The sequence below is a fragment of the Carassius gibelio genome, chromosome B2, assembly GCF_023724105.1.
Source record: "Carassius gibelio isolate Cgi1373 ecotype wild population from Czech Republic chromosome B2, carGib1.2-hapl.c, whole genome shotgun sequence".
NCBI lineage: Eukaryota > Metazoa > Chordata > Actinopteri > Cypriniformes > Cyprinidae > Carassius > Carassius gibelio.
The window spans coordinates 6,341,973-6,414,061 of record NC_068397.1 but is presented as its reverse complement, the minus strand read 5'-3'; the positions used below and the strand labels follow the sequence as shown (position 1 = coordinate 6,414,061).

Genomic DNA, 72,089 nt, shown 5'->3' with positions numbered 1-72,089 from the left:
CTTTCCCTGATTTTGTTTTCAAAAACCCTCAGAATTCAGTTTTCTTTATCAGTATTTTTGTCCTTTTTCAAGTAAAAATACCTACTTCCGCTCAATTTCATTTTGCTTCTGTACTCTGTCTACGAAGCAAAGTGAAGTAGCAGAGTCTGGTATTACCAGGCTACACCCCCCCCCCCCCCCCCCCCCAAAAAAAATAAAAATTAATTAATTAATTTAAAAAAAAAATTGTTGGTTACCATGATCAAAATAACTAAAAAAATATAATTACATACAATAATATACAATAATATACAATAATAATAATTACATTGATTTATTGTGCCTATAAGGGGTTAGATAACATATACAAGTATAAATATCTCGTGCAATGGTGCTTCTCATGTAAATTTAACTTGTTTTAAAGATATTTAGATATTAGTGGAAAACAACAAGTAATTTACCATGTTAATTTATGTCTACATATCCACAAACAGCAGTTAATACCACATAAAGTACTATATAAGTAAAGCTGACTGATGTTTGAAGATAGATAGATAGATGGACGTCTTAATTACATTATTTAAAATGTAAATGGCTACGCAGCATTAAAGAAATAGATAAGTGACTGCTAACCTTTACTATGCCTGATTTTTCTTCATGTTCTTCTGCTTGTCAGATAATTATTGCTCTATGTTTTTAAGGGTGGGCTTTAAATAATGAAACATTTTGTGCACAATAGCCAGTTTCAGAGCTCGAAAGCGATTATAAGAGTATTCTCAGTAGAATACAACCCACAGAGCAGAAGGGAAAGGATGGGGGAGGGCGAGAAAAAGAGCTGCTCTACACCAAATCTCTCTCCAGAGATCTCCAATGCACTTCTGTTGACTGGGGTGTTCTTCTGCCACTTCATGCAGGCATTTATGAGCAGGAAAACAAGACAGACCCTGAGGGGCAGTAGACAGAAGTGGTATTAACAGGGTGGGCTGGTTCAGTGGGTGTGTTCTCTCTTTTTTAAAGCACTGATGCTTTGGGGGTTGAAGAAGTTGGAGCTTTAAAGTTCTGGTTTTTGTTTTCAGGAATTCTTTAGAAGTCAGTGGTCAATAGATCAAGATGAGGACAATGACCTTTGCCCCCTGGCTTCCTGATATTTGCACAAGCCAAGCTGTATTTTATTTCCTCTATTGGTGGTTATGTGCTGTAAATTGTATTTGCTCTCCTGAGGTTTCTCTCTCTCTCTCTCACACACACAACATAAAGTGTTTTAGTTTAAAGCTGCAGTACGTGATATTGACAGCTAGCAGTTGAAACAGGTACCGCAGTCTAAATGCAAAATATTAGAGAGAGGTTTCTTCCATCTCTCCTCCTCAGACCTGAGGCTAACGTGGGTTGCCAGATTGAGGACATGGAACAGGAATGAGCAGAGCTGAAAATGGTATGCAGCAAAGCTTTAACTATAAGTTGAGTTGTTTTATCCGTGTTTTAATATACGTTTTTTTAGTTGTATAGTATTTGCAATCTGACCCAGTTCATTTGCTGGCTTCCAAGGCTGCAATGCGTAATGCAATGCAGTGTTTTCCGCCAAATGATAACTTGGGGTGTCAAAATATTATTGGGTAAACTGGCAGTTGGTGGAGTCTCACAGACCTCAGCAAAAACAGACACACGTTTCAAATGAGCTGTAGTGTTGTTTTCAGAGAAAACCTGAAAAGAAGTGACAATTGCAATCTGTAAACATTAGGTATTTTTATGCTTTAGTACAGTCAAAAAAATGACATATAGTACCTTTAAACTGTTACACATTAAAGCTGCAGTAGGTAACGTTTGTAAAAATATATTTTTTTACATATTTATTAAACCTGTCATTATGTCCTGACAGTAGAATATGAGACAGATAATCTGTGAAAAAATCAAGCTCCTCTGGCTCCTCCCAGTGGTCCTATTGCCATTTGCAGAAATCCATCCGCTCCCGGTAAAAAATAACCAATCAGAGCTGCGGTCCGTAACTTTGTTTGTGTTCAAAATGTAGAAAAATGTATATAATAAGCAAGTACACCATGAATCCATTTTCCAAACATTGTTTTTGGCTTGTCCTGAATCACTAGGGTGCACCTATAATAAGTGTTTATATTATTTTAGATTGCTTCGGGGGTACCGCGGCGGAGTAACCTTTGTGATTCTTCATAGACGTAAACAGAGAGAAGTAGTTCCGGCTACGATGTTCTTCCGCAAGACGCAAGCAGTTCTGTTTATTAACCGCAAGAGCGTCAAAAGTTAGCAACTGCAGCTTTAAGGGATTACTAAATGAAGATTTATATTAAAACATGAAGTGCCTCTCAAAAGCATTTGGGCACTTTAATCATACTTTCTAATGTCTGTATGTCATTCCATTAATGCAATTATCACCTAAAAACCTTCATTCTGTCATCATTTACTGACTCTTGTGTCATATTAAACCTGCATGACTTTCAACTAGAGATTATAGGAGTTCATAAAGAGAATCAAGCATCATCTCTTAATACATCGCAAACCAAAAAATGCTGTCCAATTAATCACTGTTGCAACATAATTTGTGGGTATCTATCATTTCTTTTCAAAACAGCCATCAATCTCTGAAATCAGTTTTGCAGCTGAAGCTGAATTATCAATCGTGTGAAGGGACGTGCGGACTTAATCTGCATATTTGTCATCTCGATCTCAGTGTGAGGTCCAGATGTCCCTATTCATTTTTCTCTGGATTGGTTGCAGAAGGATGCTCTGCCAGAAATCCTAAACAAGGTTAATATTCGCAGACGTATGAGCTACCACAGTACACAATTGCTTCCAGTGCCCGAGGCTTTCCTTGTTCCATTTTTCTGTTGTCTTTTGAGGGATCTGCATAGAACAAAATAAGAACAAAACAACACACATTCCTTTTGTTAATTAGAAATACAACTTACAATCTTTAAATGATTGGTCAAGCAGTTTTCCAAGAGTGCAGATATAACAGTCTATAACAGATGTAACAGAAGTAGTATTAGATAAAGTTTAGATGTCATGTGCTTTAAAGAATAGTTTACCTAAAAATGAAAAAGAAAAATGTAAAATTCTAGGAAAAATCTAGGCCATCTGAGATATTTATGTTTCTTGATCAGAACAGATTCGGAGAAACTTAACATGATGATATTCTAATTATATGACCAGCACCTGTATAATTTTACATTATAAGACTTCATTAAGACCTTTTGCTCCGCATGACCTGCATGATTGGTTTCTGTTTTGTTTTGTTTTTTGATGTTCAATTGACGGCAGCCATTGGTTAGCCACCGTTTCAGTGAAAAATCTTCTGACCTGAACATTGGTGGTCTGAATTTGAGTAAATGAACACCGCCAACATAGTTTATTTATTTTACATTTTTTGGTGAACTACACCTTTAAAGGGGTCATATGATACGATTTGAATTTTTCCTTTCTCTTTGGGGTGTTACAAGCTCTTGGTGCATAAAGAAGATCTGTAAAGTTGCAAAGACTAAATTCTCAAAGCCAAAGAGATATTCTTTATCAAAATTAAGACTAAAATGGCTCATTCAAATACGCCCCACATCTCTACATCACTATGTGGTAATATTTGCGTAATGCTGCCCAAATGTTCACACAAAGAAAGAAGACGTGGTTTCAGTAACTGCAGTTAGTGTTGAAGCAGACATGTCAGGGAGATGCTGTGTGTATCTAGAAGAAAGCAAAAGCACTTTATTTGGCCTTCAGAAAGTAGATGCATTTAGAAATCTTTAAGATTACTTACAACAGAACAGCAATGCATGTTATGGATGACCGTTTCGTGAACCTTGGAGAGGAGGTCATTCTGACTTTGCTACAACAATCTGGAACTTCTGAATCAGCTACTGGAAGTATGCTTTTTTATTATTTCAAGTATTTGCTATTGAATATTCAAATGCTGAGTTTTGCACATGTGTGTGTGTGTGAGAGAGAGAGAGAGAGAGAGAGAGAGAGACAGTCACATCACACTGGAGTCAGCTGTCTTAACCGTCCATGGCTTGTGTACTGCAAACACATATGAGCTTCATCACTGTGTCTGTCACGACACTCTGTTCCTCTTTCGAGCTTGAAAGGATCATAAAACTAAGGACATTATTAACTGTCTTTACATTTATCAGAATCAGAATCAGAATGAGCTTTATTGCCAGGTATGTTCACACATATGAGGAATTTGTTTTCGTGATAGAAGCTCCGCAGTGCAACAGAATGACAGCGACAGAACAAAAAACACGTAATAAAAGAATAAAAAAATACAAAACAATACTAATAAGTAGGTAAGGAATGACAATATACAAATTGACAGTTGTATGGCAGGTATATTACAAAAAGCAGTTATGTATGTACAGGTATATTATGTGCAAAATGTAAGTGTATACTAAGTATGTGTGTTAGATAAATAAGTGTATGTGTATATAAATATAAATAGTGTAGTGTGTTCCACAGTTAATAGCAAGTGTTCATGCGATGGATTGCCTGAGAGAAGAAACTGTTTCTGTGTCTGGTCGTTCTGGTGCTCAGTGCTCTGTAGCGTCGACCAGATGGCAACAGTTCAATGAGGGAGTGTGCTGGATGTGAGGTGTCCAGAGTGATTTTGCCAGCTCTTTTACTCACTCTGGATAAGTACAGTTCTTGAATAGAAGGGAGGGTTGTACCGATGATTCGCTCAGCAGTCCGGACTACCCTCTGTAGTCTTCTGAGGTCAGATTTAGAAGCTGAGCTGAACCAGACAGTTACTGAAGTGCAGAGGATGGATTCAGTGATGGTGGAGTAGAACTGTTTCAGCAGCTCCTATGGCAGGTTAAATTTCCTCAGCTGGCGAAGGAAGTACAACCTCTGCTGGGCCTTTTTCACAATGAGTCAAAGTGAATGTCCCACTTCATGTCCTGAGAGAACGTGGTGGCTCCTTTATTTTGAAAGATCAAGCTTGCTATTATAGAAAGGGGCGTTACATTTCTGACAAGTGCTTGTGGTGATAGGCCAATCACAGTATGCCAGTTGGCCAATCGGAGCAGACTGTGCTTGTCAGAAGGAGGGACTTAGAAAACAACACGTTTGAGAGAGGCGGGGCATAGAGGACCTACAATAATGTAGGCCTACAGTGTTTTTTGAACATTAAAGCATGTCAACATATTCTGTTACACCAAATAAACCAAATTTAAAAAAAAAAAAAGCATCATATGACCCCTTAAAATGAGAGCTTTTATGGATCTACCAGATCTTTTATTTTTTTTATTAAACATCAAACCACGCTAGTTTCTTTTCTTTTTCTCTCAAGCTATTCTACTAATCACATTCTACCTGACATATCAAAAGAAATCCCATAAAAGTTTAATGGCCTTTTTCATGAATAGATTATCCACATCCGACTCCTCATTGACAGACACTTCCAAAAACACAGATGATCCATTTTTAAAACCCTTTTGAAGTGCATTATGGAGCTGCCTGCTAATTGAGTTCTGTGCTCAACTAAACGCATCATGTCTGAGGATGACGACGCTCACTGTACTATTATAACAGTCGAGGGAGAAGTGTTTTGACTCTAAGAGCGTGCCGTTACATAATGTATGAGTCAAAGGGATTGCAGCACAAGCTCAGAGGTGCTTTGAGAGTCATGAGTACAAAGACAGTTAAGTTTCTATGGCCATTCTTCAAAAGGGCATTCTCATTATCAAGTGCTCCTGTGCCAAATATAACTCATAAATACACTTAAGCTCAAAAGTTTACCATATGCTTACCACACCGGTCGCTAGATTAATAATATGCTTGCTCTGGAAATTTATTCTGGGTCAGTGACAAAGAAAAATGAAAAATATTTCACTTTGTAAAAAAAAAAACTGTTAAAACATATTTGCTAGAAATGTACTCTTTGTGTAGTGTGCATCATATGTTTTGAAAAACTTTTATACTATTTTTTAACTTTTTTTTTTGTGGAAAAGGTAGTTTATTGTAATTTTGTATTATTATTTTACAGCATGTATTATTAATCCCATGTGCAATCAACAAGTACAAGTAAGCAAATAGTTTCCGTAAACACAAAATACTTTCTTTTTTTTTTCTTTTTTTTTTTACAAATATGAATGATTAAAATATTAGTATAATACTATATAATATTATATAAATTATTGTATTCATTGATTTTAGGTATTATTGACATATAACACTTTTTAAATAAAACTAAACTTGCCTTGTTTTAAACAAAGGTCTAACTGTCTGATATTTATACTGACGTTGATATACAGTGTGTGAAATACAGTCATTTTATAATTATTCATATTTGGGTCATTATTTCCCATACAGTTATGGAAATGTGACATAAAAGCCAATAGAGTAACTTAAAGGTAATCAGTATGACACACATGCACAGGTTTCTAATGCACTCTTATGAAACTTTGATGGTCTTTTTGCAGCTTGAAATCTCCAGTCATCATTCATTGTATTTACATGTAAAGGAACGCTCGGCAGACAATTAAACACTTCTTGTGTTTCCAAGTGAGTATGTAATGACAGGATTGTCATGCACTAAATGCTAACAATGACAGACTTGCAGATATAAAAACAGTCCACCCACTAATTCACACCAGGAAATGTGATTCATGAAACCGAAATTACAAGGCGCTGCATGAGGACACCTCACCCACATCTCTGACCTCACCCATGAGTGTTTCAGAACCGGGATGAGAAATGTTCCTAAGTCTGCTCTTCAGTGCAGACTGTGTAGATTAAGTCAGAACACAAACACAAATAGAGTCTGCTGTCTGCATCCCGCTCGCTCGCTCTCCACTTCAGAGGCAATACTGAACCCTATGTTCATTATTCAAAGGCACTGCACAGATAATAACACATCTGCATTATGAACAGGGTGAGGAGGATGAGAGGGATAGAGACAGGAACAGAGAAATGTATGATTGTAGAACTTTTTTGTTGTTTATAGTTACTGGAGCATGTATAGATATGTATTTGCATGTGCTTTATTGTCCTCACCAAAAATACAGAGATGTGGGGAAAACCACACTTTTTTGATGTTGTTGTTTTCTCGAAACTGTCTGCCAGCCTTCGACTTGCCTTTTGATGTCTCTGTGCCCGAAGGCTGATGTTATTTGCTGCTCTGCATCAGAGGTCCAGTTCAGCCCATTTATTTAGGTCTGTGCACCCTTGCTGAAGGTCATTTCATCGGAGCCCAGTTTTCTTATTAAATGTTTAAATGATGTATATATAGTGTGTGCTCTGTAAGCAGAGTACTGTATCAACAATGAGGCTATTGTAGCTGAACGCTGTCCCCACTGAGATACGGCTGTGAGACAATTGATCTAACACATCATGTGGCAGGTTGCCAGTCCCAGCCTTTTCCTTTCATTCTGTCAAACTGACCTAATAATTCATACGCTGCAATATAATAATAATAATAATAATAATAATAATAATAATAATAATAGCAATAAAAGATTGTTCAGTTGCTGTTATAAACGAATATTTATAATACATATTATGATATTTTAATATAAAATATAATACATGCATTATTATTGTATTCTGTTTAACAAGACATAGATGAACTTTAACACAGTGGGAAAGCAAACAAACTCAAAGTAGATGAGTTATGTCACTAAAGAGATTATTCTAAAAGAAGACAAACAGGGTAAACAACTAAATGAAAAATATTTACACATAATCAAAATGTGAAAAGTGACATATGATGTTTTTTTATTTATTATCTATCTATCTATCTATCTATCTATCTATCTATCTATATATCTATCTATCTATCTATCTATCTATCTATCTATCTATCTATCTATCCAAAAAATATATTTTCTTTAGACCCACTTTGTTTCGTTTATTGTGTTCCGTGTGTTTTTCTATAGTGTATATGTGAGCCTTTTACCTAAGACAATTATTTATCACTGCATGGTTGAGAGACAGTAAGGTTTTTAAGTCCTGAATAAAATATTGCACGTGGTTAACCACCATAATAATATTTGTGGCAGAGTAGAAAGCCGCATGATGAATCTGAGTGGCCTGTTTATTAAACAAGACCAGTACTAGAGACAAAGAACTGGATCATGCGTGCAAAACATCATCGGTGTAGAAAATAATGCTATAAACAATAACTAATGTACATTAGTGATAAAAAATACAAATATAAATCATCAAAATATAAATGAATAAAATTTCAAATTTGATGTTTGACATCTCCTTTTACTATTTTTTTTAATTATGTCATAATTCATGGTGTTACTTTTAAAATCCCTATACAGTGCGATAACAAACCATTAACCTTTTTAACTATATATATAGTTAAAAAGGTTAATGGTTTGTTATCGCACTGTATAGGGATTTTAATGCTTACAAGCATTTTTACTTTGTATTTTTAAGACTTATAAATAACTGGCAATTGTATGATGAAAAATAAATAAAATCAGGATTTTTAGGAAATTACATGATTTAGCATTAATTGAAAAGTATAAAACTCATTTTAAATAATCCTTTCGCTGTTGTGCCCTTAAGTTATTTACTGGGTTCTCCCCCCATATAATTAGTTCACTGCTTTTAAGTGTGAAAATTAAAGGGTAAAACAAAGTTCACTTTAATACAATGCTTTTGCATCTTCCACTAGACTCAAGTGAAAACCCTTGTTTGCTGTCATGACAAATTCCTGTTCTTGTGCCCTTCCAACAGCCTTAACCTGACCCCGGCTCAACATTCTATAAACACTGGCTTAATCTGGGAAAGCCCCATCCATTCAGCACAGTACGATTAGGTCCAGGAATCCATCGGTCAAATGAGTTCATTAATTAGTCAAATAATAAATGATCTGATTCATTTTTTGTGAAGACTGCCTTTCTTCATTATAATCAGCATAATGGACTTGTGTAGGATGGCAGTCACACACACTCACAGTTCATTCCACGATATGATTTGTGTTTTCTTTGAAAGAGATTGATGACTAAGCAGTTTCACAATATCATATTTCATTTTAATGAATTAAAGACTTAATGGGGTTCAGTGGGGGGAAAATTCACTGAATATTTTTGAATCTGCTAAAGTATGAGTAATAATACTGAAAATTTCTGCCTATCCAAATAAAAAAAGTTAACATTCAACTTTAATCAACATTTATTGTTGTTGTTGTTGTTAAATAATGTTTAGATTAAAATAATTAATTTTTAGGATTTTTTTAGGGATTTTTATTAGGCCTGGTGTATGTTGGACACTGTGGCTTTAAATTCATGGAAAGCAAACAATCGTAACTAACAATACTTGTGGTATTGTTACATTTTTATTTATTTAACTAGCAATATATTTGATTCAATACTAATTATTTATGAATCTGAATTTATGCTCAGAGAATTTTTCAAAAAACAAAAACTTTAGAAAATAATTACAGAAACTATGAAATATTTTAACCATTTTTATTCACACTTACACTCAGACTTGCACAGTAAGCCACTAGTTGCTAATTTGAATCTTTGATGGCCAAATTAGCTTAGTGATTTGTTTGGATTTGCAAAAAAAAAATAAAAAAAAAAAAAATATATATATATATATATATATATATATATATATATATATATGTGTGTGTGTGTGTGTGTGTGTGTGTGTGTGTGTATACCCTTCTAAAACATTGAAATGTCAATTTCACTTATTGGCATATTTGTAATATGCTGTGAGCAGTGTTGGGGTAGTTACTCAAAAAATCTAATTAGTTACTAGTTACTAGTTACTTCTGTAAATTTTAATGAGATTACTTTACTAGTTACATTTGAAAAGTAACTTCACTACTTATTACTTTACTTTACTTTTTTACACTTTTTTGGTTTTTTTTTTTCCAAATTCCGTTTTCCGTTTAAATTTTTCTGCATTCCATTTTTTTCTGTTTTATTTTTTTCTCAACTCCTTTTTAATGGTTAAATTTAATTGTATTAATCAAAAAGCATGTCTATAGAATTTAAATCATAACACTTTACATTTTCACAGCAATTTCTTAAAAGTAATTTTTAAAAAAAAGGGCCGTATGAAATGTTTTATTTTTTTCTTCACCATATGTTAGATTTTTTTTGGCATATGTAATTATTTAAATGCATAAAAACAACTTCATTTATTCAATTTTTCTTAAAATAGCCTCATGAAATGTTTTTTAGACAACAATTCTGTTGTCTATTTACATTTTTCTGGTTATGAAATGAAGGCATAAAACATTAATTTCGATTTTCTTTTAAATATTGAAAATTAAGCAAACTTAATTTTTTGGTAAACAAAGGGGATTTACTATTAAAAATAAAACATGGAAGAAATGTTAAGCAGGAGATGCTTTAAAGCGCGAGAAATAAAGGTTTCCCCAATAACAGCTGGAAACAAACGCTGCTTTATCAGGCATATAACATGCAAGTCTTCCTTCAGAAATACAGTGATATAAAAACACGGCATGTGTAACGCAGGAATGCGCGTTCCTACAGTCTAGTAAAGTAGTGTATTTACCAATATTATTAGTGTAATGCGTTACCTTACTTCATTACCCAAAAAAGTAATATAGTTACTGTAATCCGTTACTTTGTAACTCGTTACCCCCAACAATGGCTGTGAGTATCATGGTAGTATAGTGTGATGTGAAACAGAGCAGAATGATCCTTTTGATGAATGAAAATTCTGCTTCACTTCAAGCGCGCTGAACTATACCACACGTTAAACTACTAATAATCATCCTACTTCCTGCCTTAGCAGAACGTCAAAGCAGGGCTTTGTCAAGGAAATGCCTCAAGCTACCAGATTATCAGATCTACCCAGCATTCTTCACTAGTTCTGCCCCCGAGAGATGACCCATTAGCTGCTCAGTGTGGAAATGCGACTAAATGGCAGCTCAATAACACGGCTGCTAACAAAGGCCATTGAAGTGCCCCGGGTCTAATCACTGAAGCCCAGACCTCATGTGCTTCTGTGCAAAAGTTACCAGGGTCAGAGAATTTGATACTAACGTCATTATCTTGACTGTACCTTGTTGACGTTGATTTGTGTGTGAGGCTGGCTGTGCACGCATGTGATCGTGTATAAGCTTGAGAGATGAGACTAGGGCAGAGGATATTCTGAGACGCAGCTTTAAGACTCTTAAACTCCTGCCTTAAACACTAAGAACCTTTAAACCAGCAGCGTTTTGCACCCTACTGTGTGTTTTCTTATTTCAGACGAAAGAGTAAATACAGTGTTGACTCTCACAAAAAGTCTTTGGCAACAAACAAAGCATTTTATGGCAAATGGTTTAAGCAGCTAATGAAAAAAGCCAAGATTTGCTATGTTCACACTCAGTTTTAGCAAGACACCAATTCTGCATCAGAGCTTCATTAACCAACTTTTATATTTGGGAGGATAGCGGAGCTTTTGAGTTGCCCATAGAACACGAAACTGATGGGAGCAGCTCCAGTCGATAAAAACAGTGAGTTAATATAAAATATTCAGATGTCACATATCATATTTGTAAAATCTGGTTCAGACTACACAATTTTAGCCCAATATTGGCATGATGTGAATGATGTAGGGTATCATAACCACAGAAAGACTACCATGTTTAACCAACAGGAGCACAGAAGCGCATTCATACATGCTTTCAAACATGTTGAAACAAAAGAGAGAAGTATGGTATCAGTACTGCTAGATGGAATTTTAAAATGGAATGAAATGTTTTTTGAGCTATGGCAACAGTACTCCTGCATTTGTGATGTTTCCTTGGGAGACTACAGCTGAAACTGAAAAACAGTCCATACTGTACTCTTCATGCCATCCAGATTTGTGTCCACTGTCAGGTTTTCTTTCTTTTGTGCAGGACAAAACATGCTGTTTGCTGGCCATTGTTTGTTTACCCTCATGGCACCTTCTGTCTAGCCCACAGCATGCACGTACTTAAAGAAGGGTACACGGTAAAGGGTACGGTAAAAAAAAACAGCGGTTGCACTTTATTTTACAGTACGTGCACTTACATGTACTTATAGTGTACCTACAGTGTATTTATCTAAGAAAGTTCTGGTAATATAAGGTAACTACATGGGGTAGGGTTAGGTCTATGGGTAGGTTCAGGGGTAGTACCTAGTTATTACATAGTTATTGTAATTACTATAATAAGTACATAGTATGTACATGGGGAACAGGACTGTAAAATAAAGTGCTACCAAAACAGCAGCAGTGGTTGCTAGAATTCTACCATAAAAAATATGATATTAACATTTTAGTTTTACATTTAATTTACATTTAAATACCATAATCTCATTAACTATTATAATGTTAACATGCCAACCTATTGAAGTACTGAAATCTGTTGTGTACCTATGTATTACACTGATAACCACCAAAACCAGGTCACATGATGAACCAAAGCCTATCACAAGCAGCTTTTAAATATTAACATATTGAAGGTGCCCAGTGTCATTCAACCAAACACTTCACACCATCATGGAAACACACATGAAATTAAAATAATGCGAAAAACATTAATTTCACAACATTAGATGTAACATACAATACAACCCCAATACACAAAACTGATAAGAAAAAACAGCTATTTCAACATCCAATTTGAAATGTAATGCAAGGAATTCTGGGAATGTCAATTTACGGTTATTCACTGTAAATTAAACGTTCTTTTTCACTTTCAAAAACGGCAATACTACCGTGCAATTACACAATGTCCAATACCGTTTTTCACCATAGATAGTAGGCCCTAATTGAACTCAATAGTATGTTCCTGCGCAACCAGAAGATGCAGTTTCAGGATCGCATTTGTAGGACTCTATTCTTTTGTAACAGCGCCACCTACGGAGTTGGATGTTATAGCAGAGGTTGCAGTGTCAGGACCACATTTCTAGGTGGTTTAGTTTGTGGTAATGTTGGTACATGTCGTTTAAAGATATTGAATCACTGGAACATTTTTAATTTCAATTGTGATTTTTGATTTATAAATGTATCAGATATTAATTCCATGAATTAAGATGGAATCAAATGAAATCAGCTTTTGCAATATATACACACACACTAATTTTTGCAATAACACATAATTAATAAAAACGTTTCCATCAGTTTCTGCATGAACAGAAATGGTGTAGGCTTCAACTCCTGAAAGAGATTAAAAAAGAGAGAGAGAAAGAGAGGGAGAATTAAATAAGAAACATTTGCTTTAACATGTTTAACTCTGTAATATATGCATTTCTGATTTAACACTTATGCACTGTTGGGGTTGTAGAGAGAGAGAACAAAACAGAATAATCATGTTACTGTAATAACTCCAAACTCTAAACCCACCAACTGTATGTTCTCACTTCTTTCCTCAGTTGTTTGTCAACCAGTGGTCCAGTCCAGTTTCATTCACACAGTGTAGGTTTTCCGAGAATAAGGTCCTGAACATTTCCGGGTGTGAGAATGGTTATGTAATGTGGTTGTCATTCCCATAAATAATCGTACTGTGTGGGAACATAAGGACTCAAAAAAAAAAAAAAAAAGACTGACAACAATATTCTGTTACTATGTGACCATGGTAATATTATATTGTTGTATGTAAACTTCGGTGCAAAGTGCTTGTCAAAGTGTATTACTACTAGTTAAAACAAAAGCAAATTAACAAAAAATTAAAAATTAAAAATTCACTGTAATATGATTAACTAAAGCTGTAGCAGTTTATTCAAACTCAAAATACCAATTAATCTGCTTAGATGTCATATTTTACAAGATGGCCGCCTATTTAATGACAAATAAGACAGTGTGGTCTGTTTTCTTCTATTTTACCTGCTGTAAATGTTGCGAAACCTAATTATTTGAAACAATTACTGAAAAATGTTGATCAGCTCATTTCTATTCATGAAATAGAAATGATCTTTCGAAAAATAAGAGGTCATTGTACTATAAAAACATGTTGTTAGTTTCAGAACTCAAAACTATTTTCAGAACTCGAAACAATTTAATAAATACTTTCAGCTTTTGATTCCTTCTTGTTCAACGTGTTCTCATAAGAATTTAATTGCGTTTTTCCATAGACACTGAAACGCTGAAATACTGATTTACTAATTTACTGAAACTACTAATTTACAACATATAAAACTGTAAATTTATGCATGAGCAATTTTACAGACTTAAAAATGAATCTTTCTGAATATTGAAATTGTGGCATTAGCATTTGCATTCAGTTGTCATGTCAGTGACATTGTTTTCAGTTGCACTTATTAAATGAGGTTTACTCGTTTACTTTGTAGAACATATTTTTGTTTGAGATCTTCTTCAAATCATACTCTCTTTCTTTGTGCAGCATTCAGCATAAAGCGAGAGGCTCAGTTTGGACAGCGTTGTCCCAGATAACTGCACTGAAAGAGCACAGAATCAGTGTGAAGAGGGAGAGACAGCTCATCTGCTGTCAGGCTGTTGTGTGAAGTGCTGGGTTTATGTGAACTCTACCTCTTGCTTTGCCTTTGTTGCCGTTTCTCATGCGGCAGGCTCAGTGGACTCTTTGAAGGAAAGTATTGCACCTCTTCAAAATCTCTCATTCTCAGCAACTTTTTCACATTTCGTTTCCATTTTGGTGCAACCTCATTCCTGGTTTAACCGCCAATTCTTAAACCAACCAAACAATTGTTAATAAAAAGTTGCATCATAATAAATAAAAGTAACATATCAAAAGTAGCTGTGCATCTTGTGATATTGACAAAGAAAGATGTGCAAGTTCTTGCTGTGAAATGTTATGCAGCGTTCACTCCATGTCGTAATTACCGTAATTCCGAGATGACAATATGTGACATTCAATTATATTGCTATTCAAATGCATTATTACATTTCATAATTTTTTCTTTAGGTTGTTATTGCATGGATAGCCTAGATATCTAACTCTTTGCTGCATGTCTTTTGGATCTTCTGTATGAAGATACAAAACCTGTCCTTTTGAACCTTTTGTGTGAGAGGGGGCAGAAGCGCGGCAAGCATGGAGGAACATGAGCTAGGCTAAGGGCTAACCCCACTAGACCAGCGATTTCATCACTCATGCTCTCGACAACGTTTGCTCTCTGGAAAACAAACTGGACTTAATTCTACTCAGTTCTCAAAGGATTGTTGTGTGTTGGTTTTCAAAGAAACATTGCTAAATTACAACATCTCAGACACCGCTATTTAGCTGCACAGACTTGCCTGCTACCAGTGTTGGGTGTAACGCGTTACAAAGTAACGCGTTACTGTAATAATATTACTTTTTTCAGTAACTAGTAGTGTAAGGCATTACTCGTCTGAAAATGGTAATATTATTACAGTTTTCCCAAGCTAGTTACTTGCGTTACATTTGCCAGTAGCACCTTCATCACACACAAGGCACACAACACAGAGAACAGAAGGGAAGGGAAGGAGGGCGTGAATGGAACAGTGATTGGTCTGGGTTTGGCACGAGGTATCATTTACCATCACTGATTGGTCGACAGCCGGCAGCAGAGCGGCACGCTCAGACAGATGGGGAAAAATGGAAGCGTCAACAACGGCAAGCTCTTTTTCAGAGGAAGGTTCCCAGCAACAGAAAGCTAGTTTCGACGGGTGGAGATTCAGTAATTATTTTGTAGGAGTGCTCCGATCACGATCGGCCGCTCGTTAATGCGCATCTCAGTAAAGCCGGTTCTCTAAAGCGGTTTATTCCATCAGGTGCGTGAACCATATGTTCATACAACCGTGCCAATAAACGCTGAAAATGAACGTGGATTTGCGCATCTTCTCAGTTAATAACGGCTCTGTGTAGTAACAGCTGCTCTATGTGAAATCACGCACCTGATGGAATTAACCGCTGATTAGAGAACAGGTGTACTGACGAGCAGTAATATAAGTGAGTTGTGTAAACAGTGATTTATGTGACTTCAATTATTTCTTATTAAACTGAAATCGAAAAGTAAAAAGTATTTTTTGGAAAAACCACATCCTGGTGTTAGTCTTCATATGCTGCTGAATAGTGTTAACACGGATATAGAAAAATAAGGAGTGCAAGAGATTGATTCTTAATGTCAGTTTATTTTTAATTAATACTACAGTAGTTCGGTTCCCTTTACATCTTTAACTACCCGTTAATTTATCAATTGAATGGGTGACCTATCCTCATTAATAGAGCAAACATTTGCCCCCCCTGAGAGAATTGGCAGGAGCCGCCACTGATAAAGACCCTAAAGAACACTCCTCCTTTGTATGTTCTCCCTCCATCTGATGCATCTCAGGCAATCATAGAGTAATTAAGAAAAAAAGATGTAACTAGTAATATAACTAGTAATATAACTAGTTACTTTCTCCAGGGAGTAATAAAGTAAAGTAAGGCATTACTATTTTTGAGAGTAATATGTAATATGTAATATATTACTTTTTTGAGTAACTAGCCCCAACACTGCCTGCTACCGAGCGGACAGAGACACAGCCCTGTCTGGTAGGGCTCGCGCGGTGGCTTGCGTTTATGTTTGTGAACTGTCAACCATTCTATCTGCCGCGGGAGTTCACGGCCATTATTATTGTCACAGTCTACATTCCCCCATGTGCTAATGCCAAGAACGCACTTTGCTATCTGTACAGCGCCATCAGCGAACAACAAACAAATAACACAGATGGCTTTTTCATAATAGCTGGTGACTTCAAACACACAAACTTAAAGACAGTTTTGCCAAAGTTCTACCAACATGTGAACTTTGCAACAAGGGGAAAAAACACATTGGACTTTGTCTACTCAACAGACCCCTCCCCCACCTAGGGTACTCGGATCACATCTATGTTATGCTAATTCCAGAATACAGACCACTTTTGAAACTCGCCAAACTGGTTCAAAAACTCATCACAATTTGGCCAGATGATGCTACTTCAACACTAAAGGACTGCTTTCAGTGCACAGACACTGAACATGTTTAAAGAGGCAGCCACCTACAACAGCCTCACAGACCTACAGGAGTGCACTGAAACTGTGAGTGGTCCCCACCCATCCCCCCGACAGTCTCTTCCAGCTCCTACCATCAGGACGAAGTTACTGGAGCATCAGAGCACACTCGGCCACACTGATCAACAGCATTTCCCCCCGGGCTGTAAGCGCCCTGATCTCAAATCACCCCACCCTCCTCTGAAACCCCACACAAACCCCCTACCTCCTGAAACAAGGACCATCTCAACACCTCCACCCCCAAACACCCCCAACCTTACCACATCACAGAAAAAACTTTTTTTGTGCAATTCGAAGTGTGCTACACACAAGTGAGTGGGCCTGTACAAACCACCTGTAGTAACGCACTCACACTCTGCTGTGTATACATAATCCCAAAAAAGACTTAGTAATATGTCTATGTTTACATGCTCATGCACTACAAATCGTTTCCCAGCCAACTGCTTGACTTATGATGTTTCTCTTTGCACATGTACAGTATTATGTGAAGCATTCGTATAGTTTGTATTTTTTAGTTTATGTATAGGTAAACATTTATACATAGTATATTTATAGTCGAAATCTGTCTGTAAGTTGTGTATAGGTTTATACGGTTTTACTTCATTGTTGTCTGTATTTATGTAGCACTGAGGTTCTGTGAGGCACGACATTTCGTTCCACTCTATGTCCACAAATGTAGCTGAAAGACAATAAAGCTCAACTTGAACTTGAACTTGAAGACATCTACATTGGTAAAAGTCAATTAAGAGAATTTTAAAACAAAAATTACGAAACAACAGCTTGTATTACATTCTACTACTGGATGCGCCACTATTTATCTCTGGTTCACGTGGCACAGGCTGTAGCTACTGTATAAGAAAACTCCCAGTTCACAAGTTGTAATTAAAGTTCTACGAGGAAATGAATGAAGTACAATTTACCGTAGTTTACGATTTACATATTTAAATTTGCAATTAGTTTTGAATTAAGATGTGGCACACATGCATCATGGTGCTCTCCAAAATGGTGGAAGACCGTAACTCAAAGAGAATTGTAACTCAAAGAGAATTGTTAAACAAATTATGTTTATTATTTTCTTTACACATAAAAAGTATTATTTTAGCTTCGCAAAATTGAAGTTGAGCCACTGGTGTCACATGAACTGTTTTATCAGTATCCTTACTACGTTTCTGGGTCTGGGAACATTTCGGTTGTGTTGCTGTCTCAGATTTTTATTAAATCCTTTTATCATTTATCAATGCCTGGTCTGTCTCAAGTATGCTGGTCACATGATTTGCTTTAAGTTTTAAGTGATCTATTAGTCAGCCTGATCTAAATCCAACATGGCTGCCAGTGGTAGTTATATATTAAACTTACTTTTCTTTTGGAAAAAAAAAAATTATATTACTGCTAACATTAATTCTGAACATTGTCTTAGGGTGCTGAAGAAAAAAATGTTGTCGTATGTTGTTTCTATTGTTACTTAGCACGTTTTGAAATGCCTGTTTAGGCTATAAAAAGAGAGTATTGAGTATATTGAGAATATACGTAACATTACACTAAATTTAAATGGTTTTAATTTAAGAATGTTTTGGAATATAGACATAAGTTTGGTCTTGTTTAAAAAAAAAGTTACTTCAAAAAATTATTACATTTACTGTAAATCAAATGTACTCTAAATATTTTATATAAAATATATATTTTACAAAATAATTTTTACTCTAAAATTACTATCAAATCAAAGTCATATGTCTAACCAGTTTGTGTTCTAAATTTTAATTTGATATCACAAAATGTAACTTCCCATGAGATTTTTAGGCGTTGTACCAAAAATAGCCACTGGGTGTTTTTTTAATGCATTCTCCTGTATCAAATTTATACATTTCAGTCTCAATATCAAAAAACAGTTGGCAGATGGGACCATTAGACTCAGAACTTTCTGATGATATGTGTTTTGTCAAGATTAAAAAAGTTTTTTTTATTTTTATAAAGTAGTTAAAATAAGTTGTGTAATACAAAACCTGACCCCAACCACTAGGTGAGGAGCTTGCTAAAAGAAATTAATGACTTGGTCCTTTTTTATACCGTAATCAGGCAACGTGATTCACAACCCATAAAATCCAAAATATATCAATTATTTCAAAAATTATTTTGGATATTTACTTAAGCTCAGATGATAGCCTGGCAGGAATTGTAGGTGGGGGGAGTGCATGTACAGTTCTCTCTCCATCTTCAATACCATGACAAGGCATCGAACCCCCAACTGCTCCCCGGGCGCCGCAGCATAAATGGCTGCCCACTGCTCCAGGTGTGTGTTCACAGTGTGTGTGTGTGTGTGCACTTCGGATGGGTTAAATGCAGAGCACGAATTCTGAGTATGGGTCACCATACTTGGCTGAATGTCAGGTCACTTTCACTTTCACTTTCACATAAAAAATGACATGAAAATATTTTTTGCTTATCATTTTCCACTCTTGCCTGTTTAAGGCTTAAACTGTCACAAAACATGTAATAAGTTGCATAATATCTGTGTAGCAGGAATGTCACCACAAGCACAAATAAAAAGTCATGACTTGCTTGTTAGTTTCTTCAATGATGTATTGTACTTTAGTTAATCAGCGAGTTACATCACTGTACAGGACACGCACCGCAGATTAGAGGATAGATTAGAAGCCAACACTTGTACAGTATTTTGAAAATGTTTAATACAGTGGCAGCCAATGACATTTGCTAAAGAAAAGGGGATATTTTACTTTTTTAAAAACAATGCTTTTTTTTTTAATAAATGGCCCAAATGCAGAAAAACCACTGTCACACTAGAGATACTGTTGAGGAACAATGCACTTTATGAGTCAGGCCCCTGTGTACTGTCATGTCTGGTTTGCTTAAAAAAAATCAGCTGCACAATTGTGTCTCACAGTCGCGGTTTCCTTCGCAATCACTGGTCATCCTAACAAAAAGTCCTCTGAAATGCTTCGAGTATCAGCCCGTGTATTCAGATTACTGGATGTTTTTAAACAATACAGAGCATTGCTGGTAACCAGAGACAGGAAGCAGCAGATTAGAAGCAAAGCAGCTCGCTCTCACTGAAGTGGATATTTCTAGGGCACATCCCAAGATACTCATTCATTGCCTTCCAGAAACCGAATCCCATTCCAAATACCCAAAGGAAAAATCAACTCTCTTTAACGGACTTAACAGCATATTATGAATGTATTATTTGTTTGCGTGGTTATGTTACCGTCAATGTGCAGAGTTTGTACAACAATATTCAAAAGCGCACTATAATCCACATGGGAGGAAAAGACTGTCAATGTAAACTAAATATAATCTGTGAGTATCATGTTTGTCATTTACCAAAGGCCTTTTGAAATATGCAAATTCACATGAACTCCAACATCTTAAAAAGTTTTGAAATTTGTTTATTATTTTGTTCTGTTAAAACTTATATGGTAATTTATGACCCTATAATCATATTTTGCATTACGTGTATGTATGCGTGTGTGTGTGCAGCAGTAAATGGTATATGAGAATCCAAATTTGTATAATGACATGGATATGACATACCAGTCTGCTGATCAGCTTTGACCAGCCTAGACCAGGCTGGATGAGCAGCTAAACCAGCCAACCAGCAGGGTATGTAATGAAAAATATCATTACACAGGATCATAATAATAAGAATAAATTACATTTTAAATATATGACAGCAGAAAACAGTTATTTTCAACTGTAATAACCCAGCTGGCTCAAACAATCTGTTATATTGCAGTCGTATTTTTATGTCAGCGGGATATTGCCAACATAAGCTCATTGGAAATACTTGCCTCTAAATACATTTCTGGAAAATTTCTAGGTTACTTGTGTACCCTTGTTCCCTGAAGAAAAGAATGGAGATGTTATTGACATGACGTTGAGAGTGACCAACTGAAAGGGAACGTCTTAGGTAACCCTCATTACCTGAAGGAGAGTGTGACAGACTGAAAGGGAACTGAAAAAAAACAACATACCTATACATAAAAATCACTGCAGTTTCCAGCTTAAATAAACACTAGAGACAGTAAAACCTTTATTCCTTTTCACACAAAGTATGATTTTCAGGTCCACAGTTTCGGTTAATAATAAAGAATAATTTTCACACAATTACTTGAGGAATATTATGTTGAATTCAAAACAATTATTACATGCATGAAAACGGATACTTTTGAACGTCAGCATCACATATCCAGCTTCATATATATATTTTTTTGTTTGTTTGTTTTCTTCGGTAGTTCACAGTTTGTCTTGAGGTGAAGAGCTCGGGACAAATACTTGTTAAACTACAGTTCCACAAAACAGTTCAAACCTGCATATAAAGAAGTTCAAATGGCACAGTTGCATCAACAAATCAGTTTTTATACCCGTTTTGCATTTGTTACCAGTATCGAGTAGTGTTAGAGCATTTCATTTTAGCGACTCTCCCCTGATGTTTGAATTATTAACCACCACAATTCATACGTAACACGTATGAATGTAATCAAACGTAATAAAAACATACCAGGGTCACTGTGACGAGTGGGACGGTGCCAAGAGCCGTGGGAGCGGAGCGAGTCCCGTGGAGGAGCTCCAGAATGATAAAAGGAGGAGTGAGGGGCTGTCGTACTATTTTCAGTTATGTGTTTATTTTGTTATTAAAGGTCCCGTTTTTCGTGCTTTTTTGAAGCTTTGATTGAGTTTACAGTGTGCAATATAACATGTGTTCATGTTTCGCGTGTAAAAACACACAGTATTTGCATACCGCTGTTTTCACTCTCACAAAAACGGGCTGATGACTTCCCTGTTCTATAAAGTCCCTCCTTCAGAAATACGTAACGAGTTCTGATTGGGCCAGCGGTTCCTATGTTGTGATTCGACAGCAGCTTAGAGCAGGTTACCCTCCTGGTAACGCAATTGGACTAGTTTTGAGAAGCAAGTGGGCAGGAGCATGTGCTGGAGATGTACTTATAATCACAGGTGCGTTTTTACTAACGAGATGCGCATGAAAATCGCATTCGTTTTTTTTTTGCACAGCCCTAACATCTAGTTAACAAAGCTAAACAGTGTTGCCCTTTGTGTAGTAAGTTACAGAAACTGTTAAACGCACTAACTTAAATAATAAAATACACTTACCGGTTATGGTCAATAAACAACGCCTTCTCCAGACAAAGAGGGAACTGTTCCATCTTTCAAGAATAATCTTTTTGCTAATCCGGCATTAAACTGATTGAGATTGCAAGCTGTCCTCAGTAAAATGTGCTGCACATAGTTTTACATGTGGATTATAATTTTCGGGAACCGAGTTAAACATAAATTGATCTCCATTGATCTCAAAGTACAGCGTCCCTGGGAAGCCCAAACAAAGATGATTGGACTCCGAGATGAAAATAGCACCGTTTCGACGACATGTCAAACTCAAACGCAGCTATTCTTCTTCTCCGTCGGAGCGCAACAAGACCACGCCCCCTGTTCGTGAAATCATGTGGGCGGAGGTTAGTCAAAAAACTGTTTTAGTGACGTCATTACTGAAGGAACTAGAGGGCTGTAGTCCAACAAATTTTCATTTTTCAGTGAAGTATCCATTTAGGTATTTTTCTAGCTGACATAAGGTGGTTTCAGTTCTTCACATGAAATAGCATCAGCACATTAGTGAATATGTGTAAAAGAGGAAATATGTGAAGTAGATCTGTTTGACAGATAAAGGGACAAAGAGTGAAGCTTTAAATAAATAATATTAATACATTTGTAAAGTTAAAGTCATTATGGTGTGTTAATTGTGTGCTTAAAAAAAAAAAAAAAAAAAAATATATATATATATATATATATATATATATATATACGCCTAAAGCTGTAACATAAAATATATACCAGAGCGAGAGATAAAAGGTCTATACCATTGCTGTCATGACTGTAGGTGGTTAAGAAATTCAAAGGAATCATATGAAAAGCATGACAAATTACGTTTCTAAAGTTTTCCAGCTCATTAGCAATACTCAATTCAGCTCATGTTTATTTGTATAGCGCTTTGCATGATACATCACGTCTCAAAGCTTTACAGGATATGCATGTTTCTACATTACGATTAAGAGTAATTTGTTATTGGAGGTGACTAAAGTACTGTTCATTTGAGAAAATGTACTGTTACTGGATAATACACATCATGCAGTTATAAAAAAAAAAAAGGCATATTCAAACTGAAACTTTGAAACTTCATGTTGTGAAATTTCAAACTGAAACTTCATGTTGTGATCATACTAATTACAATATAACAGCTAAACATCTTCTTACTGTTCAGGACTGGTATGCAGTTAAAAATCGAAGGGAAAACCCCTGGCTCAACCTTTACTCTGAGTAACCTCGAGCAGACACATACTCTCTCTCTCACAGTGTGAACTCCACATATGACTGAATGCAAATATAGAAACCTCTTCAGTAAGCTGGATTTACTTTATGATACATGTTACTGTACTTTATATGGCTGCTCATAGTTTTACATTCAGTTAAAGTCCCTTCCTGTCTAGTCTTTACAATGAAATCTCTGGTTCTCATTACTGAAAAAAAGTTCCCCCTAAAATGAAAGTTCTGACATTATTTAAGGGCCATTTACACCAGAACATAATCCTATATTTATAACTATATTGTAAACATAATGCACTGTGTATGTTTTTGAATTGTTTTTATTGTTTTGTTGATGTCTCTATCATTAAAAAACACTCAGGTTCCTCTGTGCCATTTTCACTGGAGTTGTTGTGTGAACTCCACTGTTAGAATGATCGCTCAAATGTCAGAATCATGTTGTTTCAAACCAATATTCTGTGGAAGTCAAAAGGAGAATTTTTGAAGAATGTTTATGCAGCTCTATTCCAAAGATATTCTGGCCACCTAGTAAAAAGAAAAAAAGGAACATTACAGAATATATTTGATGGGATTTTATGTGAGAAAAAGGTTTTATAACCTCATTTTGATTCAGATGTGTCCAAAAGTGGTTTTGTGATATCAACATATAATACACTCTGAAAAATAAAGCTTCAGAATAGGGGTTTTCACAGCAATACCATCATTGCCAATAAAGAACATAAGGTATGATCATATTAACAGTATACACTACCAAACGTTTGGGATCAGATCAGATCTGGTAGCTGTTATCTCTCATGTATGGGAAAATGTTGTGTATAATGGGGAACTGCAATGACGCTTCACTTTTTCTGAGAATATCAGCATACAGGTTATTCTTGTAACGTTTTCTTTTGTACTTTTAGTTGTGTCATTTCAGAGAAGAGCTATGTTTTTGTGTGAAGCGCTACTGAATAGCAGACATGCTTCTGAATGTATGTGGTCACATCGTTCTTTAAACGCATCACAAAGTCTCAAGTTTTTGTCTCACTGACTTTGCACAAGAATATCTGGGTTTGATGTCACAAAACCAGTTTTTCTCTGCCCCTGTCTGCACTATGCTAACTATACTTACTATCTTTAGTTTTCTCCTCCCGTACAATTAACACACTACAGCGAGGAGGACCAGAGCAATTAAAACCCCCAGGCCCCCCTACACTTCCCTCCACAGAGAGCTGAACTCTCTAACCTCTGACAGAGAGGGGGGGGGGGGGTGAATAGGAGGAGGAATGTAAATTGAATACTTTCCTTTTCTCTCACGTCACTTTGAAAATGACTTGCCAAATTGCAAAATGTGGAACGTATATATATATATATATATATATATATATACAGTACAGACCAAAAGTTTGGACACACCTTCTCATTCAAAGAGTTTTCTTTATTTTCATGACTATGAAAATTGTAGAGTCACACTGAAGGCAGCAAGGGCTATTTGACCAAGAAGGAGAGTGATGGGGTGCTGCGCCAGATGACCTGGCCTCCACAGTCACTGGACCTGAACCCAATCCAGATGGTTTAGGGGTGAGCTGGACCACAGACTGAAGGAAAAAGGGCCAACAAGTGCTAAGCATCTCTCTGGGAACTCCTTCAAGACTGTTGAAGACCATTTCAGGTGACTACCTCCTGAAGCTCATCAAGAGAATGCCAAGAGTGTGCAAAGCAGTAATCAAAGCAAAAGGTGGCTACTTTGAAGAACCTACAATGTGACATATTTTCAGTTGTTTCACACTTTTTTTGTTATGTATATAATTCCACATGTGTTAATTCATAGTTTTGATGCCTTCAGTGTGACTCTACAATTTTCATAGTCATGAAAATAAAGAAAACTCTGAATGAGAAGGTGTGTCCAAACTTTTGGTCTGTACTGTATGCACACACACACACACACACACACACAAACACACACACACACACACACACACACACATATATATATATATATATATATATATATATATATATATATATATATATATATATATATATATATATATATATATATTCACGTTCCACATTTAACAATTTGGCAAGTCATATATATATATATATATATATATATATATATATATATATATATATATATATATATATATATATTCATATATTTTTGTGTGAAGTCATATATATTCCACTTTCACTGTACATAAGAAGTATGACTGCCCAAGGACATTCTATCTATAGATCTCTTTTCACAAAGAAAATAAAATAATGCTGGGTTTGAATAGCATACATCGCATAGTTGTTTTGAAACTATCCCTTAGTTCTCTGACATATATCAAAGACATTGCCAGAACTCTGATAACAATAACGAGTGAAGTGAACAGCGTAAAAGGTTCTTTGTGGATCACACCCTGTAAAGACTTCACACTGTCATTCAGAGGGTGTCTTGGAGGCAAATATCTGTCATTTTTATTATTCTTGCTGACTTGCATACAATTCTACGTAGGCTGTACCAAAGCTAAAAAAACAACAACAATTAGGCATCCACCCATAGTCACCTTCTTGAAAAGCAAAATATGGTGTCTTCAACACTGAAACCAAGAAAAAATAGACCGATATCAGATTTGATATCAATTTTCACACTCCATTTTGACTGCATCTGAGTCAAACAAGACAGATCATAATCTAAGAGGCCTGATTTCGACTGCATTTTGTGTGGCAGGATAGTTGCATGCAAAGTATGAGTGAAAAATTGAACCAATGTTCTGTGAACGTTATTTTTAAGGAAGTACTAAAAAGAAAAATTCCTTTATTACTCACACTCGAGCTGTTTCTTCCTTCCAGAGCACATAGTCAGGTCGTTCACATTGCTCTGTGACACTGTGAAACTCAACGAGGACTGGAGCTGACAAGCCAACAGACCAACAACTGAGTCTCTCATTTGTAAAAATCTTCTCGTTCACTGCGGATTCAAATCTTACTTGCATATATTCAAATGTGGGGCTTTGACACGTCACACTAGTTTTCAACTTCTGTCATGCAAATGCCGTTGTCTACCATCGCCATTGTCATTTCATAACTTATCGCAAGGTAATACATTTGAATGTTCATGAATATGAATGGGCTTTGAGATGTACTGAGGGGAAATTTTCTGTGAATAATGACTTATTTGGTCTGTTTCTCACACAAGGCTAAAAATATCTTCAGGAAACTTTGAAAAAGCACACAAATGGAAAACGGAAATCAAAGTTGATATCTCTTAAAAAAAAGTGTGCTGGTTAATTATGAAATGAGAAAATAATTAATAAATAATTAGTAAATAAATAATTAGTAAATAATTAATGTGGTTTAACAGTGTTACTCTTCCTTTACTCATCTCAATCTATTAAATATGACTCTATTTTGACTACTTTGATTAGTTTCTGCAGTATATAGCATGTATACTCCAATTCCAGTGTGAAGAATGAAGCATATATATACAGGTGCTGGTCATATAATTAGAATATAATCAAAAAGTTGATTTATTTCACTTATAACACTGAAAGTTAAAGGCCTGTGCAGGTGTTTTGAGTTAATTAGCTGATTAGAGTGTGACACCGGGTGTCTTCAATATTAAACCTTTTCACAATATTCTAATTTTCTGAGATACTGAATTTGGGATTTTCCTTAGTTGTCAGTTATAATCATCAAAATTAAAATAAATAAACATTTGAAATATATCAGTCTGTGTGGAATGAATGAATATAATATACAAGTTTCACTTTTTGAATGGAATTAGTGAAATCATATTTTTGAAGATATTCTACTTATATGACCAGCACCTGTATATATATATATATATATATATATATGTGTGTGTGTGTGTGTGTGTGTTTCTTTTTTTTCTTCTTTTTTTAATTATTATATAGTTATAATTGTAGAAATTTTAGTCTTGGAACTTAAACAGATTTTATTTCACTTAATTGCCAATTAAGACAACATTTCAAATGTGTGTTTAATTTTTTTTTTATATATATATACTGTATATATATATATATATATAAAAAATATTTGAATTAATGAATTAATAAATAATATAATAAATAAATCTTTTTTTTTTTTTTTTTTTTTTTTTTTACCAACGCTGGTTCTGATTCACACACTATTCCAAAAAATAAAATTATATTATATTATATTATATAAAAGTATATAGTAGATACTGTGCAGTATTCATAGAGCAGTAACCTAGTATTCCATTCACTCAGAATTTCATCATATAGTGACACGTATCTTTGTATATCAGTCTCTTATCTGACCTATTTTCGTAAGCCATCTCAGAGAGCTTTTTATTACAGAATGAGTGCTCGATTGTTCAGTCTGTACTATAACTAATTCACATTCTTGTTGCATAATTGTAATAAAGAAGCAGTTTTGTTTTATACAAATGTACTACTTCAGACCCCTGATTCTGAAAAGATTTCCTTGTGTCTTCCGAGCCAGTGGGAAAACCACAGCAAATTTCCAGCAAGCCTTATCTTCACAGGCATCCCGCAGAGAATCCGATATAGGTCATGATGCCATTGTCCCGGCATCAGACACACTCTCACTTCTCCTGTTACTCTGTCCATCTCTATCTCTCTCTTTCAGAGCCACCTGCTACTCTGCCACTGTCTACTGTGGACTGGCTTTGAGCGAGAGCATGTGTCACGCCGTGTTACTCACACCTCTGTCTGTCTGGCTCCGGACTAAAGTGAAGTCTCAGCAGATGTAATCTTCACTTCCCAGACCTATTCACACTCAATAGACATTTCACAGAATTGAATTGAAGTCAGCTTGGGCTTTGCGAGAGTGACTGCTACCTTTTTCCTACTCCCCATGACGCTTTGCACGAATGATGGGTGTAACTTCCATTTACAAATAATCAGAAAAAAGTTAGCTCTATAAACGCCATAATAAATATTTTCAAAAACTGGGTATGGGGTAACAGTAGTTTACTCACCTTTAAACCATCCATCATTAAAAGGACATATAAAAGTGTAGAAGCATTAACAAATTACTTTCAAAGTCTGATTGTATCCACAGCAGTATATAATATAATATAATAATATAATATACAGTATATAATATAATATATAGTGTAGTGTCCTTTAAAGGGTTAGTTCACCCAAAAATTTAAATTATGTCATTAATAACTCACCCTTATGCTGTTCCAAACATGTAAGACCTCCGTTTATCTTTGGAACACAGTTTAAGATATTTTAGATTTAATCCGAGAGCTCTCAGTCCCTCCATTGAAGCTGTGTGAACGGTATACGGTCCATGTCCAGAAAGGTAAGAAAAACATCATCAAAGTAGTCCATGTGACATCAGAGGGTCCGTTGGAATTTTTTGAAGCATCGAAAATACATTTTGGTCCAAAAATGGCAAAAACGACGACTTGAACGACTCGTGAACGAGTCAGTCTATTGCTCGTCATCTGGCTCGGCTCGGTGTTCATCTTCAGTTCTCTCTTCACAGCAGTTCAGTCAGTGTACTGTTTGAGTAAATGAATTACTCCAGGATATTGGTTTGTTTGAACTCAGAGGGAGTGTCAGCCACATTAAAAAAAGTTAACAGCTTAAGTCATTTGTGGATTAATGCGTATTAGAGATGCGAACCGTTAAAAACGATTCATATTTGATTTGGTGAACTGAATGATTCGTTTGCAGCCGGATATACAGACTGCTTTGATTTGAACTCTCTCTCACAACAGACACGGAAGAGAAGACAATGCTGAATAAAGTCATAGTTTTTGCCATTTTTGGACCAAAATGTATTTTCGATGCTTCAAAAAATTCCAACGGACCCTCTGATGTCACATGGACTACTTTGATGATGTTTTTCTTACCTTTCTGGACATGGACAGTATACTGTACACACAGCTTCAATGGAGGGACTGAGAGCTCTCGGACTAAATCTAAAATATCTTAAACTGTGTTCCAAAGATAAACGGAGGTCTTACATGTTTGGAACAGCATAAGTGTGAGTTATTAATGACATCATTTTCATTTTTGGGTGAACTAACCCTTTCATTTGGAGTGGCTTCTTTGTGTCAAGTATGTGTCTCTTTGCTCACAGCCGATTGGTCTCCTTTCAGTTTGAGATCTCTTATCCAGAGCGTTACCTGCCCCGGAGCAAGTTAGCCATTACTGAACACCGGCAAAAGCATAACCATATGATGCCTACAACCCAGCGCTAGCACAAGTTAAACTGGAACTCAGCTGGCTAGCCAGATAAACAAGTTTTAAGGTATAGGCCCCTGGAGTCAGCAACAACAATAGACGGCCATGTTGACGAACGCTTGAGGGTGAATTAAGAGATATCTGAAACTCTAGTACAACATTTTCACTGTACATAACTTTTGGAGAGAAATAGTGCAGACACTCGTTCTGTTCCAAACTTGTAAGACTGACTTTCTTCTGTGGGACAAATGGACCTTTTGTTCCAGGCTCATGCTGGCCCCAATTGTGAGTTCAGCTGGGGGTCCATAATAAAGGTCTTGTACCTAACTGCGGCCCTGATAACAACTGTTTATCACAAAAACTAATCTTCCTGTTCTACCCACATCTATGACATCTTTTTCAGACATTGCAATGCTCATGATAACTTTCGTTAGCTCTAAAATAAGTAAATCCACCAACTAATAACCCTTTAACAGTGACGCTACAGAGCTACAAAATGAAGTTCAAGGACATAATTCTGAAGATGGATGCGCACATGTTTCTCTATAGCCTAAGGGGATTATATTAGTATGCATACTGTATGGGAACTACATGACAAAAAAATAAATAATCATTGTGCTTTCGTAACCCATGGCTCTAAGATCACAGGTTCCTCAATCAAATAGGTTCTCATAAATGTTTAATCACGAGATAGGTTGTAAGTGGAAGCAAAGCAGTGGAATCAGCATACTCAGAGCAGGCAGTATGCTAATTACACTTCACGCCCAGGTCAGCGGAGATACGAGCCAATGCATATGCATGTCTGCATCTGAGATGAGTCTAAAGCTCTCCAGTGTTCACTAAAATACGACAGCTCTGCTAATGCATTTATGGAACTAGAACTCCAATGCATTAACACTTAGACCATTTCACATGCATTTACCTAACCAGTGCTGCCAACAATCGCTAAACTGCTTGGAAAAGACATCCAAAAAGATGGACAGCATGCTTCCTGGTTTTAAAAAAAATAACTCAGTCTGGGAGGGCAAAAATGAAGGGGATTTGTATAATAAGTGCTTATTGGGAATTAGGAGGGATTTTGTTAGGGAAAGATTCCTTTTGGAGCCTTTTATTCCCCCAGGTTATCTAAATACACTCCATCTTCTCAGCTGTCCTCGTCTGCATGGCCACCATCTGCTCTATTTGCATGATGGGCATCACTGACCAAGTAACCATGACAACTGCATTGAGGACGGTCTCTGTGGCCCTAGCAATGTGTGTGGAAGTAGTTGACAATGAGACTGAATTTGAGGAGTTAAACACATTTGCGGTCACAAGAGTAGTCAGTCAAATTACCACTCACAAACCTCATGTTTATCCCAGGCTTGACTTGTGTGTGTGTGTGTGTTTATAGTCTATTTTTACTTCTCAGCGTCTTCAAGCTGTTAAAGTCAGCATTATATTCTTTGTGACAAAGCTAGCAGTGTCAAAACAAGTGTTGATATTTCTGAATATTTGGTATACTGTATATGCATTGCCAGTCAGTGAATACACTTTCTCAAAATAAAAAAAAATAAAAAATAAAAACCTTATTTATATTCAAATTTTAAATATTTGCTACAATGTGCTTATTATACAAAAGATTTGCCTCTAAAAAAGGTTAGGGTTAGAGTCATACGAATGATTAGGGATAAAAACGGTCAACTGCAGGACTCCAAATAACCAAACCGTATATGAATATTGAATATGAATCTCACAAGACTCAACACACCACCGTCCCCTCTTTTCCTCAAGTGCAAATATCTGTTTCTGTTTAGCGTAAGTACATATTTACACTGGAGTGCAAATTAAAATGCATATTTCCAATAGTAAAAACAATATGATCAAAGTTTATAAAACTTTATAAACATTATAAATACACTGCTGTTCTAAAGTTTGAAAGAAGTTTCTTATTCTCACCAAAGCTGCATTTAATTTGATTAAAAAAATGTAATAAAATAGAGCTAAAGCAGTAATTTTACATCTAGAATTTATTCATGTATCATTACTCCATTACTCACGACATATTTCAGAAATAATTTTATTTGCTCAAGAAACATTTTGTATTATTATCAGTACTAAAAATAGTTGTTTAATATTTTAATATTCACTGTTTAATATTTTTATTACTAGAAAAAAAATATTTATTTGCAATCAAATTATTTGTGACCGACATTAAAGGGATAGTTTACCTCAAAATGAAAATTCTGTCATTAGTTACTCACTTATTTCATTATTTACTTACTTATGTCGTTCCAAACCCATAAGACCTTTGTTCGTTTTCAAAACACAAATTAGGATATTTTTGATGTAATCTGAGAGCTCTCTGACCCTCCATTGACAGCAACGCAATGTTCCCAGGTTCAGAAACATATCAAGAACATCGTGAATACAGTCCACGTGACATCAGTGGCTCAACTTCAATTTTTGCGAAGCACTGAAAATATTTTTTTTTGCGTACAGAAAACAAGAATTACATAATCTATTCAACAATTCTTCTTCCCAAATTACCATCTTCTGCAATTTTGGAGAGCACCACAACACATGTGCGCTTTGTATTAAACATAATCAGCATTGTTTACGTTAAGCATCTGCCTATTTTCTCCTGAACGTAACAAACAACGCTGAAATGTGGGTCCCGGCAAGTTCCCTGGCCCTTCCCCATCTCTGTGCCCTCATCCTGCTGCTGTAAACAGTGACGGAGAAACCTGAAATGACTTCTGGGAAGTCGCTGGCTAATGATACTGTCACACTTCAAGTTATGTTTAGAATCGGGTGTTTACTGTTAATATAAGCTTCTAGTGAAAAAAGACGATGAATACTAATTTGTTTGTATTATAAAATCTATTTATATTATAGGGTAATTGCATTAGAAGATACTACAACAGTTTAATTTGATTATTTTTAATATCATATTAGGTTTTTCCGTGGTATACCACAATTTCAGAGAATTGCATATTTACTTGTCATGAATATGGACTACTGAAATTTTGGTATTCAAACATGTTTCAGTCATGTGTGTCCAAACATTTCACTAGAGGCTTATATTTACAGTAAACACCCGATTCTAAACTTCCTGCTTAACTTGAAGTGTAACAGTATCATTAGCCAGTGACATCCCAGAAGTCATTTGAGGTTTCTCCGTCGCTGTTTACAGCAGCAGGATGAGGGCACAGAGATGGGGAAGGGCCGGGGCACTTGCCGGGACCCACATGGAGCGCCAACAGATCTTCAAGCCCAGCCATTCAACACCCACTCCCCACCCGGCCCCCTGCTCCGACCCCTCAGGGGCCTCCCCACCCGCAGCTGCTATTTGTGGAGAACAGAGGCTGCTCTCTCGTGACTTCCCATCACTCAGTGGCTCTCACACACACTGCTGTAAACCACTTCACAGAATCAAGGATTCATAGTCACTGGATACCCCTGAGAGACAGACTGATCGGCGAAGATTTGTGGTCTCCTACAGCTGACAGTTTATAAAGCGTCTACATCGATGACGTTAGGAACAGAGCAGCTGCCATTGCCGTTTCCCTGACATTACAGACGCTTGGCTCTTAAAATAGCTTTTGAACTGGTACAGACGTCACTATAGATGCATAATGGTAACCTAGTTTATACTAGAAAATATAAAAACAGCTACTGGTGCAGATACAGCAAAGCACACAAACACATATACATTTCACATACACACAGTATTTTTTTATATATATATATACTGTTTTTGTATACTATATGCTCACCAAAGCTGTTTTTATTTGATGCATTTTTTATATTGTGAAATATTATTATAATTTAAAATAACTGTTTAAAATGGTATTTATTCCTGTGATGCAAAGCTGAATTTACATCATATATTAACTCCAGCCGTCAGTGTCACGTGATCCTTCAGAAACCATTCTAATATGCTGATTTTCTGCTCAAATAACATTCCTTATCATCGTTATTGGAACAATTGTGCTGCCTATAATATTTTTTTGTAGAAACCATGATTTTCAATTAAAATGTGTCAACGTGCCCTATGATTTAAATGACAAACTTGTGACGTAAATGTGAGACCAGAAGATGATAAACACAGCCGTCAATCTATAGAATCTTTCCAGATTTCCAGCAGAGTTAATGAGGGCAATGCATATTGCATGTTAAAATATTTGCATACTGTCAGTCACGTGCTCTTTTGTTACAAGGGAGGCTGTATTTTTGAAAATGTTGGGATATCTACGCCTACCAAACCCAGAAGAGAAGATGGTCATAGAAATGTTCAGAGAATCACAAATTAATTTCCTCTTTGATTAAACCAGACTTGCATGCCGACAAAATGTGTGTTTTAAGAATGTTTTAAGAATGCAGTTCTACGAGCCACATTCAAATCTGGGCACGGCCCTAACCTTATTCGTATTAATGATGACAATTCGGCATCAAAAAATGGAAACTCAGACTTCTTGTATGGCCTTAGATTTGCAACTGAAAGAAAGCATGCAGCTGAGAGTGACTTGTAAAACTTGTTACATAAACCACGTTAATGCAATGATTGGGTCATTCCAGTTAAGCAGTACCTTTGAAGCGCCCTAACTTGTAAGCATTTCTATTAAAGAGTGAAAATCTTAGAAATATCAGGTTGAGCTCAAGCACTTAAAATGTCATTAGATCTTACATAACAGATCAAATGAAGTGTTAAAGTTAACCATGCTCAGAGAGACTGACTTACAGGAGGGTGTCAACTTACAGTTAATGATTTCTGTCATTTTATCACACAAAAAAAAAATAATAGTAATAATTGAACTGCTGAGTGTGCAAACCGAATAATAGCACAAAACATCACACAATTCATCAAATACACTGCTAATAATACTACTGCTGTTTTCTTGATGAAAATCATTTCACTTCCTGAAGGATGATGTCATTAAGGAACTGGATTTTGTGAGTTAAAGTGATATTTCAAAAGAAAAAAGGACAGACAGACAGACAGATAGCCAGACAGACAGAAAGACAGATAGACAGACAAGACAGACAGACAGATAGATAGATAGATAGATAGATAGATAGATAGATAGATAGATAGATAGATAGATAGATAGATAGATAGATAGATAGATAGATAGATAGATAGATAGATAGATAGATAGATAGATAGATAGATAGAGATTCACCCTCATGTCGTTCTAAACCTATATGACTGATTTTATACGGGGAACACAAAAAAAAAGAAGATAGTTTAAAGAATGTTTCTGATGTTTTTGTCTATAAAGTGTAAGTAATTGTAATTCAAAACAACATGTAACACATTGTTAAAAATATATCTTCTGTTGTTGCTTGGAAGACAGAAATACGTATATATTTGGTTAAGCTATACTTTTGATAAATGCCAGTTTTCATGTTAAATTCACCCACTTCATTTTAATACTGGGGTTAAAAAAAAACAACAACATGATTTCCACCTTTAAAAACGGTTTTAATATTTAATCCCTTAAATTAAGACATTAAAATGTACTGCATAACAAGAAGGACCTGTTTATGGATATGTTAACCCAGAGAAAAAGTCTACAGGAACTGGTTTAAATTAGACACACGGGACAGGGAGACTATTGCTATTTAGATAGATGTCCCTTTAGTTTAAACAGTCCTGAAATCAGGGAATGCCAGATCTAAATGTTTGGATTAAATAAATATCTTGGCGTAGCTTTAATGATCCATGACACATCATACACAAAGTTTTTTTTTTTCTCTTATTTGGTCAAACATGTGGTGATGCACAGACAATATTCTGGTCCCAACATACAATAAGTGGCTGTGCAAAGTATGATGCAAACATATACATTCCACTGAGCCATTAAGCATTGAACATAAATAGCAGTTGGTACAGAATGAGTATCAGGCTGTTATCAGCACAACTGCAAAACATCAAAAGTCTTTGGCGGCGGTGGTTCATATTTTGGGCACTGTCAATAATGGTCTGCTCAAATCCTTAGCCTCCCCGGCCGTGCGGACGCGCAGGTATCCCAGCAGAGACATGGCATGCTGACAGTACTCCTCCACCTGTCTGATCTGCTGGTAGTTCAACACAGTTCTCCAGGCGCTGGCCGCTTGTGTGGCGTTCCTGGAGGACACGATGAAGGGTTTGGTGGAGGCGTTCGGTCCTGTCGTCATATTCATAGCAAAGATCTCAATGTCGTGATTGGCTGAGAGATTAACGAAGCGGTAAACACTCCGAACCGTTTTGATGGGGTTCTCCACCAGGTCCTCGTAGCGTACCGTCATGTACTTGCCTTTGAACCAGGCGGGAGGCTGGAGAGCGGTTTTCAGAGTTCTAGACATCTGTTCGCAGATCACCTCCATGGCTCCAATGGAGTGGTAATCGGACCCGTCTTTTTTGTTCATTTTGTGGTTGGGGTCCACGAATGGCACGCGACGAAGCTTGGGGTCTCGGCTGCGTACGACTTGCAAATTCTCCCGGATGAGTCCGTGCCGGGATTTGATCCTGGAGTTGGCCACCGCCCTGGGGTCTCGCACCAAATGAATCACTTTCAGATTCAAAGAAGGGTCCTCCATCAGGGGGGCCAGAACGTTGACGTCCAAAATGCGAACTCCCTTGATCACGATCGTGTTGTACTTTAGACACTCCTCCTCCAGCATCTCAAGACTCTGTGGAGGGCACTTTCTACAAACCTTTTCGTCCACCATTCCCACCACATCCTTCCTGTAGGACGTGCAGAAGGGGTAGGAGCAGATGACCTTATTGATGGCGGCCCCAAACAGTCCGAGAGTGGTAATGTTCTTGCCCCCAGGACTGTTGTACAGCTGGAAAACGGAGAAGTCGCACCTGTAAAGAGAGCTTAGCATGTCCCTGGCCGCTCCTTGGAGGGACACGGCGTCCCCCGGGTACAGCTTCTGCCAAATATGCCACATGGGCTCATACAAGAAAAACACATCTGGGTTTTGGTTGAAGAGCTCCCCGAAAAACGACGAGCCAGACCTCCAAGTGGTCAAAACGTACACCAGCTGCCTTTTCTTGACCTGCGGGGCTTTGTAAAGGTGACGGATGTCTGATCTGCTTTGGAAGTTCACTCCCTGCATCGGCTGGTTGCACTGCTGTGGCTCTTTGGTCCATTTGTAATTAGCCAGGTTCAGCATGGTCAAAGCCACCAGCAGAAAATAGGCCAGAAACATGATGATCTTCTTCCGCCGTAGCACTTTCATCACAATTCCCGGGTTGGCGATTATTTTGGGGTGGTTTCTCGTGCAGGACTTGTGTTTCCTTCCAAAGCCAGCATTCTTCTCCCATGGTGGTGTGAATTTTAGAGGGTAGGGTTTGATTTTCATTTATGACACAGGAGAGCCAGTGATGTTACAAATAGGTCTGCGGTGTATCACGTGCAGCGATGATGGCACAGAAGAAAGCGTGACATCTGCCCCAGGTCCACGCAATCGATTATCGATTAGGTGATGCGTGGGAGATGAGGGGATGCCCGACGCTCCAAAATACGAGACGAAACCAAAACAAACCGCACCGCAATGCGCAGGCTTTCATTCGGATGCCAGACAGCGTATGCCGCTCATGTTATTTACCGGCAAACAAAGCGAAGTCAAGCACATCTCGTTTTGCTTACCGATGGAAAGCGGCGGGGATTCATCCCGATAACATTATGCGTCCAGTGCACGCGCTGGTGTAAAATGGCGATATACGTTCGAGCGCGATCATTTGCGCTCAGAAGAAAGGAAGAGCCGTCCTCAGAAAGTTCATTTTAAAAGCACTGAATCATAAGAAAAGCCATCTCCCGTCAGAGTGGTACCCAGTCTTAGCTCTGTTGTCCGGGCGTGCGCTATAACTAATTGTACTGCACGAATTACACGGCAGCAAAGAACCAAAAGTCCCACCTCCTCTAAACGCTGATTGGTGGAGTGAGAGCGTCTTGACTTCTACAAATGACACTATTGGTTCGTATCGACGTCCGTCAAATCACACATACAGACAGTTAAACCAACATAGAAACATAATGCACTATATATCATAAAACATTTGGAGATTTCAATCACTTTATACGCGACCTGTTATAATTTTAGATTATGAAGTATCACATATTTCTTTTTCTTTACATTTCTGTACATGTTTTAATACTTTTCTGTGTAGATGTTATGCGTTTAGGGGTTTTTAAAGATCTGCCATGAATATAAAGCATGCATAGTCCTTCTAGTATTTCTTATGTCTTATTTTTAGTTTAAGTCATTAAATTGTTAATATAAATATATTTACATGTATTATGCATTTTATAAATATAATGTCTGAGAATGGAAATGCATCCTAATGTTTTTAATGAAAGTTTTTAGACTTTATTTATTCCTAGGGTCTCTGGGCTGGTCTTGGTGGGGTTCTCTGCATTTCTAAATGTTGAAAACCGAGTATTAAAACAGAATCTTGGGGATTAAAATCATTGGAAGCAGAATTTTGTTACATAAATTAAAAACAAAGTCGTAGTGACAGTCAATTCACGACAAAAACAGAACCACAACTACAATTCTTTGTAGTTAGCGCCACCTGCTGTTTGTTTCTTTTTTTGTTCCCTCCACTTTTTGCATTCTACATTCAAACTCCCACATATTATGGAATAATTCAGATTTATAAATGAGGTTGGTATAGCAAAGGTGCTATTATTCACTCTATCACTCTCTCACGTGTTTTTGTGAAGGGAGATGAGGTTAATACAGTAGACGCAGGCCTTTGCTGCAGTGCACTGGAGTCCTGCCATACTATAAAGGAAGTCATTGCTTCAACCCACTCAAAAAAAAAAAAAAAAGAATGGTGTCATTGTGTGGAAACATTGTTGCACAGAAGGGTTGAAAATAGGTGATGCATGGATCAAACATAACCTCTATAACATGCATAACCTCACTGTCCACTGAAGTAACATTTTATTAAACTAGAGGAATTATTGGTGACATCCTTATCCCACGGCCCACAGCAACAACTTTGGAAACGAGGTAACGGATCCTCTTCTCAGAGCAATCAATAATGCAGGTGGCAACCCAAAGGCTGATGAGTCTCTTAAGGAGGGAGCGCAGTATTGGGTATCAGTGAAACATTCTTGGCCCCTGAAACTGCTGCTTCTCTATCTGCTCATTCATCCAAAATATCTTTAAAACACCTTTTTTTCAACTACACAAGGAGAGTATAATCTGCATTGATTCTTTATTATGGATTGTTCGAAGCTCTTTTAGTGCCTATGAACTGTTGTTTAATTCAGGAAGCGAGGAGCTTTGTAAGTGGTAAGTTATATAATGTGTGTTACTTTAAGGGTTTGTTTCACTGACTCAGCTTGCATGTATTACAGTGTATTACAAGTGTATTACAATCCATGATGACTTCTTATTCTCCTGGAAAGATTCTGTTGGTTGTTGTTTTCTAAAATTACACTAGTTTCTGTGCTAATGTGTGTGATTTATTGTACTGTTTGCATCATCTATGTTTACTTATAAAGTCATTAACCGCATAACAATGTAACACTAAAGAATGTTTTCATTCTTATTATATAATTCTCAAAGTTCAAAGTGGTCAAAGTCCAATTAATTTATTACTGCAGATTATGAGTTTGGCTCAACTTGCTTTTACCTTTAAATATATGACAACATTTTTTTCCCCCTTTTTTCAGAATTTGTTTTTACTTTCAAATCTTCTTTTTCTTTTCTTTTTTTCTTTTTTTTGCCCAGGTGCAATATTTTGCAGCCTTTTATAATCTACACCTTAACTATTTGTAGAGTACTTTTATAATGTTTCAGTCATTAAACTGTACTTTTTTAGTCATGAAATGAGGTTTCTTTCCATCCTCACCATGTGCTAGTACTGTAGTGTTTAGGGTCATGCTTAAAACATGAAGATCTGCTGTCAAACATCTGTCAGCTGAGGTTTCTTGTTCGGTCTCCAGTGAGTTGAACAGCGCGGGAGGGACACTAAAGTGCTAGAATGTTGTTTTCCAGGTCATTCTGATTCCTTCCTTCGATCCATCATCAGGTCATCTGATAAGGTCTGATTACAAGGCAGCAGGCAGCTCTCCTGTACTTTCAATCTGCTTCTGTATCTAATCACTCTAGTTATATTAACAATTAAATAGCTCTTTTCCCATAAATCAAAGAAGCCTTGCAGGTTTACGGATGTGTGTATTTGTGTGTGAGTATTGTGCAGTGAGTGTCAAGCTAGTTAACAAAACCAGTGAAATGTGAAGTCGTTTTGTTAGGTCACAAAATTATAGACAAGTGTCAAGTGAATGATAAAGTATAGCCTCTCACGTGTCACTTTCGCAGCTAGAGTAAGTACAAAAAGCAAATGTCATGACAGCTTCAGCTGACACAGCGTTCGTTTGGGTGTTAAACGTTAACTCCAGATCTGTGTTAGTACGAAGCCATCGCCTTTAACAGACATTACGGGGTCAAAGGTCTCTTTCCTTACCTAACACATCTCCACATACGCTCTGGAGAGGACGGGCGACGCTGTCAACGTCTCGACTGGAATATTAACATCTTTTCCAGGTTAATCTCAAGTTTAGTCTTGAGACGTTTAGGAGAAAGGTATCGTTTTCATATAACTGTTAGCCTAATGTAATGGCAGCATCCATGAAGCTTTGATTTAATTCACAATCTAGTCGCTGCGAATTTTGCTGATGTTAATGTGTTCAATAGCTCCCGTTTTCGCAGAATGTTGTTTATTCAGTAATATTTCTGTGATTGATGATTGAAGACTTATATCTGTGGATCTGACGTGAAACACCGCTGGGATGTTGACACGTCATGTGGTGTGACTTCATAGCGTTTAGCTAATTCTCTTGTTTTGTGTCTTGCAGCTTTTATATAGTCTCATATTATTTGTACAGTACTTTTAAAATGCATTTATTACATCTTAGCATGATTTAAAACCAACAGGGTAAAGGCAAATGGTGATTAAATATGCTAAAACCTAAACGTTTAATGCTGATTTAAAAAATAAATAAATAAATAAATAAAGATAATTTACAAATTAAACATTATATAACATAGAAAAATGTAAGGCCAGTAACATGTTTAATTTGCATGAATATTTCAATATGAATGTTTTATTATTAATACATAAACTAATTAATTTGATTAAAAGTGAAATTAAGTTAAATTCAGTTTCAAATAGATTTTGAATTGTATTCAACAAAAAAAATCCTAGCTCAGCTGTTTTTAACTGATGATATTGACAAATGTTTCTTGGGTGGCAAATTAGCCAATTAGAATGATCTCTGAAGGATCACGTGACTGGAGTCTGGAGTAATGGCTGCTGCTGGATATTCAGCTTTGCATCACAAGAATAAATGACATTTTAAAATATATTCAAAAAGAGAACAGTTATTTGAAGTTATAATAATATTTCAGTTTTTACTGTATTTTCAATAAAACAATGTTTTGTGTGCATAAGAAACCCACACTTTTGGAAGGTAGCACACGTCTGTAACTGTGTTTTTACCAGTTGTGTCCACCATGGATTTGCTTATCATAGAGATACAGCTGTGGGCAAACAGGTTTTACACCACGCAAACTCTCTGTGTGGACTTTTTAGGCAGGTCTTTTGCATGGTGAGAACTGCTGCATAGAGAACAGCATGGACAGCAAAGTGACACAGATCTCCCGAGAAGATCTGGAGGACCTGAGAGAGGCTTTCAACAAAATCGGTCAGTTCAATTCTGTCTGAATCTCGCTGTAGTCTTAGCAAACTGTGCATTGGAACGAGTTTGGATCATCTGACTTGGTACTTGTCAAACATTATCAAAGCTGCAATAACTGACTATAAATGTCTTTTTTTACGGCTAAGCATTGCCTCACGCAATTCTAAACATATAATTGTAATGCTGAAGTATTATGTCCAACCGTTTGCTGCAAGAATGGACAACTGTCAACGCAAACTGGCGTTTTTTCATTGCAGATATTGATAACAGTGGCTATGTGAGCGATTTTGAACTTCAGGAGCTCTTTCGAGAGGCCAGCTTTAACATTCCTGGATACAAGGTACGGGAGATTGTGGAGAAGTTCATGGAAGGGGACACCAACAAAGACGAGAAGATCAGTTTTGAAGAGTTTGTTGCGGTAAGCCTGGCTATGGCTTTTGTCTTATCTTAAAATGCTGGTGAGCTGGTCAAAGGGCCTGATCTGTTGATTGTGCCACGCACTTTGAAAGCTGAGATCTCGCTTTGCTCTTCAGATTTACCAAGACATGAGAAGCAAAGAGGTGAGAGAAACTTTCCGCAAGGTCATCTCCAGGCGGGATGGGATTCGTTCGTTTGGAGGAACATCGAAGATCTCAAGTGAAGGAACTCAGCATTCTTACTCAGGTGGTTGCGTTTATCCTCATGGAAGTCACTGTGAAACAATAATGTGCTTAGTTATGTTATGCACATTTATGCACAGTTATGCACATTTCTGGGTTTTATGTAGAAACGGGTTATCTAATGTTTGCCCACCTCCATTCTGCTATAAAATGCCCAACTTTCTCCATCCAAGGAATTCCTGCGGCATAAAATCAAGTCCAGCTCTACATATTTTCATATTGAATATCCTGTTTCACTTGGACATGTGTAAAATGTTTCTGCTATACTTGAGCACTACTTCAGAACAAGTGAAAACCTGAATTATTTGACATTTGTCAATGAATGACCCCTGACACATGTGGACCAAATGCCATTTTACTAATGTTTGGTTTTTGAATCCGTTCTCAGATGAAGAAAAAGTGGCCTTTGTGAACTGGATCAATAAGTCCTTGGCAGACGATCCTGACTGCAAGCATCTGATCCCGATGAACCCGGAGACTGACAGCTTATTCAAATCTGTGAAAGACGGAATATTGCTGTGGTAATATGAGATGAACTGTGTAATGTTTGTTATGCTGTTAAATGCACAGAGGGATTCATTATTCATCACAGTTCCTGATAAATACCAGTTCATGTTTAACAACATCTCGGCTGTCTCTTTACAGCAAAATGATCAACCTCTCACAGGCAGACACCATTGATGAGCGGGTCATCAACACCAAGAAGTGCACTCCGTTTACAATGACCGTAAGCATTCTCACATTTGTAACCCAACAAACATCAAAAAAGCAGATCTTTGAAAATCTCTCTCGATAGGTCAATCTACCACACACACACACACACACACACACACACATGTTGGGTTTTCATGCATGTTTTACAAACTGTATTTTCTATCCCTTTACCCTAATGTTTTCCCTTAAACCTACCTCTCACACGAAGCCTAGACATATTCTTAACTAGTTGTTTAAGATATCCTCAATGCGTTTTATGTATCTTTTATATTGTTGTGTGCTATTAAATTATCTCTAAGACCCATTAACACTTATTTCTGGGAGAAAAATAACCAGGACATGTTCTTAACTAGTTTTTTAAGATAACCTCAATGTGCTTTATCTATCTTTTATATTGCTGTGTGCTATTAAATGATCTTTAAAACCAGTTTACAATAAGCATGATAGCTATATAGATCTCACTATATTGTTATAGATATAGCTATATTTAAAATCCTAACATAAGCATCCACACCACCACATGATAATGCTACAATATATTAATATTTTTAATGCATCATTGTATGAATACATGCAAATACATATTTTTATAAGTTTTTTATAAGAACCATTCTTTATAAGTTTTGTGAGATTCTTCCTAATGCACTTTCTGTATGTTTATCATCTTTAGACCCACACACACTGAAAATGACAGCTATATAGATAACAGTATCTATATATAGCATCCATAACATCACACGATAATGTTCTGTTTATTATAAGCGTGTGCAGCAGTTTAGGCATCTGTCATTTAATGCTCCAGCTTTTTAAAGTGATTCACTTTTCTGATTTGCTGAAAGTGACTCTTGTTTATTTGTTTTCTTACTGTTATAGTTGTGGTGTGGACGCCACTATTCTCACAGAATCAAAACGATTGTTAACAATACTTCTAGTGTGAATGTGCCTTCAGACGCTTTCGGATAAAAGATGTGTGCATTATATTTTGACAACAAATCTGTACTATCTGTTATTTCTACAGGAGAATTTGGTGTTGGCTCTCAACTCTGCGTCAGCTATTGGCTGCACGGTGGTCAACATCGATGCTCAGGACATGAAAGCAGGAACCCCTCACCTCGTGCTTGGCCTCCTCTGGCAAATCATAAAAATCGGCCTCTTCGCTGACATTGAGATCTCACGCAATGAAGGTCAATACTCTGCTGCAATAGCACAAATTGCGATTTTTATAATCGTGGTGCTGTCCAATGGGGTGTTGATTGCTGCCATAAATAAATAAAAGCATGCATGTGCGTGAGTGACTGATTTATGCCTCTTAAGAGGTTTGAGTAACACGTGTCTGTGTATTTATGCCTCTGTAGCTCTAATTGCTTTGCTGGATGAGTCAGAGGATCTGGACCACCTGATGTCAATGTCCCCCGAGGACCTTTTGCTGCGATGGGTCAACTATCACCTCAAAGCTGCTGGCTGGGAACCAATCAGAAACTTCAGTGACGACATTAAGGTAGTTTAGAAGCTTCATTAAAGATGTCATCATTATCAGTTGCTACTGAAAATTGACATCACCCCATTTTATATATATATATGTATATATATATCAAATAATTGCAGCCTTGGTAAACAAAAGAGACCCCAAACTTTTGAACTGTAGTGAATATCAACTGTAGTGAATTAAAATATATTAATTACAAATAGCATAGATAAAGGTCATATATTTTCAGAATTTAAAACATATTTAGTGCATACCTTCAAATGCAAAAATAGGTAATACTTTAGAATACTGTTTCTTACTTACTGCAGAAGTAATAAGGACTTATTGAAGAACTAACAGGTAGTTTTTCATTAACAATTAATCAGTATGTAATACAATTTTATGATTGTGTTAAGTAACAGTTAGCTAATCAATAACTAATGAATTCTGTCATACCTACTGAAGAAATACTATTAATTATCTACTAGTTAGGGTTGAAGAAAAATAACTATGAAATAACTACTAATGAACAGTTATACACAGTTTCATTGAATTGTGACCCTTTCATATAAAAGTTATTAGCAGTAGTAGTAGTATGAAAATGCAACATTAATAAATGCAATACATTTAACAGAGGTTTTGCCTGTGTAGTGAATTGTTTTGTGAGTGTGTTTTGTAAGAAATCAGCTTCCAGTAGGAACCCCACCACGACTCCAGTGCTTTGAGAAAATTACCTTAGTTTTTATATTTTATACTGTATGTGTGCCTCCTCAGCATATACCACATTACCATTAATTCAATTTCTGTATGTAAGGCAAAGCCTGAGAAAAAGTGAAAATACAGGTAACAAATTAGTAATAAATATAAATTATCAAATAATTCTGCAGGACTTATTTTGAACCTGAAACAGCAGGCCTATAGTGAAATTATAGTGAACCCTTTAGTAATTAATAAAGAATTATCATATAATTCATATTTTATTCAGTTTTAACATGTATACTGCCCACATTTAAACTAATTTAGCAAACATTTTATAATCAAAGCTTAAACATTTAGAAGCAAACAAAATGCATATTTAATTTCCATTATAGGCTAATAAGTGGAGTGTAACAATGTTGCTAGTGCAGTAGTACTTTGTACTTGTCCTTTTCCTCAAGTCATTTTGAAAATAAACAGGCCTACGTATAATTTCACTGGAGAAATATTTTATTGGGGTATCTGTACTTTTACTCAAGGACATGATTTGTGGGACACAGCCTGATTATTTTAGTGATTATTTGCGTATAACTGTTCATTAGTAGTTACTTCATAGTTATTTTTCTTGAACCCTAACTAGTAGATAATTAATAGTATTTCTTCAGGAGGTATGAAAGAATTCATTAGTTATTGATTAGCTAACTGTTACTTAACACAATCATAAAATTATATTAATACTGATTAGTTAACACATCTTCCTTAGTAGTTAACAGTAGTGAGTTAAGTGTTAATGAATAATCACCTGTTAGTTCTTCAATAATTCCTTATTAGTTATTCAGTAAGTAAGAAACAGTATTCTAAAGTGTTACCCAAAAATATATTACAAAATGCACTTCAGGGTTTAAGAAAAATACATTTAGTGTATAAATATTTTTGGATTTATGAAATATATATGTACATACATGTTAATATATATTTGTTAAATATATATTTAAAGTATATACCATATGGTAAATGAATCACAGGCCTATAGGCAGCATAAAAGTCCAGCCTTTGATCAGGTTTGACATCAAATTCTATGAGTTTTAATTTTTATGTCAGTTAAGATTGACTTGTGTAACTAAACAGAGCCTTTTTCTGCTCTCAGGACTCCAGGGCATATTTCCACCTGCTCAATCAGATCTCGCCTAAAGGAGACGTGGATGACGAGATGAGGATTGACATTGACATGTCTGGTTTCAATGTAAGTCCTTCTGAATGTTCGCTCGGCAGCCTTTGCCTTTTTTACTGAGGAAGTCAATATGCTGATTCGTTTCCTGTGTCAGTGACTGTTTAGCACTTAATGACATGATGTAGTGCAGATAAGAAACTTCTTGACTTTTTGACACCCAACACTGATTGCTGCCCAAACAAAGCCAAGGGAAATATGAGAACGAAAAACAACAAGACAAGGACCTAAAAAAGGGAGAGCGGTTATGAGTGTTGGGTTTGTTTTTGTAAATCAGAATTGGACAGGTTTATTCGTCTATGAATTATACATATTTGTGGTGAAAATTTCTATTGCTATAGCACTATAACTATTTTTCGAATCCCTTTTTGGTTTTGACACCCCAAAATACAACAAAGACCTTGTCCAGGTTGCTGCACATCTCACCACAAATCACATTAGTGACTCTCAGATGATCCATGTCTACCTAAAAGAATATGACGCCTATCACGTCTTCCTTATATAAGGTCCATTCAGTATTATTCAGGAGCCAGTTATCCTTCTCCATCCCCAGCTCCGCTTCTCAGTAAGCATACACTGCAGTTTTGTTGTCTGTCGTTTTAAATTATTGACATCTTTAAGGTCAGACGAATTCTGGGTAGAATATAACTATTCACTGTGTCCTTGTTACAGTATAATCCCACATTTAAGTACTGAGTAATATTAATTAGCTACATGTACTTACTATATGGTTAGGGTTATGATTAGATTTTGGATTAGGGTTACTTGCATGTAATTATGCATAATTATTTGTTATGAATATAGTAAGTACATGTTGCATGTGCAACAAAGACACCCTTAAGCCTAAGAATGACGTGCCAAAATACCATGAAGAACATATTATCACAATTTACTTTTAAAAAAAAAAGATAAATAAAAACAAAAATATTTTTTTTCATCATAATGCATAATGTTTTGCTTATAATCGGTTTTTATCAGTTATTATCGATGGTGATTCTCATTGCTATTGACACCCCAAATGACTTATTGAATTTTACTCTAAAACTGGTTAAAGTATAATTTTTAAATAATTGAATGGCCTTACAATCACCTAGAGAACCCTTAGAGCACATAAGTGCCACAGAAGGTTTTGTATAAGCAAGAAACACTTAAATTTTATTCAGACAATGCAAACTTTCACTTGAGATCTTATTTCGGCTCCAATATGTTAGTGCGTCGACATATAGCACAACTATGTGATTAAAAAATGGATTCAAAAATTAATAAAAACTATACTACTAACTACATTTTGTGCAAAACAATGTTTATACTGTATGGGGAAAATCATGCAAATAGGGTCTATTTTTCATGTCAAGGAAAGTGACTGAATGTGGGTGTAAAGCGTATTGTTTGTAATGTTACACCTCATATTGTCCTATTATTGTGCTACAGAACATCCATTAATCACGTAGCAGATGTCTTTTAGATAATCACCTGCTTTAGAGCACTGCTCCAGATCTCTAGTTCTTTAGGTTTAATAAGTGTCTGTTTTAGGAGCGTGATGATGAAAGGCGAGCAGAGCTGATGCTGAAGCAGGCGGATCGTCTGGACTGCAGACAGTTTGTCACTCCCAGTGATGTGGTGGCAGGAAACCAGAAGCTCAACATGGCCTTTGTAGCCAATCTTTTCAACATGTACCCGGCCTTGAACCGAGCCGCCAGTAATGGCATTGATTATACAATTGAGGGTGAGTTGCATTATTTTTGATATGTGGATGTGCCAAACATGGGACGTGAGAAAGGTGTTGTGTATGCAGCCTGGGGCTCTCTGGTGTTTCGGAGAGCTGGCTGACTGCCTGTGATGAATGATGCTGCCTTATCTTTGCTCTACATCTGAGCTCACATCCTGTCTGAATTACCAAACAGACATTTCCAATGATCAAAACAAGAAACATACTCAAACAACTGCATCCATGAAAGCACTTCATTCATAACGGCATACAAGTTTAAAAAGAAGTCTGTATTTTAATCTTTATTTTGCAATGGCTGTATTATCTTCACCACCTACATATTCTTCTTATTATTATTATTTTGTAACACAAAGCTAGATATAATAATAATAATAACTTAATAGTGTATTGTTTCCTACCATATTTTTGAGCTTTTTTTTTTTCTTACAAGATTAATTCATAAAACCTGATAACAAACAGGAAACGTTCAAATGTAAAGTGACTTAGAGTGACGTCATAGGTGAGGTTTCAAGATAATCGCTTACAGGTTACATTTTATGAATACATAATTATTGAACTGATCTTATCGAGGTTTTCCTTGCACGCTCTGGAGGCGTTGCGGTTTATTGGCGAGTTAAAGCACGTGCAGTGTTCTGAGTGAGCAGCAGGGGGCGTGCTGTGGCTGTTCTGCACGTGTGTGTAAGAGGGTCACACGTGACATCAGTAATTGGGGTCACTGGGTTCATCTCACTGTCTGTTTATCTCTCTTCTGTCCTCCTGATCTGATTGTTCCTTTTTCTTCTTCATTCTGTCTCCTTGAATACAGTAGTCAATGCCATCAAGCCTACACATAAGTAGATTTGCCAGAACCTGTTAACTGCCTTTTCTCTTCCATTTACATTGCAAAAAGAGAAAAATTATAATTTTACCGTCATGTCCATTGCTTCATTCATAACAATATTTATTCAAACCGCAGCCTGGTTTTATTGTTAATTATGACAAAGGTCTATTGTGCAAACTAATAATATTTAGCTCAGACTATCATCATGTAATCATGTAATCATTCAGGTTTAAATGGCTTTATTAAAAACGTATTTACTAAGAGTTTATCATGGGAAACTAATCTAGCTTTTTTAGATCTGGCTTCATCCCTAGTTCACTTTTATGAAAACTACAACTAAAAAAAATCATTAGCATATGACTACCCACATTAATGTTGGTTTGTCAGTCTATATATAGAAATCATAAAGGTACCACAGCCAAAGTAGCCAATTTAATTTTATGAGATGGTGGACAGTTTGTGCTTATTATGTGAGTATGGTATAAACACGGACATCCAATCAAAATAGTCAACATATAAAAACATTTAAAATGCATAATAATCTTGAAAATGAATCCCATTGACTGCAGGGGAAACACGAGAGGACAGGACGTTCAGAAACTGGATGAATTCTCTGGGAGTTGCTCCACATGTCAATCACCTGTACAGGTAACACAGCCATCTGTTCCAGCTTACAGTAATGCCAGAGCTTTCTACAGCGACACTGAAACATAAGGACTAGTCTTGGCCCTGGAATCAAAAGCTAAAAACAGTATAAACCAATAGGGAACACATAAGACTTTAGTTTATTACTTTTTATTCATACCTAAATGATGGATCTGCAGGGAGGTTGTGAGATGGTATGCTATGGTGTTATATACAAAATATTATTTTATAGTTATTAGTAGTTCTTTCTAAGGCAGGCATCCATATTGGCAATGCTTAAACTTCCCAAAGTATTACATTTGGGCACATACTGTAACCTGTGCATACATTTAGATTCATATTACTTTATTTAGCAGACCTTTCTTTTTTTTTTTTTTTTCTTTTTTTTTTTGGTGTTACATTAATTTCATGGACATTTCCATTAACTCTAAAGTACAATCAAATGCAAGTTAAACGTTCCAAATTCCAGAAAATTTCCTTCAAATTACTTTTACTTTATATTAACAGTGTGGTAAAAGATTAAACAGGAATTATTGTTATATTAATCGATAGATGAAAAGGAGTGACTGGAATTTCTTTGGGCTGTAACCATATAACAATATTGTAATGTTTCATTTGTACGATAGATATGAATAAAATTGTGGATCATACTGTTTATCACAGACAGTAAAGGTGGACTATCACTTACTTTTTCAAACTATTAAGTGATTATATATACAGTTTTCATCTGGTGAATGGTATAACAAGCAGATTTAATATGGTGTGTTATGAAGAAACTTCCTGACAAATCAGTGGTGGTCTGCACCTTTAAACACAACTCATATTGATTCATTGTCTTTACCTGAGCACATTATAACCAAGAGAGTGAATTTCATCATTACCATCTTCTTCTCCAGTGATCTGCAAGACGGTCTCATCATTCTTCAGCTGTATGAGAGAATCCAGGTTCCTGTTAACTGGACTCGAGTTAATAGACCTCCCTATCCTATACTGGGATCCAACATGAAGAAGGTTTGTATTGAAGTTTTATATCAGAGTTTAAAAAAAGAACAAGAAGCTACTGAATGTGTTGAACAACTGGCTCACATTTCAGTCAGATTTTTTTTTTTCTTACATCACATTAATAATGGGTCAAAATCTATTTGTTTCTGACAGCAAATTAAATACGGCTGTATTGCAACATGTTGAATTTGTGTCCCTGCTGAAATGATTTGCACAGCTGCCTCAGGGTACCGGCTAGCTGCGTTCAGAATTCAAAATGCATGCTTTCTTCATCAAAAAATGCTATTTATGTATGGAGACCTGCAGTTGTTAGGGTTGAATTATACATGTCATGTTAATTTGGTTGACATATGTTTGTTTTGTAGCTTGAGAATTGTAATTATGCGGTCGCACTGGGCAAAAAGGAAGCAAAGTTTTCCTTAGTAGGAATCGGTGGTGAGAATATCAATGAAGGAAGCTCCATGCACACCCTTGCGTTGGTCTGGCAGTTAATGAGAAGGTACTTTATTTTTACAGTTTAGGATTCAACACAGTCCAATGGCAATTTGTAACTATTTTACATTTTGCCGAATTTGTGGAAAATTCATATGACTTGTATTAAAGGTGCTGTATGTAGGACTGACACAGAGTGGTTGAACTAGGTATTACAGTCCAAATTCAAAATAATGGAGATTTTTTTTTTCACCCGACCCCTCCTCCTCAGACTTGAAGCACGCAGGTTGCCAGATTGATGACACAAACATAAACAAGTGCACTTGACAATTAAAGGGGGGGTGAAATGCTATTTCATGCATACTGAGTTTTTTACACTGTTAAAGAGTTGGATTCCCATGCTAAACATGGACAAAGTTTCAAAAATTAAGTTGTACGTTTGAAGGAGTATTTCTGTTCCAAAAATACTCCTTCCGGTTTGTCACAAGTTTCGGAAAGTTTTTTTCGAGTATGGCTCTGTGTGACGTTAGATGGAGCGGAATTTCCTTATATGGGTCCTGATGCACTTCTGCCGGAAGAGCGCGTGCTCCCGTATAGCAGAGCAGAGAGAGGCTGTGCACAGACAATCACTGATCAGAGCGAGAGCGTCGCGAAATGTCACAAAAGGAGTGTGTTTTTAGTTGCCAGGGCAAGACAACCCTGCACAGATTACCAAAGAAAAAACAGCATTAAGGGACCAGTGGATGGAGTTTATTTTTACAGAGCATCAACAGAGTTGTGCAAGTGTTTGTGTTTGTTCCCTGCATTTCAAAGATGCTTGTTTTAAAAACAAGGCCCAGTTTGACGCCGGATTTGCGTATCGTTTATTTCTTAAGGATGATGCAATCCCAACGAAAATGGGTCACGATTGTGTGTTTGAACTGCAGGCGGTGAGTAAAACTGCTTCAAATATCTCTGCCTCCTTGTTAGTGTGTCCGCCTCCCATCGGAGACCCGGGTTCGAGCCCCGCTCGGAGCGAGTCCTTGCTGCTGCAGCTCTCGTTCAGTTTCAGCCTTCACAGCTGTCACAGCTTCCAAACGCTCTCAACGCAACTGGCGCTCGTGATTCTTTAGCTCCGCCCACACGTCACGCCTCCAGGCGCTCGTGTTTTTCCGGGAAAAATCGATACAGACTATCTTTCTCTTATGAATATAATAAAACTAAATACTTTTTGGAGTTATGAAGGATGCAGTACTACTCTATAGGTACTCAAGATTAACATGATATTGAGTGAAAACAAGCATTTCACCCCCACTTTAATGAATTACACAGTGTTTTCCACCAACTGTCAACCCAGGATGCCGAAATACAATTGGATTAACTACCAGTGGGCGGGTTTGACAAACCAAAACAACTACAGACATTCCGTTAACAAGTATGTTAACTTGGCATGTTTCTTAAATATCAGCAAGCATATTATGGTATTTTTATGCTTTAGTAGAGTTAAAATCTTACATACAGCACCTTTAATCTAATATTTTTTTCTACCTGCTTACTCGCCACTGAGTTTTTCTTATATGGGTGGATCTTTATTTTATATTTTATTGTATATATGTTTGTGTGTGTGTGTTATATAATATATAAATATATAAATACACACATAAAGTATATATTTTGAAAATAAGTACATGTATATACAATTATATATTAATAAAATAATTACAATAATTAGATAATTATAATATATATATATATATATATATATATATATATATATGTGTGTGTGTATGTGTGTGTTATATATAAATATAAATAAATACACACATACAGTATATATTTTGAAAATAATTACATATATATACAATTATATATTTATATTCTTATATTATATATATATATATATATAGATAGATAGATAGATAGATGTGTGTGTGTATATGTGTATATATATATATATATATATATATATATATATATATATATATGTTAACAACATATTTTTCTAAAATATATGCATGTGTTTGTATTAATATATACATAATAAATATGCAAAGTATACAGTCATATTGTGTAAACAAAAACTTTAATTTTGGATGCAATTAATCGTAATTAGTTATTTGACAGCACTAATATATATATATATATATATATATATATATATATATATATATATATATATATATATATATATATATATATATATATATATATATACAGTGTGTGTGTGTGTATAATCTAATAAAAATTTTGTATAATTCGTTTGAAATTGCAAACTTATTTATTTATTTATTATATAGGATTAGGATAAGGCTGAAATAATTAATTAGAATTTGATGAATAGAAAGTTCAGAAGAACAGAATTTAATTGTTATAAAATTTTCTTTTGTTATATTATACATTTCTTTACTCTCACCTTTGGTCAGTTTAATGCATCCCTGCTGAATAAAAGTATTGATTATATATATGCCGTATGGAGATGGTTATGTTATGGTCACATCTATTCTTGTTGAATATTGCTGATATGAATTATTTAGTCAGTTCATTACAATGAATAACTCCCGCAGGTACACACTGAAGGTTCTGTCTGACATCGGTGATGGGGAAAAAGTTAGCGATCAAGTTATCATTGACTGGGTGAACAACACCTTGAAACAAGGCCAGAAAGACTCCTATATTAACAGCTTCAAGGTGAATCCCGTTCACTATCAATGAATTCAATATCAAACATGCCCAAGTTGAAATGTTTTTTCACTTAAACCTTCTTTGTAATCTGTCATTCCAGGATAAATCAATCAGCACTAGCCTGCCAGTGATTGATCTGATCGACACCATCGTGCCCAAAACCATCAAATACGAGATGGTGAAGACCGGAGAGCTGACGCCAGAGGACAGGCTAAACAATGCAAAGTAAGTTCTCCCCACAGCTCCTCATAAATTACCCCGATACACATCTGACGCCAACCTTATCCGTATCTCTGCTTCCCACTCGCAGATATGCAATCTCAGTGGCGCGAAAAATCGGAGTCAGGGTGTATGCCCTGCCCGATGACCTTGTGGAGGTCAACCCCAAGATGGTGATGACGGTGTTTGCATGCCTTATGGGAAGAGGCTTGAAGAAAGCAGATGGCTGACCTTCCTGAAGGACACTGTCAGAAAGCACAACCCTCACTTCGCACTTTTTCTTCTCCCGACTTTCCTCATTCACCAATCCTTTCATGCATTTGTTTTTTGAAACATTTCTTCATGAATATTTCGTCTTTGATTAATTGACCTCCTATTAATTACATTTCACTGATTGTTTCATTTCTCCTAGCTAATACGCTTCATGTAGATTATTCAGAGATGATGTCATTTTCTTAAATGAACAGTTCATCCAAAAATGAAAATGATCAGAAATGTACTCACCCACCAAAATCTAGATGAGTTTGTTTCTTCATCAGAGCAGATTTAGAGAAATGTAGCATTACATCACTTTCTCACCAATGGAACCTCTTTAGTGAATGGGTGCCATCAGAATGAGAGTCCAAACAGCTGATTTGGACTATAAGTCGCACCTGAGTATAAGTCGCATCAGTCCAAAAATACGTCATGACAAGGAAAAAAACATATATAAGTCGCACTGGACTATAAGTCGCATTTATTTAGAACCAAGAACCAAGAGAAAACATTACCGTCTACAGCCACAAGAGGGCGCTCTTTGTTTTCAGTGTAGACTACAGGATCAGTGAGCAGCATAGAGCGCCCTCTCGTGGCTGTAGACGGTAATGTTTTCTCTTGGTTCATTTCTCTTAGTTCATTTCTCTTTGTTCATGTCAAATTAATTTTGATAAATAAGTCGCACCTGACTATAAGTCGCAGGACCGTCCAAACTATGAAAAAAAATTGCAACTTATAGTCCGGAAAATACATTAATCATGCACGCGAAAAGCTGCATACCTATAGGAAACAAATCCATTTTTAAGATGTTTTAATCCATAATATCTGGCCAAAATACATGTCCGTAATCCATAGTAACACTGTGAAAAAGTCCATCTCCTGTTGTCTTCTCACATCAAAATCCTCTGACATGTTTTTTTAGAACTGTTTTGGACTGCTTGTAAATAGATATGTGCATATGTCTCTCCTGATTCAGACGAGATTACTTTTAATAGTAGAGATTTAGGGCTCATGTTTTCAGTCTTGATGGATTTGTTTGCAGACTACTTACTTGTGGATTATTGTGATGATTTATCCGCTGTTTAGACTCTCATTCTGACGGCACCCATTCACTTTAGAGGATCTATCGGTGAGCAAGTGATGCAATGCTACATTTCTCCAAATCTGTTCCGATGATGAAACAAACTCATCTACTTCTGGGAAGGCCCGAGGGAGACGGAATCGCAAGGAAATTCTGATTTCTGTGTGAACTGTTCCTTAATAATTGTGCATAACTGTTTTGATTCATTCATTGACTCGTTAAAGTGATTCTTTCAGTTGAGCCAGATTGTAAATAGCTGGATATTTTTACAGTGCGTCAATAAAGGTGTCCACCAGAAATATTTGAGCCATGTAGATATCTGCACATTCATTGCGTTTGTTATTTAATCAAGCTTAGATGCAGCTGGCAACCTGTTTTGGCTTCCAGACCCACATTCTGGATGTCAGTCTAAACAATATTTGCTCATCCAGGGCAGCGCATTGTAATCCAGAGGAGGAAATGATACGGTGAAATGTGAGTCGAAAGCAGAACGAATGCCAAAATCGAAATCTTTTCAAGCCATTTCAGCTCTCCAAATAGACAGAAAGAATAATTAAACCAGCATCCACGTCATTTAACAGTGGCCAGAGATGTATTTATAAAAGCAAACACTTTCCTGGACTCTGCCTCCTATTTACATTCATCACTGCCACCGCTGAGCGAGTCCAGCTCTCCTCTAGAGAGAGTCTCTCAGTGTCACTGTGAAACTCCAGATGTGTCGGAGTTTCTGGGATCATTTCAGCCGAGCTGAGTGTTCCCCTTTGACAACTGTACCATCACGTAGAGCTACGCTTGATTTCCCCCAGGAGAATACCGGAAGCCCCCTCTGGGCACAGTGGATTCACTTAACAATGTGCCTCATTCTCTCTACTGCATTATATTACTGGAGAGAAACTCTAGCAGATCTCAGTATTTTAATGAGTTTGCTGCCCAGTTCCAACACTAATATGCCAGTTTAAATGCCAAAGTAGATTTCTTCAATATATAAATATATATGTTTCTTCATTCTTATATATATATAGATAGATGCCAATTACACACTGCACTTCATTTTGACAACATTTCATTTTGTCATCTTCAATCTTCTTTCGTTACTCATTACAACACTAGATAGATTGGATAAATGTCAGATTCAAAGGCCAGCATGTCGAGATCTCCCGGAACGTAAATGTCACCACCCCGCAGCGAGTGCAAATGACAGAGTTTGTTTTGTAGCGAGTGCTTTCATTCATATACAGGTCTTTCTAGAAAGCTCTGCAGCTTCTGAGTTTAACTGAATGTGAGGGAATCGTTGATTCATGTGGTCAGATATATTTCAAAACACAATAAATGATCCTCAACGTTAAAAACAAACAAACATACGAACTATAGATTTTTTTAAATGTTCTGTATTGGAGTAAACGTGCTTCAGAAATATGAAACAAATTAGACCACTCTTAAATACTGAAAGAGTCCTTCAGGTATGAATGTTATCAAAAGCGTGAAGTGATAGAAACGAACAGTCATGGAGGTGACCTGTGTGTATTAGCAGCGTATGTTCTTCAGCACTCCCAGATCCCGTTGCTTCTTGGTTTTGAAGGCCATCACAAAGTTATGAGGAGACACAACACCTTGTCCCTGTTCTCCTGTCTGTCCCATGACAATGTAGTTAAGCCCTGAAACCAAACAAATGAGTGGATGAATTAAATGGCAGTTCCGTATGTTGCTCAGTGTTTCAGTGGTTCTGCTTTGACTTGTTAATGTTAAAGTTATTTTAAATGTGCATTGCTTAATATTAAACTATTCACCCAAAATTGAATCTTCTGTCAACTGCTGGTAAAAAAAAATTAAAAGCTGTACCAAACCTGTATGAGTTTATTTCGTCTGCTGAACATAGAAGATATTTTGAAGAATGTTCGTAACCAAAATAACACTACTTTTGTGTTCAGCAAAAGAAAGACTTTCAAATGGTGAAAAATTATGACAGAACATCTTGTTTATTGAACTATTGTATAAAACCTGTATAAAATCACAATCGTGCTGCGTTTATGTTCTGTAAAAAAAAAAAATAATCTAATTTATAAGAAAATATGGTTATGAAATATGGTAAGAGTGTACTGTCGTACATTGCAATGGTAAACAAATATATCTTAATGTAATTTCTATTGAAACTTGTATGATGTGTAATTAAATGTATTTGCAATAAGTAATAGTTATGATGAAGTTGCAATTTAGTACGTTTAAAATATATTACAATCAAAAATTATATCAAATAACAAATTAAAATTAAAATTACAATTGTGCTTTACTATGCTCATAAACACATCAAAACAAGTTTACATCTTTAAAGCATGACAAACGTAATGATTTCAAATGTACTTTAAATTAATTGTAACAATAAATGTGTGCAGAGTGCTCTGTTCTTTAACTTTCCCTGCCAGCATTTTTAAAAAACTGTAAAGTATATTTTATTATATTATAGTATATTTTGTTTTTGAATATGCAATACACCAAAATAAAGATCAGAGCCTCTACTTTTAAACAAAAAAAAAATCTGTTTTATTCTAGCTTAAAGCATTCCTTTTTATCAACACTTAAATATAGGTAGGCTTCATAAAAATGCATGATTTTGAGCAAAAAGCTGAGAAAATCGCATTTTTGTCTTCATCTGGCTAATATTCAGTACCATTATTAAAGCATAAATCCAGTAAATGGCTTCCATCAACACGTCCAAAGCTTGCACAGACATATACCGTATTTTCTGGACTATAAGTCACACTTTTTTTCATAGTTTGGCTGGTCCTGCGACCAGGTGCAACTTATTTATCAAAATTAATTTGACATGAAACGAGAGAAATGAACCAAGAGAAAACATTACCTTCTCCAGCCGTGAGAGGGCGCTCTATGCTGCTCAGTGCTCCTGTAGTCTACACTGAAGACATAGAGCGCCCTCTCGCGGCTGTAGACGGTAATGTTTTCTCTTGGTTCTTGGTTCTAAATAAATTAGATTTATAGTCCAGTGCAACTTATATATGTTTTTTTCCTCGTCATGATGTATTTTTGGACTGATGCGACTTATACCCAGGTGCGACTTATAGTCCGAAAAATACGGTACCACTTCCTAGATCAACATTTTATTCCATAACATTATGCAGTTTTCATTTATATGCTGTCTATTGCTGATCCACGTTATTTTTAATAAGCATCTGTTTACATAAGAGACTCCTTGTTTCTCCATCCTGTTCATGTGTGGGGGTTTTTCGGGAGGATTTGTACTTGTTCAGAAGATGTGTAATAGCGCCCCCGAGTGTATAACAGTGAAAACACGAAAAGCCGTAAAAACTCATTGATGGCGGGGAAGCGTTGTCTTCTAAATGACGAGATAACCCTTTACCCGCCATTGACGAGTTAAATACAATTAATTGTCCATTTAACTGTTTTATGACCAAAGAACACAGCCATGTACTGCGTATATATGATATCGCCTTCATATAATGTGAGGCAAAGTATAAAATATTTTGTTTAATCCCTCACCTAAACAAAGGTTCCACTTCAAACGATTAATGTTAAACTGTTCCTCTCATCTGCCAAAAACTGTTCCTGCATATTTCAACACGCATTCCTCTATGGCACATTTCTAGAAATTTCCCCCAAAACAAAACAGTTGCTTTGCAGATTTTCCAAGCAGTGGCTTGATATTTCGACACTAAGTGAGCTGAGGTGAAGCATGGCACAATAAAGTCCCATACCATCCATGTGGTTAAAGAGAATTATTATTCTAGCTGTCCGTGATTCAAGGAAACCAACTGAGACTCTCTCCTGAGCGAGCTTAAGTTACACACCGTGGCGCTGAAATGGCATATCCTGCCGGAAATATCTCAACACCACAAATAGAGCCAAAGGACTTTGGGGGGCTCAAAAAACTTTGCAAACGTTCACCTTCCGAAATCCACCTCAATCAACTTCAAACATCTGCTGGACTGGCCAAATGTTCATCAGACTGGGAATGGTTTCAGTTCAAATGATTAAGGTTGTAAGTTCTGTAGATCAAGGTCAGGGTAAAGATACTCGCCTCTTCTGACCAGAGGGCATTTTTTACAGAGGACCGTGACTTTGGTGCTCATGGTCTTCCCAGCCTGTTGGATGGCTAAACTTCCTTCCTTATAAAGGTGCAGGATGGAGAAGGTGGCGAGGACGCTGTGGTCCCTCATGGCTGCTGAGATAAGGGTGGCGGTAATCACTGTTGGGGAAAAAAGACCGTATATTCACCGAATCATGCTTTCGTCTTTGAACAATTGCATAAAACGTGTGTGCACGGTAATGTATAAAGAATGCATAGTTCTGCTATGCATGCGGCCGTTTTTACAGTGCTCAGCAGCTTTACTGCCACTGCAATTAAAAAAAAGAGCTGAGTCTCAGTATCAGCCTGAATACATTTTCCATCTATAAGCATTATTAAAACAGAGACGGAGGCCGAGAGGTTTAGTTCACTTTTAAAACCAGCATAGTGCATTGTTTCTGTGAACAGAATTATACTATTATACTATTTTTTATTTAAGCAACATGTTTTATGACAAATTATTTTATTATATAAAGTTATTATAAAGTGATAGCAATACACTATCGGTCAAACGTTTAGAATAATTGCATAAGTGTCTTTGGTTTTTAACGTTTTAAAAACATTGCGAAATATTATTACAATTTAAAATGACTTTTCTTTTTTAATATATATTTAAAACAATTTATTCATGTGATGCAGAGCGTAATTTTCAGCATCATTGCACCAGTCTTCAGTGTTACATGTGCTGATTTGGAGCTCAGTTATTATTGGTAATCAGTCAGCAATAGTTTTTAATATTATCAGTGTTATAGTTTTTTTTTTTTTTTTTGTCTTAAATATTGTAACATAAATGGTTTTATTGTTACTTTTGATCAATCTTAAGCATCTTTAATGAATGATGAATGCTCTTGTTAAAATCATACTTGCCTTAAAATTTTGAATGGTGTATCATGGTTTCCACAAAAATATTAAGCAGCAAAATTTATTTCAAGAAATTTAAGAAATGATTCTTTCGCACCAAATCCATCTATTAAAATAATTTGTGAAGGATAAAAACATACAAGTGATTTGTGTCACATGAATACATTACATTTTCAAATATATTCAAAAAAACTTCAAATGTTTACTGCATTATTGTATTTATTTCAAATAAATGCATGCCCTGGTGAGCGTAAGAGACTTTTACAAATATGAAACATTTTACTGGTATTTTTCCTCAAATCAAATTGTGATTATACAGATTGTGAAATGATACTTCATAGCTAAACAAGACTAATTTGATTAATGTCTTTGCCCTAAATGTGTGAAAAAGTGCCTGAAGCTGGAATATCAAAGAAACTCCCAGAATTCCCTCCTGTTATTTTGTTTTGCATAAAGCAAAAACACATTTGCACCAAAAAGCGGCCACTCACCAAAGTTGCTCGAGCAGTAATGGCTTTCAATTGTTCCAGTCCTTTTGCATTTCAGCTTGCAAAGACCTTCTGAATATGTAAGGGCTTTTTGGAAAAGAGAGTGGAAAGATTGGCTTTAATAATGCCCAGCTACAGTATGTCCTTATACACTAAAATGGAGAATAAACCACAGCAAAAGTCACATACATTTATTTCTGTTAAACCACTTTAGTTACAAAATAGAAGCACATTAGTCTTCTGTGTGACCGAACTAATGCTTTCCATATGATCCAAACATAATAAATCTTCAATACATTCCAATGTCATTACCTACACACGTTTATTCCCATAACGTGCAGCAGTTTTACACCATGCCGCTACTTGCATTTTTCATTTGAAATGAAACCTTCTGGAAAGTGGGCTGTGGACTGACCTGCGGGCGGTGTGGTGGGTGGGACAGTGCTCGTGGGGGTGAGGGGGGCACTGGCTGTGCTGAGACTTCGTGATTTAAAGCGGTAATGACCGATGAATCCATCCGCAGTTAGACTCAGGTCTGACAGGAACAGGATGAAGAGATGATTGCCATCAGAAGAAATTGGCCTAGAAGACAAAATAAATAAATAATGTTGGAAATGATCATATATCCTTCATAGTATCTCTGAAAAATAAAACTTAATCTACCGTGTGGACACACTTTATTAATCATAAAAGGCTTAGTAGGTGTATCGGAAAAGAAGGCATTGCATTGACTGATTAAATGTACAGTACTGTTCAAAATTTTGGCAGAATTTAAATTTGTTTTTCAAAGACGTCTCTCATGGTCAATAATTTGCATTTATTTAATGAAAAATACAGTAAAAAAAAAAAGAACAAATATAGGGAAAACAGAAATATTGTGAAATATTTTTACAATTCAAAATGTTTTGTATTTGAATATACTTTTTTTTTTTTTTATTTTTTTTTTTATTCCTGTGATGCAAAATTTTTAGGCAGTCATTAGTGTCACAGAATCCTTTAGAAGTCATTCTAATATTCTGATTTGGTACTCAGTTATTTTCAATTATTATTGGTGCTTTATTAATAATAATAGTTTTAATTATAATTTATTATTAGTGCCAAAAACACTAATAATATATATTTTTACCATGATACATTTTTTAAGGATTCTTTTATGAACAGAAAGTTCAATTAACAGCACTTGCATGAAATGAAAATCTTTTGTAACATTTAAAAAAGTGTTTTACTGTCAATTGTATGTAATTAAATACATTTAACTGATTCTTGCAGAATAAAAGTAATAATTTATTTAAATTTTTCCTTACTGACCCCAGACTTTTGAATGATGGTACATTACATTTTTCACAAAATATTCACCAACACAACTGTTTTCAATGTTTTTTATAATAATGAATGTTTCTCGAGCAGCAAATCAGCATATTAGAATGATTTCTGAAGGATCATTAGACACTGAAGACTGGAGTCATGATGCTGAAAATTCAGCCTTACCATCAAAATAAAAATTCACAAATGTACTGTATTTAAATAGAAAACAGTCACTGTAATAATATTTCCATTCCTAAATTAATCAAATAAATGCAGCATGTTCCACAAACATTCGAAACTGTAGACCTGTTACACACTCAAATAAGACTCTGTATTAAATAGTGAGGAAAATTACAATAATGTTGCATCAACCATTGAAAAATCCATATCAGTCTAAATACTGGAGGTAAATTGTGTATTGGTGCATATTATGTGATGGACTGAGGGTCTCACATGGGTGGGCTGTCTCCACAAAACTTGCCAATCTTCCGTGACTCATTCGTTTCTCCACCATTAAACACAGCCACATGGTCATAGCGGCAGTAGCTGTCTCTCTCCACATCAAACTTCTCAAACTTCAGCTCAATGATCTGAGAGGGAGATGATCATTTGCAATTTAAATAAGATATCTATTCATACTCATCCTGTCAATGTGCTGCCACTGACGCATGACTTGTAACATGATCTGAAAAGCATGGAAATTATGAATTATTACCTGGTCTTGAGGTGCAACAATATGCCAGGAACATGTTACTCCTGCTGGGTAGTCTTTATCTGGCCAGTTAGGGGTCTTTATCGTCCCGGAGGGTTCGTCTAAAAGACCCCCACAATACCGGTCACCTGCTGTGAACAATCATTAGATTACCATTAGTTGGATGACATGGAATACAGATTTGAGGCAAAATCTGGCAGTTTTAACAAACATTTTCATGCACTTAAATAAATCTTTGTGCATCAAAATCACTCGTTTCCCGGTAATAAATTCAACGAATTTGCGACAACTGAACATAACACTTCTGACCAGCCAAACATGCCAGTCTCTGAGAAACGTAATTTATTTAAACACAAAATAAGCATCATTCCATAAAATAAGTATAATGAACTATGTCTCCAGCATGTTTCGAAATTCAAGCATTTTACCCCTTTGCGCATGTTAGCATGTCTGTCAAAAACGGTTGGAATATTATAATTAAAAAACATTGATATAAAACACTCGTAGGCATCAGTCACTTAACTGAATACTCGCCAGCTAAGAAATCAATAGCCTATTTATTATCTTATGATCACTCAGTTTTCTAATTCACATCATTTAAATATCACCTCATCGCTGTCTGTCAAAAATAACGTGCACAATGCAAGGTCCAGTGAGTACACTACCGGATATATTGACTACTTCATCATTAAAAGAGGATATATTTTGATTACCCCTGCAGATTTTGGGACATTTATTTGAAATACTGAGGTCTGTAGTAAAAACAAAACCAGAAATGTAAGTGTGCATTTACAGTGCACTAAACACAGACTCTATTTTCAGAGGATTCAAATGACCTGATGAGCAAAATAAAGCACAGTCAAGCTGAACTTAAATAACAGGGAAGGGCACTTTCTATATTTGGATGGTAATGAGTTGTTACCTCTTTCATTTGGGCGAATCGCTGAGTATACAGCAAGGAAACCACTCCCAGCTGTGTTGGCATCTGACACCATGACCACTTGCATCTTGTTTCCATTGGTGACCAGCGCTCCGGGTTTGGTGGTACCACAGAAGCGGCCGAGACGCTGCCCATTGATGTGGCCATCGTATACATCAACAAAGTCATATCTGCAAAGACTGTCACTCTCAAGATCCAGAGCTCTGAACAAGAGGGAGACAACCCTCCCTTGAGGAACCTGGAGATGGTTAAAAAGAGTCAACACAGATGGCATAAAATGTAAAACAGTTACATTGCATAGTAAAATCAGATTGAGAAGAATAAAGAATGACTTTTTAGCATAAATATCTACCCACATCTTTACACAGCTTTCTATATTAGAATTTAAACTGCAAAAGTGGCATATCAGTGTATTTAAATAGACTGTTCAATGCTGCTCAGAGGTGGCATAAATGAATTACAAATACAAACAATACTGATGAAGCGGGTCAGAGCAGGCTTTTATGTGCATAATGTCTTTACAAAGAATTTTGAGAAGTCACACACTGTAAAAAAATTCTTGTTGTTTTTACAAAAACTTTTTGGCAGCTGTGGTTGCCAGAATAATTTTGTAAAAATACAGAAAACTGTAAACACATTTACGTCAAAAACTGTTAATTTTACAATATAAAGCTGTAATTTACAAACAAGAAAATGTGAATATAAACCAGTAAATTCAACAACACACAAAATTAAATCTGTTTTGTACCTTGAAAATACTGACAACCACCATAATAATAAAGATGGTACTGTATAAGAGAAAGCCACATGAAGTATCAAAGCTCATCACAAGTAGCTTCACCACAAGCAGAAGTATATATTAACATATAGAAGGTGCACATTTATGGAAACACAAAACACCATCATGGTAACACACGTGATACTTAAATAATGCAAAAAACTTTCATTAAGCAACAGAAGATGTAACATAAAGCTCAAATGTACATAACTGATAACAAGAACTATTTAAAAACATGATTATTTAAACAAAATACTTTCAAACGTGGAGTGTCACGCAGGGAATTCTGGGAATATCAGTTTACAGTTTTAGACTGTAAATTATACATTGATTTGTTCTTTTTTTACTTCTAAAAGCTGTATAATTAACAGAATTTTACTGTAAATTTACATTAAATGCTTTGTTAGATCTTTTACAGTTTTTCCCTGTATATAGTACGGGAACTTACTGTTAACCTATTATCAGTTTTTTTCTGTAGCGTTTTTACAAAATTTTACAGTTAAAATTACACTTATTTTTTACAGTGCAGAGTAGCTTAACTCTGTTGTGTAAAGATGACTTAAAGTTGCTCAAAATGTAAAATGCCACATTAAATCCTGACTAAATAATGCCAGCTCTGACCCACCTTAGCCCCAAAGTATACGGTTATCATTGCTGTATAAATGTTTTCATGCCACCTCTGAGCAGCTTTAAACAGTCCGTCTAAAGCTATCTAAATGCCACTTCAGATGCATTTTTTGCACTAAATTTGACATTATTCTCCAAAAATCGTATTAGGTCACAGCTAATTAAATAGTTATATTAATTATTAAGCTTGTTTCTTTGAGACAGAGAGAGATGAAGGGGGGGGGGGGGGGAATCATGGTGGGAAACATCTTCTTTGATAGAAAGGCCATTTAAAGACTGATATCTCCCACACATCTGTCCTTACAGTAATTCTCCACACACATTTGTTGTTGGGCGGGTAGACACCGGGATACCCCTGACTCCCAATCAGTCCTGTGTCTCCAGTCAAGTTCCCGCCACATGTGAAAACTGGTCTACAATTGGGACATATGGGAAAGCACATAGTTTGGAACTCATCAGTACTTCACGAGGACTGCAGTGCTCCTATTACTCAAATTATGCGCAACATTAGTACTAGATAATAATATTAATGAACAAAACCATTTATGCTTTGATTTGCTGTTGTAATAAATCAGCAAATGATATAACAGGCTACAGGAACTATGTATAATGTTACAACAAACCGGATTCGTTGTATTCTTCATTCGTTAAAAATCGTATCAGAGCTTTAAATTCTTTATGGAGCATAATACAGAGTTCTAAATATTTATTTAGGAACTTACCTTCGATGTCGTTGGGTAAAAATGACGCTGAACAGGAAAGTGCTCGCGATGATCCAGATTATAATCCTCATTGTATGAGGCGCGTTTGAACAAATGTGACATTCAGAGAGAAAGAGAAGTAAATTCTCCAGAGATATTTACTGCTGACTGACTGACTGCTGCCTATGAATGTGCTGCTTGTTCTGTGAGAACTGCAGGGAGCAGTTTCCCTAAAATCCTGAAAGTGAGAGCAACTCGTTTCGCATTCACGCTCAAGTAATGTGGAGGTAGTAAAGTATTACAGCTGCTGCTGTAGCTGCGTTTCTTTTATTAGGAACCTAAATGCGATTCAACTCCAGAATGCGTTTATATGATGCAAATAATATAGCCAGTCTAATAACAGGGATTTAAATGTGTTTTGTGCAAAATATTTACTAGGCCTACTTCATGTCTGTAATGCGACTTTATCTCCGTATAGCCTGCAATACCTATTTTTAAAATAACATACTTTTAGATAGTTTAAAGTGTAGGCTATCTAATCATTTGATTTACTTCCTTGCACTTCACACTGATGGAAGACCACTAGATGTCTACCTTGTACAAGATTTTATCAAACTTCCTATACTGTATTTTTAATATGGCCAAACTATGTTATGTATATAATAATTATAATTTATGAGCAACACCTCGGCTTAGACCAATAATAGGCTAATGTATAAGTGGAGGCTAGTCAGGTTAATTAGAAATTAACATTCAGCTGTTCATCTGTTGCATTTGTTCTCACTTGTTATGGCTGCAGTTTTGATTTGATCCTGATTGGTTATCTTAAAAATATATTGATTGTTGCTGTGTCACACCAAGCATGGGGTTGGAAACCTGCTTCCCAGTGAAATTCCAAGAGCAGTCAAAGTTTAGCATTTTTTCTTATAAAAGAAAAACTAAGTAACATGAACACGGTGTTACCAGTAACCAGATGCAATATAACTCTAAATGCTATTATGTTTTTAGGTTTTATGAGCATAAGTCTTCCCGGAGGAAAACTTTATTGCTCCACAGTTGCTCTTTCACAGCTCAGGAGATGATTTCCCATTTTAGTTTCATTTAGATATTAACTTGAACACGATTTTACAAGTAATAAAAAGATAAGCACATGGGACAATCGCTAACAAACAATCTTGTATAGATCTTGTATCAAGGTTTGCAGCATTGGGATCTCTACTAAAAGCCTATTGGAGTTACGTGATAATAATAGCGTCTTTTTCTCCAAAGAAAATCCTTCTCAGAAGTCTCCATTTGTTTTCCAATTAATCACTTTGTCATCTAGGAGAACCTATTAAGATGTTAAAAAAAGATCTCATTTATTATTTTTCTGATTCTGAACAGATTTGAATCGCAAGGCACATTGTGCGTTCTTCTCGGAATGACAACAACTCTTATCAAAGAGCCACATGTGGGAGGAATTCCTGCTTTACTCTGAATATTACATACAGATTTGAGCAATTTCCTGCAGACCAAATGTTTGTTGATTGCCCTCTAGCATAGCTTGGCCCACCGCGAAATGAGGATAAGTGATTTTTACGATGCACTTACAAGGCTTTATTTATTATACTTGTCTCTTAGCCCTGGCACCACCATTGAATCGGCCTCTGGCACCACAGACAAGGGCTTCCATTTGGGACGAAGCCATTCTACGGATTAATATCAGGCTTAATGGAACGAAATGTAGCCATACAGCCAAGTCGGTGACATATAATTCATTAATGCAAACTGTTGGCCCAAGGGAATGAACTGACCTAGTAATATTTACTCAAGTGTAAATTAGCATCTAATGACTCCACTACAGGTATTACGCGCAAAGGGGAATCGACGGTGAAACCGACAGGACTCCTTTCAGAACCTTTCGCCATGCTCTCTACCTTTGAAAGAAGATCGGATTTCAGTGCTTTTCTGAAGTTTTACCCAGATGTGGGTTCACTGGCCGGCTCAAAATGGATGTCAGTCTGACTTTATGGGAAACAACTCTGTAAACAATTTACATGTAAACAATTACAGGCAAATTGAAGGAGCCCACCCCATTGTCACGGGGACTAGAGTTTCAAGTATGCACATGGAAGTCATGAAGACCATTACATGGTTTGTTTTTGTATGCGAGGGTCCAAATATCATATGTCAGCTTGTGCTTCTGCTGGAGTCTGTGTTATGGTGAAGCCAGTTCTGCTTTCCCTGGATAGTTTGTGAGTGTGCGGCAGTCATATAGAACAGCCTCGGTAAATATCCCCTACCCAGCCCCCCGGTAAGCTGGTTTTCATTCACACTGTTATCTGAGCCCACTCCCAAAAGACACACAGTCAAGCGATGCCAGACCCTGCTTGGTGTTTGATCTACAGCTTTAATTGATTGAAAACTACGATGGTGCCTTTGAGGGAGGCTCGCAAAGGCAACGTTAAAATAGGTTCAAGGATAGAAGGAGACACGGATTTGGATCATTTAGCATTTATACCAGCTGTTGCCAATTCGGTGAAAATGTCTCAAAACAATGCAGTCTCACACTGGATAAATAGCAAATGGGAACACAGAAGGCCGGGAAATTGATTAATGGCACTGAATCGCATCTTTTGTTCAGTATCAACCGTGATGTCAGTTATTGAGTTGCACCTGTTCAGTACTGGGATTTAGTTTAATAAACCGACTGTATGTTTAAAAAAGAAAAGAAAAGAAGAGAAAAAGAGAATGGCCGGTGCCAGTTACTAGTGCTTGGGGATTTGGTTATAATGAAATCTTCCATAAAAATCGTTTTTTGGGTGATATTAAAATTAAAAAAGGCAGCTGTGAACCCTTGAAGAATGGAAAAAGGAAATCTTTGAGCACTGCATTAGGAAAATGCTCCAAGTCTGTCTCAGTACTTACTGTTTATAGCAAAACAACAGAAAAAAAAACTAATCAGTCCTAGGGACAATTATTAGTTCAGAAAGATATTGGTTGGTTAATTTATAATGTTGTTATTGGACAATGTACAGAGAAACGTTTTACTCAGCTGGAGCAACAAATCAAATCTATCAAAAATGAAGCAATTGGTTTTGTGCCACGTGAAATTCAATCATCTCAATAAGCATGAAACTGCTTTTAAATGTCAGTGCAGATTCAATTGCTTCCATTTTAGTAATTGGTTTAGTTCATTCACCAAGATTTATTTTGCATTGTCTCTACCATTCAAAAGTTTGGGGTCAGGACGAGTTTTTTTTTTTTTATGGATGCATTAAACTGATCAGAACTATTACATTCATACAAAACATATATTTTAAATAAATGCTGTTCTTTCTAACGTTCTATTCATAAACAAAATTATTAAGGTTTCCACAGGGATATTAAGTAGTAAAACTGTTTTCAAAATTAATGTAAGAAATGCTTCTTCTTGAACACTAAATTGTCGTGAATGACTTCGGAGGAATCGTGTGACACTGACGACTGGAGTAATGATGCTGAACATTCAGCTTTGCATCACAGGAATGAGTTACTTTTTTAAATGTATTAAAATATAAGAACAAACATTTTTCATTGTAATAGTATTTCACAAAATAGCCCCCAAACTTTGGGATGGTAATGTATTTCCAGATGTTTTATTTTCAGTAGGAGTTTTAAACAAACCCTGATTATTCGCCAAAAATTCCTGCAAATTTAATTTAAATGTGAAGACTGCTGTGAGAAGCCACAGGGATCACAAACCTCAAACCATAATCCCACTTGAACTAAGCGAAACTTCATTCACATTCCCACACAGGGTAGATTAGTGAAAATACAGTGTAAAAAAGTGTTAAAACCCAAACATAATTTCCTCTCCACAAGGACCTAGTTAATCAATGCTACGGACAAGTGCAGACAGGGGGAACACTCTCCAAATGGAAAATGAATTCTGAGTCAGCCCACTGGAGATTAAAAAGGGCCAGCAAATGAATAATGGAGGAAGACCATGAAGCAAAAACAGCGCAAAAAAAGTGCTGAATCATCCATATTCCTTATTGAGATTGTCTCCCAATGAAAAAGTATAGTGAAAAAAAAAAAATCCTAATGGAAATGTTTTCGCTTTCTTTTTGTTGTCCAGTTAAGGTATCCGTTCCTAATGTAGAAAGCTGGGTGATGAAGAGATTCACATTATCTTCCCTGGACTCATTTGTATAAAGTGTCTCAAAGTAAAAGTGCTGATATAAGATATCCGCCAAATCTCATTCCACAGGAGAGGACCAAAAACTAATCCAAAATCACCGCCCCTGCCTTGAAACCTGACAATTGTTTACTGGTGTGCGTCTAAGCACAGATGACAGAGGCTGCTCCAAACCGCTGAAGAGCGTGACTGAATATTTGTTTAATGAATGTTAAAGACTAGAAACCTACTCAGTGACTTCCCAGTGATTAATATAATGTATACAGTCATGCACATTTGCATGTTTTATTGAATTTAGCAATACTGCTTAGCAAAAATCATAAGTCCAATGAATGGAACACATGTGTTGTATGTCTGAACTTATAGATTTCATATAATAGTAGGCGAAAAAATTACCCAGATGAAATGTTTTGCCAAATGTTGAATTTCATTCATACTGAACACATTTTTAACCATTGTGAAGTTAGTATTTCATAGTACAGACGTTACTGAAAAGTCTTCTGAAGTGAAACGATAAATGTATGTGTGAAATAATTAACCTTTTGTCTGTTTATTGTTGCAATAATGGTCTTGGACTTATACTGACACCTAGTGGTTTGGATGTTGGTCATGTGATCTCAAAATAGAGTTAGGGTTAGGGTTAACAGGAGACAATAAAACAGCTTTTATTGGTCTACTGATATGACTGGAATCATCTAATGTGAGTGGACATTATTTTAAACACCTTAATTAATTGTAATTATTTTCAACACTTTTTTTTTTTTTTTTTTACGGAATCAAAAAATACTGAGTTCACCTTATAAAATATGAAATAACAGAAAAGCAAAAATATATTTAACACCCTGGATATCTGAGCTTGTTTTCATATTTTATAGGTGAACTTAGTATTTTTGCCTCCTTAAAAAAATACATAAAAATAATTAGAAGTAATTCAACTGTTGAACCTCAAAAAGTTGTACATTTCAGTACATTAACTGATTAATGGAAAACATTCTTGAGGAAAGAGGTCAGGGCATTCTAAAATCTCTCTAAACGCTTGCTGTCATTAGCTGCACCCATGATGTGTTGCAAGTCGGTGTTTGGTCCTTGTCATTCCCTAGCCGCTTAAATCATAATTGGGGTCAGTGAGGCCTTGATGATCATCACAAAGAAAGGAAAACAAAGTGTGTGATGAAGTGTTTTGAATAGAGAGGAAGTAGGTCGCAGCTATGCTCTGTTGCTTCTGTAATTATCAAATGCGTAAACGACTGAATAAATAGCCATTATCTGCTCATAGTTTGCCAAGTTAGAGCAGAAGAGGGCAGTGACCTTTGCGATTGCATTTAGCAGCTCTACTCCTGTTCTCTGAGGAATCTCAATATTCCTGTGATTCGCAGGCTCAGTGGTGACAAACTGAAAGCTGTTTTCATCGCCACACCAGTCTATTGCACCCGTACGGCCCGAGCAGCTCTATATTTCAGCAGTGTCTTGAAAGCGAGCCACACAGGGAGAGCGCTTTATCCACCTCTGTCAGCTTACTGTATTGACTATGTGCCTGTCCTCCGGCAGCCTCCCTCTGTTCTCCTTCATCTTTCTCTCTTCTTCCTGTCTTCTGTTCCCTAGCCAACCTCTGCCAGTGGCTAAGTGTCCAAACACTAAAAAACAAGCTCCTGTTGACATCTGCCGCTTGAAACAGATGTGAGGATGGCCGAGGATTTGAAGTCTTGCGTGTATTACAAGGTCTGAATTTATGCTGCACGCTGCGTGATACTTTGATCAATGTCTTTGAGCATCTGCTGGTGAAATCACGACTACATCAGATGATCAGACCATACCAAATCCTTGAGATTTGAACACTGAACCAGGTAACATTTGCATCATCAAAGATTGCCTTACCTGAAGATCGAAGCTTTTTCCCTTAAGAGTCTGAGTTGCGTTCTGTTTACTGCAAATCTCTGAATGATCTCCCCTAAATTCCCAGGTTCCATGATGCAATGATTAGGTTAAAATGCTGTATTTCTTCTGCCCAGTTTATTTCAGAGTCTGAATCATATATTTCCCAGAGATTATATCATGTTCTTTGTGGTTGTGATTACTTCAGACTGAAGTAATCACAGCACTCCTCAGCAAGTTGAGGTGTTAAGACCAAACAAAGGATTTCGCAAGAAAAAAAAAGAGGGGAAATTGGAACGCATTCTGAAAGGGTCTCTTAAGAAAGTTCTTTAATTAGCAGCAACAAGGGAATACGAACATGTTTGTTTCAAAGTGGGAACTCTCAGTTTGCACTTTTATAGATAATTCCATAGTTAAATATTCAAACGAATCAACACAAGTATTTAATCATTACAAAAATGACAACAACTAGAATCAGACATATACTTAAGTGCTGAGCATTAAGCAATATTTTCTCGAAGACAAAATTAGCAGTAGCACTTTATTTTAGGTTCTCTTAACTAGCTGCTTATTATCATGCATATTATTAGAATACTGGCTATTTATTAGTACTAATTAAGCACATATTAATGCCTGATTCTGCGTGACCTTATTCTACATCTCTAATCCTACCCAATACTGAAACTTAACTGCCTTACTATCTATTAATCAGAAGCAAATTAGGAATTTATTGAGGGACAAGTCATTGTTAAAAGAGAGTAAGGTTTACCAAATTAACCAAAGAAGAAATCTTAACAAAACATATACTA

At 36.2% G+C, this 72,089-nt stretch overlaps 3 protein-coding genes across 4 annotated transcripts; 1 reads left to right on the top strand and 2 right to left on the bottom strand.

Moving 5' to 3' along the window:
* Nucleotides 1-34,891: 34,891 nt before the first annotated feature.
* LOC127950873 (carbohydrate sulfotransferase 2-like) lies at nt 34,892-37,302 on the bottom strand. Its single transcript, XM_052548225.1, has one exon. The coding sequence runs from the start codon at nt 36,778-36,780 to the stop codon at nt 35,386-35,388; it is 1,395 nt and encodes a 464-aa protein (XP_052404185.1). The 5' UTR covers nt 36,781-37,302; the 3' UTR covers nt 34,892-35,385.
* A 2,520-nt stretch (nt 37,303-39,822) lies between these two features.
* On the top strand, nt 39,823-55,052 carry LOC127950872 (plastin-1). Of its 2 annotated transcripts, none has more exons than XM_052548223.1 (16): nt 39,823-39,978; nt 41,027-41,138; nt 41,390-41,550; nt 41,666-41,795; nt 42,180-42,312; nt 42,437-42,518; nt 43,524-43,689; nt 43,861-44,003; nt 45,814-45,909; nt 47,428-47,620; nt 49,013-49,091; nt 49,985-50,099; nt 50,456-50,589; nt 53,066-53,189; nt 53,284-53,408; nt 53,494-55,052. In XM_052548223.1, exons 2-16 carry the CDS (start codon nt 41,069-41,071, stop codon nt 53,630-53,632), a joined length of 1,890 nt encoding a protein of 629 aa, XP_052404183.1. In that variant the 5' UTR covers nt 39,823-39,978; nt 41,027-41,068; the 3' UTR covers nt 53,633-55,052. The 2 variants fall into 2 exon arrangements, with proteins under 2 accessions (XP_052404183.1, XP_052404182.1); XM_052548222.1 differs by having other exon boundaries at nt 39,857-40,017.
* A 231-nt stretch (nt 55,053-55,283) lies between these two features.
* pcolce2a (procollagen C-endopeptidase enhancer 2a) lies at nt 55,284-65,578 on the bottom strand. The gene is made up of 9 exons (XM_052548226.1): nt 65,271-65,578; nt 64,853-64,961; nt 63,126-63,381; nt 62,207-62,334; nt 61,945-62,081; nt 60,602-60,768; nt 60,190-60,273; nt 58,790-58,957; nt 55,284-56,393 (listed from the first exon to the last, which is right to left on the bottom strand). The coding sequence occupies exons 1-9, from the start codon at nt 65,339-65,341 to the stop codon at nt 56,263-56,265; spliced, it is 1,251 nt and encodes a 416-aa protein (XP_052404186.1). The 5' UTR covers nt 65,342-65,578; the 3' UTR covers nt 55,284-56,262.
* Between the last annotated feature and the right edge of the window lie 6,511 nt (nt 65,579-72,089).

What these genes read in the sequence shown, in the direction of transcription:
- LOC127950873 (XM_052548225.1), bottom strand. Translation starts at nt 36,780, where the DNA reads ATGAAAATCAAACCCTACCCTCTAAAATTCACACCACCATGGGAGAAG.
- LOC127950872 (XM_052548223.1), top strand. Translation starts at nt 41,069, where the DNA reads ATGGACAGCAAAGTGACACAGATCTCCCGAGAAGATCTGGAGGACCTG. An exon ending in CATTGATTATACAATTGAGG is followed by an intron (nt 47,621 to 49,012) that starts GTGAGTTGCATT and finishes CATTGACTGCAG; the next exon opens with GGGAAACACGAGAGGACAGG. An exon ending in TGGGATCCAACATGAAGAAG is followed by an intron (nt 50,100 to 50,455) that starts GTTTGTATTGAA and finishes TTTGTTTTGTAG; the next exon opens with CTTGAGAATTGTAATTATGC.
- pcolce2a (XM_052548226.1), bottom strand. Translation starts at nt 65,341, where the DNA reads ATGAGGATTATAATCTGGATCATCGCGAGCACTTTCCTGTTCAGCGTC. An exon ending in GATTCGCCCAAATGAAAGAG is followed by an intron (nt 62,335 to 63,125) that starts GTAACAACTCAT and finishes GATTGTTCACAG; the next exon opens with CAGGTGACCGGTATTGTGGG. An exon ending in TGTGGAGACAGCCCACCCAT is followed by an intron (nt 60,769 to 61,944) that starts GTGAGACCCTCA and finishes TTTGTCTTCTAG; the next exon opens with GCCAATTTCTTCTGATGGCA.